This window comes from Nuphar pumila, chromosome 3 (assembly GCF_984573655.1).
Source record: "Nuphar pumila chromosome 3, dmNupPumi1.hap1.1, whole genome shotgun sequence".
In the NCBI taxonomy this organism is placed as follows: Eukaryota; Viridiplantae; Streptophyta; class Magnoliopsida; order Nymphaeales; family Nymphaeaceae; genus Nuphar; species Nuphar pumila.
This window is the reverse complement of record NC_143251.1, coordinates 146,939,938-147,012,026: the sequence shown is the minus strand read 5'-3', so window position 1 is coordinate 147,012,026 and position 72,089 is coordinate 146,939,938. Positions and strand designations below refer to the sequence as shown.

General features: G+C 36.3%; 1 protein-coding gene across 1 annotated transcript; it reads right to left on the bottom strand.

Annotated features, from left to right (window-relative positions):
- Positions 1-28,766: 28,766 nt before the first annotated feature.
- Positions 28,767-60,938, bottom strand: LOC149844334 (bifunctional bis(5'-adenosyl)-triphosphatase/adenylylsulfatase FHIT-like). The gene is made up of 4 exons (XM_090002145.1): positions 60,671-60,938; positions 57,197-57,343; positions 29,278-29,376; positions 28,767-29,192 (listed from the first exon to the last, which is right to left on the bottom strand). The coding sequence occupies exons 1-4, from the start codon at positions 60,785-60,787 to the stop codon at positions 29,076-29,078; spliced, it is 480 nt and encodes a 159-aa protein (XP_089858271.1). The 5' UTR covers positions 60,788-60,938; the 3' UTR covers positions 28,767-29,075.
- Positions 60,939-72,089: the final 11,151 nt, after the last annotated feature.

The window sequence follows — 72,089 nt, the reverse complement described above, 5'->3', positions numbered from 1 at the left end:
TTCCCAGAGGTCTGGGAAATCTGATTTTTTTAAGAGAGCAAAACTGCTTGTAAATACATAAAAATTTCCAGATCACAAGTATATTCAATTATGAATCCACTGTGATTTTTTGAGGACGATTCGGATCTCCCACAAGGGTGGTACCGTAGGTTCTTTTCTGCTAAAGCAGAAATTAAAAAATTAGAGAGACAGAAAACCCAATTTAGGGTTTGATTTTTAAAATGAAGTTTCAGAACCCGAATCAATCTGGGTTTTTATGAGAAATAATAAACAAATTCACGTTCTTAACATGAAATTATCAGAATTTTACAATGCGAATCAGTACATGAAATAAAGACCGGACTGAACACCTGAATAAAAATGCTATAACTAATATGCAAGTACTAATAAAACTAAGTAAAATACCTATAAAATGGTAAAACTAATTAAACAAAATACCTAAAACGTGTAATTTATATGAAAACCATGCTTAAACTAAAGAAGATCAAGGAGATACGAAGTTGGTTGATGTTGGTTATTGACGAGAAGGACCCGATCCATTCATCGGATGGATCACCTCTCTTACAACCTTGAATATGGTAAATCAAGATTCCACAACCATGAGATATTCCTTTTGATCATATAAATCCAATTTCAAAACTGGCTTTGCAAAAAAATCATAAAAAAATTATGAAGGTAAGGGATTTTACCTTGGGAAGGGTCTTTGCTTGGATCGACTAAAGGAAAGGATGGTAGGTGTGGTTGCAACAAGGTTGAAGATGATGGTGATGAAGGTGGGTGCTAGGAAGTTGAAGATGTTGGTGATGCTGCTACACTTGGAAGGACTGGAGATGGCTGAACCGGCTGGGAGGAGTGGCTAGAGGAAGGAGGTCCGGCTGGTGAAGGTGGTGATCCAAGGTTGGAGGTGAAGGTTGGACCCGGTGGAAGGTGGTTGGAGCTTGAGATGGCTGAACCTGTTGGCCCAAGAGGGCTGGGCATATGGTGCCTTCGTTGGAGACGAGTTCCACCAAGAGAGGGGCTGTAGCTGTAGTTGATGGCTGCAGTTTGTGCTTGAAGGTGAGTGGCTGCTACTGTCACCAAAGGGGAAGCTTCACCAAAGCTGCTGGCTGGACCAACGAGTGGCTGCAACGATGGGGAGGTGGTGGACAGCGGTGGTGAAGATGCTGCAAGGTTGTAATGGAGGAGGGGTGCTGTTGGAGATGGCAAGGGGAGGTTGCAAGAGCTGGGCTGAGAGAGGCTGCAGCAGCCAAGGGGAGAGGAGGAGAGAGCAAAAGGGAGAGAGAGAGGAGAGTGCGTTGAATGGGTTCTTGGGCAGCCGTAGCCTTTTTTTGTTTTCTTTTTTTTTTTTGGTTTTCTTAACTTAGGGAAGATTATATCTTTCCCTAAGTTCTTAGTTTTAATTAGGAAAGGAAAGGGAAACAGCCTTTACGTGAATGGCTGGGCAAGAGGGAAAGGAAGGGAGGAAGGAAGGAAAGAAGAGGAAGAAGAAAAAGAAGAAAAAGAAAGAAAAGGGAAAAAGAAAGGAAAGAAAGAAAAGGAGGGAAAAAGAAAAAGGGAAAGAAAATGAGAAAAAAAATGGAAAGTGGGGCTGGAGGCTTGGGTGACCACCTTGTGGGTCCCACCTCTCTAAAATGCAAAATAAATAATAATAATAAAAATGAACAAATAAAAAGAAAATTGAAATGAATAAAAGATTTTTTTTTTAATAAAACAGAAATGTAAATGAGTGGGCCATCTCAGAGCGGGTCCAAATTAAAGTTTTGAAACTCATTTTGACGATTAGAGGGGTAAAATAGTCTTTTCAGAAAATTTCCAGGTGAAATGAGCTATTTTTGGCAGTTTTTGAAATGAGCTCGGATTTTGAAGTTCAATACCTCGTTGCGAAGCAGATTTAGTGTAGAATTTGAAAATTTGATTTTGAAAGAAATCCATATTGTTTTTCTCGGGAAAATATTTCCAAACGAAATGAGCTATTTTTGGCAGTTTTTGAAACGAGCTCAGATTTTGAAGTTCAATACCTCGTTGCGAAGCAAATCCAATGTAGAATTTAAAATTTTAATTTTGGAAGAAATCCATATTGTTTTTCTCGAGAAAATACTTCCAAATTTATTTTTAGCCGAAACGAGCTATTTTTGGCAATTTTTGAAATGAGCTCGGATTTTGAAGTTCAATACCCCGTTGCGAAGCAAATCCAGTGTAGGATTCAAAATTTTGAGTTTGAAATAAATCCAGATTATTTTTCTTGAGAAAATATTTCCAAATTTAGACTCCCGGGGGTAAAAATGTCAATTTTGGAAACCCGAAGTTTGAAATTGATTTCTGAAAGCTTTTGAAACATGATCTTGATTGAAATTTATAAAACTGGAGTTCTGGACTTCGAAAATGGAATGAAATGTGATGAAATATTATGAAATGCTGAGAAATGATATGAAATGATGAGAAATGACATGCAAAATGCAGACCCTGAATGAAGAATTTTGGATGTTAGACCCTGATTGACACTTGTACCAGTTCAAAAAGCATTAAAATTGATAAAATTTGCAAAATAGCTTAAGAAATGGTTTTCGAGACTCTATTGGGTTAGAGTGACACTGAAAATTGGGGTTCGAGCTAAATTAAACTGAAATGAGCTGGATTCAGCTGGGTTTTGGAGTTTCAGAACTCAAGTGAACTAACCAGACATTGACTCACTGACCTTTCCGGCTAAATTTTGAAGAAAAGCTGCCATTTTGAGAGAAATAGTACGGAATGGTCACTGAAGCAAAGTGAATTACGAATCTGAGCTGGGTTTGAGCTGAAACAAAGGTTAGTAATACTGAGGTGAACTAAAATCAAGGCTCAAACACTAGCTCAACTGACTAAACTAGGCTCAATTTCTGCTAAAAGAGTTGAAATGGACTAAAATGGGCTACTGGACAGTTGGAAATGGTTTTGAACTGAAACTGGAGCACTTGAACTCCTGGTGAGCTCAAGTTAGACTTTGAGGAATATGACTGACTGTAAATGACTAACTCGGAGACAATTGGCTTGGATTTGAGTGATAAATGAGCTCATTTCTGAAGAAATGATCTCATTTTGGCAGGAATGGTCAAAAATGAAAATGGTCTGTTCATTGTGAGCTCAGATGAGCTTGAGATGACTGATATTTTAACTGTCCTGAACTGACCAATGAGCTTGGTTGACTCCGACTGACTGGGGTCTGGGATGACCTAGGGGTAAAATGGTAAATTTCCTAATGAAAAATGGGTAAAATGGTGATTTTCTGAAGCTGACTCGGGGTTTGACTCCTACATTGACCTAACAGGGTTGGCACTGCCTGAGGAGGATTGTTTGAGAATGGATGTGGAAAATTTGGGGTGTTTACAGCTTTGTCTGATCTTCTTCTTTTTCTTCTTCTTTTTCTGATTTTTTTTCTGCCGATCTGTTTCTTCTTCAGCTAATCCTTCTTTTTCTTCCATTAATTCCGTTCTTCTTCTTCTTATTCTTCAAATCTTCTTCTGGTTATTGCCATATCTGTAAAACGGAAATAAAAAGAGAAAAAAACTAAAAAAAAAACGAAAATGAAAAAATACATTCACGATTATGTTTCTTTTGTTCATTGGCCGATCTTTTAGTGTACAGTGATTTTTTTTAAGATTTTGTTAATTGATTCAGTAGTTGTTTGATGTATTCTTCCCTAATTTCTTGTTGCTTTCATTCACTGTTGCTTTCATTACATCTTATTTCACGTTTTCAATTCAGCCATTGTTTGAATTTTTGTTGATTAATGTTTTAATTTCCTGTTTTTTTTTCCTGCAACTTTGCTTTGAGTTCTTCAATTCCTGTGTTGTTTTTTTTTTTTTTACTGCTTTGTTTTTTTATGTTCATGTTCATGCTTATACATTTGATCGGTGGAGTTCCTGTTTTTTTTTTAGTTTTCCTGTTTTGATTTTAGTAATAGTAGTTTTCCTGTTTTGATTTTATTAATAGTTTGTTTTCTTTCATTTCAAAGTATGAATTTCTGAATTACTATTTCATTTCAGTTTCTTTTAATTTCTGCTCATTTCTTTTATGTTTTGCTTAAGTCCATATGATTTTTAATTGCATGCTTGTTGATCTTAATTTTCCTGTTTGTAATATTCATTTCATGATATTCAATTCCTGTTTTTCTGTTTTTCTCTTGTTTTTCAATTCTATCATCTTCCTGTTTTTCAATATATTCATCTAGCCTAGTTTTTCTGTTCAATTTCTTGTTTTCTTACATTCTGACCTTTTGATTTTTTTTTTCTTTTTCAAATTGTTCATCATGCTCAATTTCTTATGTTTTCTTGTTTGTTTCATCTTGTAATTGTTAGCTTAGTTGGTTAGTTACTTAAACTGTAGTTAATTAGTTAGATCTAATTAGAAATCATATTTCGGATCTAAACGTGTTAGAATTTTCTATTTTTAGCATCTAGCTAGTTTAGTATAGTCTATGTCTATCTCTGGTACTGCTCGTGTTCATTTGAATTGTGCAGGATAGCACAGACTGAAGCGAAAGCGATTACGTGACACGAAGAATAAAGCTTCTTTTTGCTTTTATTTTTAGAATTAGGAATTTAATTGGGTTTGTAAATATTGCACTTTACGCCCTCTGCGAAGGGTATTCATTTGTTGTAATAGTTAGTTGTTTTTACATTTTTTGAATATTTTACATTTCAAATAATTCGGCAATAAAGATTAGTTTAGATTTGTGTACTTGAATACGATATATTCCCGTTCCCTGAGTTCGACCCGGTCTCATCCACTAGTGAGAACCGGTTTTTATTATTTGATGTATGGTTTTCACATGTTTTTCATATAAAAATCTTTTCAAAATTACAACGATTTAAAAGAAGACATCAATATATAATAGTTTAGATTAGGTTTGGATTTGATGAGAGTATAATGGGTCTCACAACCAACCCAATCCAATCCAATCACTCCGCCACCTAAACACATCCGACAATCAAATACATCTCATACCACCAAATCCATTTGAATATCCTATTGTGATTTGCCTTTACGAGCTTTGTCTATGTGAACGATACGTCCTATCATGATTTAAAAAATGACTGATTCATAAAAGGCATAAAAGAAAAACAATAAACAAACCAACACAATGGTTAGACTTAGTAAACTACAAATCGAGGTAACTTTAACTATACAAATTGAGGTAACTTTATAAATACAAATCAATTTCGTTCAGAAAGACAAATAAAGACACATCGTTACTTGATACAGATTGGCTTGTAGCCAGTTATAATTCTTCTTTGTAAAAAGTAAAAGAAATGACATTTTTTCATTAATGCCAATGCAATTTATTTCTGAGCGGTTTTTTAAAAGGAACAATATGTGAAACAACGTTTCTTTTATAAATGAATGACACATCGCACAAGTTTAGGAGGGTGACACTTCGCTTTGCTTCGTTAGTAAGGAACAGATCAACCAACGTTTCTTTTATAAACGACTTGTTCATGGGTCGAACATATAAGAGGCAAATTATGTAAATCTCTCTAGGTTGAAATAAATATTCAATTTTACTAAACACGTCAATAAGTTCGACTGTTATTTGTAGCAAAGGCAAAACTTTGTCTCCGACATAAACGTCATTGTGTAAATCTCTCGAGGACACTATCTAGTATAACAATTTAAATATAGTATATATAAAACGGTTTCATTAAAGTACAAATCTAGGTAACTTGATAAATACAAATTGACTTACAACCACATCGATTTCAGTTTTATACTATAACAATATTTGTCCTATCGCGATTTGCTTTTACGAGCTTTGTCTATGTGATTGATATGCCCTATCACGATTTACACAATGACTTATTCATAAAAGGCGGAAAAGAAAAACAATAAATAAATTGACACGATGTTTAGACTTAGTAAACTACAAATCGATATAACTTCATAAATACAAATCAAGGTAACTTCATAAATACAAATCAACATCATTCACAAAGACAAACAAATACATATCGTTGTCGCGATAACTTCATAACTACAAATCAACGTGATTTACAACCACATTCATTTAAAAAAAATGAGTATTTAAATGCAATCTAAGTCCAAAAAGTGATGTGCTTTGAATAGAATCTAGGCGTACATGAAATTCAGATTGCTAGGGTAGAAAGCTTCGAGACATTGCTGACGAAGCTGCACAAGATATGAATCCCAACAGGCAGAGAAGATGAAGCCCACACGACTATAGCATATTTGTTATGAAGTATATCAAAGATTAGGCAAATGTTTTTTCTACTGTGAAGGATGGTTTGCGAACGATGATGGGTCCAACAGTATGAATAGGTCAAAGATATGGTCATCACCATCACCCCTTGTCTATCATGCAAAATATTTATGCTTGCTTCAGTATACAAGGAAGAAGAAGAAGGAAGAAGAAGGCGAAGAGGAAAAAAGAAAAAGAGGAAGAAGTTGCATTGCAGCAAAAAAAGATGAAGAGAGGTTAAATAGATTAAGGTTTTAGACCTGAACAACGGTCGGGTAGGGTTTTACATAGAATAGGATTCTACACAGATTTATAAAAGGGTTTTATGCACGTGTCTAAACATCGACACAATGTTTAGACTAGGTAAATTACAAACTTAGGTAACTTTATAAATACAAATCGATTTGCAACTTGATACCGATTTAAGTAACAGTTGCAATTCGATTTTACTGTTTTGTTCACATTATTTTAGTAACAGTTTGTAACCACCCGAAATTTTGCTCATCCATTCTCAAATAACCCTCCTCGTATAGTGCCAACCCTGTCAGGTCAGTGTAGGTGTCAAACCCCGAGTCAGTTTCAGAAAATCACCATTTTACCCATTTTCATTAGGAAAATTACCATTTTACCCCTAGGTCATCCCAGACCCCAGTCAGTCGGAGTCAACCAAGCTCAATGGTCAGTTCAGGACAGTTAAAATATCAGTCATCTTAAGCTCATCTGAGCTCAGAATGAACATACCATTTTCATTTCTAACCATTCCTGCCAAAATGGGATCATTTCTTCAAAAATGAGCTCATTTCTCACTCGAATCCAAGCCAATTGTCTCCAAGTCAGTCAGTCATGTTCCCCAGAGTCTAATTTGAGCTCATCAGGAGTTCAAGTGCTCCAGTTTCAGTTCAAAACCATTTCCAAGTGTCTAGGAGCCCATTTTAGTCCATTTTAGCTCTTTCAGCTAAAATTGAGCTGAGTTCAGTCAATTGAGCTAGTGTTCAAGCTTTGATTTTAGTTCATATCAGTATTACTGACCTTTGTTCTAGCTCAATCCCACTTCAGGTTCGTAATTCACTTCACTCTAGTGATCATTCCGTACCATTTCTCTAAAAATGACAGCTTTTCTTGAAAATTCAGTCGGAAAGGTCAGTTGAGTCAGTGCCTGGTCTGTTCATTTGAGTTCTAAAACTCTAAAACCCAGCTCAATCCAGTTCATTTCAGTTTAATCCAGCTCAAACCCTAATTTCTAGTGTCACTCTAGCTTGGCAGAGCTCAAAAATCATTTCTTCAACCATTTTTGCAAATTTTGTCAATTTTAACACTTTTTGAACTGATACAAGTGTCAATCGGGGTCTGACATCCAAAATTCTTCATTCAGAGTTAGCATTTCGCATAGCATTTCATGTCATTTCTCATCATTTCATATCATTTCTCAGCATTTCATAACATTTCATCACATTTTATTCCATTTTCGAAGTCCAGAACTCCAGTTTTATAAATTTCAATCCAAATCGAGTTTTAAAAGCTTTCAGAAATCAATTTCAAACCCTGGGTTTCCAAAATTAACATTTTTACCCCTAGAAGTCTAAATTTGGAAATATTTTCTCAAGAAAAATAATCTGGATTTATTTCAAACTCAAAATTTTGAATTCTACACTGGATTTGCTTCGCAACGGGGTATTGAACTTTAAAATCCGAGCTCGTTTCAAAAACTGCCAAAAATAGCTCATTTTGTCTGAAAATAGATTTAGAAGCATTTTCTCGAGGAAAACAATTTGGATTTCTTCTAAAATTAAATTTTTAAACTCTACATTGGATTTGCTTCGCGACGAGGTATTGAACTTCAAAATCCGAGCTTGTTTCAAAAACTGCCAAAAATAGCTCGTTCCGTCTGGAAACTTTCTAAAAAAACTATTTTACCCCTCTAATCGTCAAAATGAATTTCAAAAGTGGAATTTGGACCCGCTCTGAGATGGCCCATTCATTTACTTTTCTATTTTATAAAAAAAAAAGATGTTTCTTTTTATTTGTTTGTTTTTGTTTTTATTAATTTTTATTTATTTATTCTATTTTAGAGAGGTGGGACCCACAAGATGGTCACCCAAACCTCCAGCCCCACTTTCCATTTTTTTCTCATTTTTTTCTTTCCCTTTTCCTTTTTCCCTCCTTTTCTTTCTTTCCTTTTCTTTTTCTTTTTCTTCTTTTCTTCCCTTTCTTTCCTTTCTTCCTTCCTTCCTTTCCCTCTTGCCCAGCCATTCACGTAAAGGGTTCTCTCCCCCTTTCCCCTTTTCATTAAACCCTAGGTAAAAGCCAATTAAAACCTAAGTTCTAAAAAAAAAAAAAGGAGCAAAAGGCTACGGCTGGCCCATTTTCCCCTTAACGCACCTCTCTCTCTTTTTCTCTCTCTCTCCCTTTAGCTATCTTCTTCTCTCCTTGGCTGCTACAGCCACAGCAGCCTTCCAACCTCCAGCAGCACCTTAGCTTCAGCCACCACAGCAACCAAGCTTCCTCCTTCACCCTCATCTTTCCCAGCCGGTGCTTCCTTGGCAGCTCCTTCGGATTCAAGCTATCAACAACAACCTCCATTGCTCCACCTTCACCACCTCCACAGCAGCATAGCAGCTCGAACATCTCCACCACAGCTTCAACACCCCCAGCACTTTGGAAGCCTTCTCTGCAATCGGTTCCAGCCACCTCCACAGCAGCCATCATCGAACTCCATCTTGCAACAACCACCTCTTCCAAGAGCTCCTCTAGCCGGACCCCTACCCAACTTCAACCACCTTCACGCCCAATAGCTGGTCCAGCATATACAAGGAAGCATCCCTTTTCAGTTGGTGTCATCTTCCTTCAATTGATCCAAACTAACCCAAGTTTTGCAGGAATATTCAAGAAGAAGACTTAGCCATTTTATTTCTTTTATTTCAATTCAATGTAAAAATCAATGTAATATTTGGAATAACAGTTACATTTCTGCTTAGAATAGGGTTGCATTGCATATAGTTTAATTTCTGCAAAATTTTAATATGTGATGTATGATTCATGCACATTATTTCAAATTCACTATGGTTTACACGAATGGCACGTGCACAAGCTTTTATGGAGTTTATAAACTCGGTGGGATTCGTATTTATGGCCATAGTCAGAATACGAAGAAAACCAAGATTTATGATCTTCGTATTAGCCACATTCAGCCTACACACTTAGGCTAACTTCAAAATGCACTGCATTTTTTAAAGTTTTAAAAGGATTTCCCAATTCCTCAATGAAATTCCCTTTTCAAATTCATATTCATTCATTCATATCATTCAAATTGCATTATTCTCAAATTCATTTTCCAATTTCAATTTCAGAAAATTCAGCTTTCTCAAGAATTTCCAAGTCTTTCTCAGGATCTGATTTTCTCAAAATCCTGAGTTTTCAAAAGAGATTTCAAAGCATTTCCCAAGTTCAAACCAAGATTTTCCAATGTTTTAAAATTCTCAAATTTCAAAATCCCAAGTTTTCAAAAATCGATTTTCTCAGATTTCCTATCTTCCTAAGAACCCAGTTTTCCTGAAAATTCATTCTCCTTTTCAGAAATCCTTTTCCAATGAATTTCCTGATTTTCTCAGCATTTCTCAAATCCATTTTATCATAAAATCAATTCCAAGTTTCCAATCTCAAAACCAATTTTCTCAGATTTTTAAGCTTTCCTGAGAAATCACTTTCCAATGCAAATTTCTGATTTTCAATGAACTTCAATGATTTTCCCAGGAATCCCAATTTCAAGTACTTTTCCAATCATTTTTCCAGCATATTTCAATTTTCCAAAGCAAACATCATGTTTCTCAAACTTGCATTATTTTCAAAATTTCATAGCACAAGCCTGATTCTTTGTGCATTCTAGGAAAAATAGAGCATAATTTAGATATTTGAGTCGAGTTAAAGCACATAATTGGTCCTTGGTTCAATTACCTCTGGTAAAGGCGCAAGGAACGGTTGAACCTCGTACCGACAGGCGGATCCCATTTCACGAAATTTTCTCGCAAATTTTCAAAACGGAGGCGAGTAATTTTTAAAACCATTTTCAAAACTTTGGTCGAGTTTGACTCGCGAAATTCGTTTCTCTCTCGCATGGGAGGAAATTTTTTTTGCGATGATAACACAGTTGCAAACTGATATGAGTAAATCTCGATATTACATATCGATATCATTCATAAAGACAAACAAAGATATATCATTGTCGCAGTAACTTCATAAATACAAATCGATGTCCCAATAATTATTTATTATAATTCTATAATTCTTTTTTGTAATTCTATAATTCTTTTTTGTAATGTGAAATTTTATAAATGTATAATTCTTTTTTTAATAAGTGTAACACACAAGTGCCACTGAGCAAATCGTTGTAATGTTTGGCCTTCATAAAAAAAATTTGAAGAAGCGTTTAACATTGTGTACTGCAGAAATTATGATTTATTTTTACGAGTTGTCTTCATATCATGATTTATATAAATATTGATAAAAGGCTGAAACAATTTGTACGTATAAAGGCTACGTGTTATCGCGAGTTGCTTGATACTGATTGGCTTGCAACTAGTTATAATTCATTGTTGTAACGTAACATTCTATAATTATATAATTCTTTCTATAACAGATCATGATTTATTTTTTAAAGCAGAAGTGTCCTATCACGATTTGTATAGCCACGAACATAAAACATAAAAGATTTGTCCTATCACGATTTGCTTTTACGAGCTTTGTCTATGTGAACGATATGACTTATCGCGATTTACACAATGATTGATTCATAAAAGGCGAAAAGGAAAAACAATAAATAAATCAACATGATGTTTAAGTAAAGTACAAATCGAGGTAACTTCAATGATACAAATCGAGGTAACTTCATAAATGCGAATCAATTTCGTTCAAAAAGATAAACAAAGACATATTGTTGCTTGATATCGATTGGCTTGCAACCAGTTATAATTCTTTTTTATAAAAGGTAAATGAAATGATGCTTTTTAATCAATGCGAATGTAATTTATTTGCTCACGATTTTTGAAAATGTGTGGTATGTGAAACGACACTTCCTTTATAAATGAATGACATGTCGCACAAGTTCAGGAGGGTGTCGCTTCACTTTGCTTCGTGAGTAAGGAACAACCTAACCTACGTTTCCTTTATAAATGACGTGTTCATGGGTCAAACATATAACCTGCTTCATTGCAAAGGGGGTATTGACGGCGAGGAAGGAGACAACAACAACTACACGGCCAACGACTGCGAATCAGACATATATTTTCTAAACCTCGTGACGAGTTTCTTCAAAATTTATATCTTGTATGTCGTATATTTGATTTATTTTGTGTACTGTAAAAAGGAATTGCAATAAAATGCGACAGATTATTTATTGATTATTCTGTTAATGTGAGTGAAACATCTATAAAAAAAGGTGCCCGTAAACTCAGTAAAGAGTTCTAAGATAACATCAATCGACTGCAAGATAAATTTGCAGAAGGAAACACCATCAATAATTTTGTACGTATGAAACCACTATCATTTATATATTTACGTATGTCATAGGTAGGTATGTTAACACATGCATATTTATTGCAAACAGACTATATACGATTTCGTCATGTATATTTAACGCAACATAACAACCAATAATAGACACATCATCATTTCTTATTTTATGGTATATCGATTCTCTTATATGTTTATTTTCTTTTTTGATTTACTCTTGTTGCTTCGTATTTTAACCTTACTATTATCACTATTTCGTTCAACTGAGTTTCGGTCGCCGACTATCATACGTCATTGGATTTCAAGATGGACTACAATGATAGGGTAACGATGATAACTGTGGAGACTTTTGGTCAAGTGAAAAGGTAAGTGAAGAAACATGTTGATCAAGATTTATGAGGCATAACAGTCCTAACATGATTTATACTATAGATTTATAAGATATTATATCGATTTAAGACATTGTTTTGATTCTTAATATCGATTTCTATGTTGATTTTAAGCTATCAATATGAATTTCTATATCGATTTGTAAGATATTTTATTATCGTTTTGCAGATATTGATTCCTATATTATGGCAATCTTCTAAGCATTGAGTCTTATACGTGATGGATTTACGAAAAAAACAACTATTGTGCTACAACTCATTGAACTTTCACACTGGTATACAACATGACATTATGCATTTGGTAAGTTTCTATCTATAAGTGTTTCGCATCTTGTACGGTGGCCCAGAATTTACTTGCTTTTGCATTAACCACAAGAAGCATTCGTCAAAGACATCTTGGGTGTCAACATTGGTGAGTGAAGGTTTCACAACGCACACGATGCTCCTTTACAAAATAATGGCATCTATTGTGACGTATATGTAATTAAGTATATTGAAGCAATATACAATTGACAAAAACTTGTTTTCGACGCTGTATGCTCTACACTTAAACATGTTTATTATTCTATATTATTGGTGACTCAATTTATATATTGGTGTCACATTACTTTTTTGTTGCAGGATGATATACCTGGATTCCACACAGAACTATCCAAAAAATTGGTGAAGTTTCTAATTACGAAAGTGAAAGAAACTCAGCCGACAAAAATACCTAAAAGGCAATGAACGACATAACCTCCCAGGAGTAATATGATGTACATAGATTTCTAACAGATTTTGTAGATTGTGTGTACATTTTTTGTAAGACTGTGTATACAAATTACGTAAATCTCTATGGGTTGAAATAAAAATCCAATTTTACTAAACACGTCAATAAGTTAGATTGTTATTTGTAGCAAAGGCAAATCATTGTCTCTGACATAGATGTCATTGTGTAAATCGCTATATGACACTATCTAGTATAATAGTTCAAATACAGTATTTGTACAATAATTTGGCTTATCGCGATTTACATAATGACTGATAAAAGGCAAAAAAGCGAAAGAAAAAACAAATTGATAAGATGTTTATTGGTGAACTACAAATCTAGGTAACTTAATAAATACAAATTGACTTACAACCAAAATTCTGTAAGTTTCATAATATCACAATATTTGTTCTATCGCCATTTGCTTTTACGAGATTTGTTTATATGAACGATATGTCCTATCACAATTTACACAATGATTGATTCATAAAAGGCGAATAAATAAATAAATAAATCGACACGATGTTTAGACTTAGTAAATTATAAATCGAGGTAACTTTAATGAAACAAATCGTGGTAACTTCATAAATACAAATCGACATCGTTCATAAAGACAGACAACGATATATCATTGTCGCGGTAACTTTGTCCATCATCATCAAAGAAAACATACATCAACATCACCCCCACGTCCAAATAGTGTTGTGCTTCGAATGCAATCCAAATGCACATGAAATCTAGGTTGCTAGTGTAGAAAGCTTCGAGGCAGAGCTGATGAAGCTTCAAAATGTATGGGATCTCATCATCATCGATATGTTTATACAGGCAGAGAAGATGAAACCACATGACCGTAGCATATTTGTCATTGTTATATTCTGCATAAACTTTGATATACTTCACGACAAATACGCCACAGTCGTGGTCTCCTCGTTTGTTTTAGATTGAGCACATATAAGGCTTCGAATGACCAACAAACAACCAAGCCCTTCGTTCATACCTGTGGGCATCGATTTAGGGATGACGATTGTGCCATATATTTCATGAATATATCAATGTATATACAGAAGATAGCCACCGTAATCATCATCGAAAATTATCCAGATCTTTCCTCATGGCATGAAACAACTAGGTTATCAATATCAACATCAACCCTCACCTATCAAACACAAGTAGAAGGAACAAAGAAAAATAAAGAAGAAAGAAAAATACAAGGAAGAAGAAGATGAAGACGAAGGTGGAGGAGAAAAAATAAGAAGAAGAAGAAGTTGTGTTGTCACAGAAAAGAGGAAGAGATGTTAAATAGATTAGGGTTTTAGTCCTAAACAACGGGTCAGGTAGGGTTTTATATAGAATAGGGTTTTACACAGATTTATATTAGGGTTTTACATAGATTAGGGTTTTACACACGTGTATACAAATTGACACGATGTTTAGACTTAGTAAATTACAAATCGAGGTAACTTCATAAATGCAAATCGATTTAAGTAATAGTTGCAAATCGATTTCATTGTTTCGTTCACAATATTTTAGTATCAGTTGCAAACCGATATGAGTAAATCGTGATATTACATATCGATATCATTCACAAAAATAAACAAAGACATCAATGTCGCGGTAACTTCATAAATACAAATCAACGTGATTTACAACCACATTCATTTATAAACAATTTGGTGAACCCAAATTCTATTTATTTAAGTAGGATCAATTTGGAATTTAGATAGATCTAAAACTTATTATATTCTAGGAAAATTCATTTGTATATCAAACTAATCTAAATCTATATTTTTTTAACTGGGATTCATTTGGGTTAAGTTGATCCAAACAAATTTCATAGTATACTAAGAAGATTCATTTAGATCATAAGTGGATCCAAATCTTGTTTTCTTAAGTAGGATCTATTTGTGTCAACAATTGAATTAAGATCCAAACAAATTCATTTTACCATCATGAGATCCATTTAGGTCTCAAATAGATCCAAAGGCCTTATTTTGTTATTTGAATCCATTTGGATCTCTAAATTGGTTCAAATGTTAATTTACATAATGGGATTTAATTGAGTCTTCAAGTAGATTCAATATCTTATTTTCCTAGTAGGATCCAATTTGGTCTCTAAATGGATCTAAAATACTTTTTACATTAGAGGAGATCTATTTGGGTCTTAAATTGATCCAAATTTCTTATAGGTCCAATCGAGACCCTGATTTGAGTCTAAACTCTTTCCATATTCATTTGGGTTGACCCAAATACTCTGCAAAGATCTCATAATTTTTTTAATTAAACATTAAATAACTTAAATAAATGTTGAAATATTATCCATAATGAATTTATACTACTAAATTATGCTGATGGGCTACATGATATAGAGCTTTTACTATAAATGTCAATAAGTTAGATTGTTATTTATAGCAAACGCAAATCATTGTCTCTGACATAGACGTTATTGTGTGAATCACTATAAGATGTTGTATGGTATAACAATTTATATAAGATATTGGAAGGAAAAAAGTGTTCTGTATTTATAACGATTTGTACATGTGAAGGCTAGATGAGACAACAATTTTTACTTTAAATATAATTTATTTACATAATTTTTGTGAAACGATTCAAAAACAGTATATATACAACAATATGTATATGTGAAGGCTAGATGAGACGACTATTTGTACTTAAACTTTTACCACGATTTATAATAATATACACTACGATTTTTATCTAGTTTTGGCCGACATAGACGTCATTGCGTAAATCGCGATAGGACACTACATGGTACCATGATTTATATACCAAATAAATCGCCATAAAGGCGATTTACTAATAGCATAAAAATTAAGCCACAATGATTTAACAACGATCATGCACATGTAGTAAATTTAAGTCATCGGCGTGGTTTATAACCACAAACATGTTAACATTAGCGATTTACCAAATGGGGGAAGTCGGTAAATGCTATATTAGTAAGAATTCATTATTCAAATGGGGGAAGTCGGTAAATGCTATATTAGTAAGAAATCATTATTATAAATCGTCATCACACATTTAGCATTCATAAATAAAAATCACATTGAAAGGAAAAAAATGTTTTGTATCTACAATGATTTGTATATGTGAATGCTACATGAGACAATGATTTTTACTAATAGTATAAGCACTGAACAACGACGAATTACCAATGATATAAGAAATGTAGCTCTGTAAACTAGATGAGACAACAATTTATACATATGAAGGATACATATTACAATGATCGAACATGTTAATACAATCAAATACAATTATGTAGCTGAAAAATTCACACGTGATTCCTGTGTTCCATTGCTCACATTTGAATTGAAATTGAACTCAGTCTGTCATGAAACAAAACAATATATGACAACACATTAAGTTTTATAAGAAATGCAAACATCCTCCCAACATTGATTACATACCAAAAGACTTGTAAAACTGATGCCATCGTTCCACTCAAACTGGTCAGGAGGATTGAAGGTTCCAACGTTGTAGTGCACGTCTGTAGGGTATTGCTGCATGTTGGAAATTACACAAGTTAGATATTGATAAGTTGCACATAATGCAATTTACATGTAAAACAATATAATGTATTACATACTTGTTCATTCGAATGGCTCATTTGCTTTTGCTTAGGGGTTGGTTGTTTCTTAAACTTTTTTTTGCCAACCATTTCTAGTGCACCCTTTGTCCTTTGACGACTGCAATCAGAGGTAGGTTTCCTTTTGATACCCTTCGCTAGGTGATTTTTTTCATTATAATCTACAACGTTGAGTCCTGTATCCAGTAGTTCAATCTTTGTTTGTCTTGTCCATCTTCATATTAAATATGTCTTAGGTATTTCTTATATCTTCTCTTGATTAAGTGCCTTTAATGCATGATGACATAAAATACCTTTGAATTCATACATTTTGCATGTACATTCAACTATTACGTTCTCAACATTGTACGTAACAAGTGCTTCTTGCCTTTTTGGATGCTCTTTGCCCTCCCATACAATATGATATTTGTGCATATTCTCGGTTTGAATACGTCCTTATATGTTGCAATTCATGACCTGTATAACCTCCTTAATCCATTCAAATACAGTTAGTGTATACATATTTGCAGGTCACATCAATATTTTCATGCCCAAAGTTACAGGGCCTGTATTGAGGCATTTCACAACTTGTTGAAGCTCATTTTGTCTAAGACCGTTTACAAATAATTTATATTATTCCATGAAGTGAAACATTGTTAAACATGAATATAAGGTTTTCTTCACTGTGTCATGCATAGATTCACCTCTTTGTGTGCTTGTCATACCTGCACAAAAGTATTGTCTTCCATATGCCAATGCCCACTTTTCTTTGTTTGCATATAAATTTACTAACCACACACAGTCTTCAAGGTTGTACATCTGAATCATTTCCTCCCAATCAAACATAAATGTGACCTCATCTATGCTCTCAAGTACACACCTTGTAAACCTCTTATCAAACCTTGTCTTCTGATTAAATATGTGTTCTATGTTCTTTGCTTCATTTTGAAAGACATGCCACAAACATAGCCGATGATATGCATCTGGCCATACATGAGACACTGCAACCGCAATTGTGTGATCACCATTTGTAAGTACAACTTCAGGGTGCTTGTCATTCATTGTCTGTGTAAATACTCTAAACAATCACTTAGAGCTTTTTTTGGTCTAGTTATACAAAAAAGCGTTGACTAATATGCAACTCTGTGAGTGATGGTTCACTCTGACAAACTGCGCAAATGACCACTATTCAGTATTAATATTCACTGTCGTATAAAAAATAAACACATCATTGAAGCATTCATAATATACTCTTGACTTTGAATCTGTCCAAAACATATTCACATCATATCCATCTTCATTCAGTTGCATTGCACTAAAGAAACCATGGTCATTGCTTGATTTCTTCTGTAAGAAATCAACCAAACAACATATTCTTCTATTGTTTATGTTATTTGTCCTCTTCCTTCTCAAGTGGTTTTTTAGATCCATAGGTGTGAATGATACATTCTCGTAACCACCATCTATATGTGCTCACAAATTATATGTCTTCCTTGGTGCAATGCTGGCGTTATAAGCTATTTTAGCAATTGCAGCATGCACTTCAGTTACTTTACGATGTAACCTTAACATAAGAGTCATAAATGAAGTTGCTAATTCATAGTTATGATCACTGATTAAAGTATGAACTACATATTTCTTATTCGAAAGTCTTTTTAACACCAGTTTCGCTGGACAACTACATCTTGAATCTGGCTTGCTCCTTGTTGGATTTCCACTTGACTTATTCCAACCTTCCTTAGAACAAAATATGTCTTTCTCACCACGACACCCTATGCATTTTTTGACCAAGAATACCTTCTAATACTGAAGCCAAGTTTTAAGCCATAATCATTATAAAATTTATATTTAACTTTCTCATTATTAAACTACATTACTTCTACGAGTACAGAGTCAAGTGTACTATCATGTACATTCCCAATGCCTACACCTTTATCAAGTGTACTGTCATGATCGTCTACCGCATTATCAAATTGCATTTCTTCTGCTGGAACATTCAAGTCAAGAGTGAATCCAATGCCTGCACTCTTCTTATCATGTGCATCATTAGTGCACATGTTCACTTCTTCAGGTGCGTCATTAGTACAGATGTTTACTTCTCCATAACTTTCCAATGATTGAGATACATCATCTTCACTGCAACCAGATGATAAGCTCACCACTGTCATAAGCAAGATATCAATTTGTGTTAGCCAACGCATATGTTTACTACGATTTACTCAAGATGCATATAACAACGGATACCGATTGGTTAAGCAAGTCAAAGAAATGATTGAATGAATCAGAGTATAAAAACAACAACGATTTGTTATTTGCTTATACTATGCATCGAGTTGTTATCTACCATGCCAATAAAAGAAATAATTTATCGTATACGTGTGTTGACGATAGTGATTCATGTGACAACGATATAATTATATCTGCGATGTTGTGAAGCGATTTCAATAGCAATCGCTAAATGAGTAGTGGTTTGAATACGCAAATCGCCACCACAAGCACACAATAATGTATTTTCGCACGCACATGTTTTAAAATCATACTACAAATATCTTACAAATCGATACTAGAAAATACATAATATCTTACAAATTGATATACATATCGCATAATATATTACAAATCAATACGATAATTCAACATAATAGCTTACAAATCGACACTACAAAACACATAATATCTTACAAATTGATATACATATCACATAATATATTACAAATCGATACGAAAATTCAGCATAATAGCTTACAAATCAATATTAACAAACAAAACAATATCTCACAAATCGGTAGTATGTTACTAGAACCGTGATTTGCATTACATTGCATAGACTGAGTGAATGGACGATACCGAATGGGATAGAGGCCCTTCCTCGCATCTGTAAATAAGGATTCTTGTCATCAGGTCCCAGCATCTTATAAATATCTTTAATTTTTCAACCGTCGAAAAGACAACATCCACATGCAATAACAAAATAATGCCTTAATGACACTCACAACGATATACGTTCTTTAACAATAGCATGATGACATGGAAATATACTCACGACGCCTTAATGGCACTTGTTGGAATGTTTATGCATTATTGCTTTTTTCCATACTGCCTAACGAAAATGAAGAAGAAAAGATTATAAAAAGATATGGACGATAAATGCCCCTATGACACCCACCAATGATCAAACCAGTGGATCGATTTATAGTTATCTCCACGAGGTAGGAACAAACCCGGGAATGTTTTGTAACACAAGGCACGAACGAGAAGGCGACAATGTGTTGTAACACACGCTAAAAACCAAGGCAGGAACCTGGACTCGAGACAACGATAAAGGGTGCTCCGATGACAACAAACGTTGGTAAAGGGTGCGTCATTAAAGAGAGCTCCTGTTACAGCAGATGGTGCATCATCAAAGGGCGATCCGCTGGCAGCACAGGAGTTTACTGCTTAATTAGGGAGAAAACATAACGTTTGGACTTTTTTAAGAGTTAGATCAGAACTCCCTTTTCTGGATGAAGGACATTTTTGTCCTTTTCTCGAGCCATCATTTCATGACGAGAATGGCGGGAAAGGGTACTTAAGTCTTTGCAACCGCACCAGAATCCAATGCTAAATGATGCCTACACACACGGGGATATGAGCCCCACATGCTTATATACGTGGCGCTCATTCAGACCCCCGAACATGCACTGTAGCAAACCCTGCATCTTCGGTGGAGAACACACAACACCCTCCCCGAAATACCCATTGTAGACTCCAGGACCATCTCCTAGGCCACCTTTTTTCCTTAGATCCTATTGGCATCATATATTAAAACACTTGATAGTATGCAGGTGTCAGTTGGACAACCGTTGTTCGACTAAGATATGTGGCCATAAGGATTGTTAGATCCTTTAATTAAGAAAAGGATTTAACCTTCATTAATGAGAGGATCCAGGATCATTGAGAGGGAGTCATCTCAACAGGCTAAAATCCTCTCAACGATCCTGGATCCTATGAGTGCATAAGAGGTCGGTCATGGAAACTGAAAGGAATATTATTAATATAGAAATTAAATCTAATATATTATAATTAAGGTAAGAAATCACATGTTCTTTTGGATTGAGAAAGGATCAAGGGGAGGAGTGTTTCACCAAGAAAAGGAAACCAATTTGGCCCAAGGGTTGATAAAATGGTATATGTCGTTCTATGTAAAATATAAAAAAATAGAGAAAAAAAATGATAGAAATTATCATTCATTGATTAGGTTGTGACCACTACTGATCTTGGAGATCTCAAGCGTCATAGAGTGCTCCACCTTTTATCCGTTCTCACTCCGATCATCGATCAGAAGTATCCCATCATTGGTATTAGGGTTGTTGTTGTTGTCGTGCAGACCATCGCGCATGGGGGACACTCCTCCAATGATCTTTGTACTCACGTGTCTATGCTTGTCGTCTGTGCAAATACAGAACAATCTAGAAAAAGGAAGATAGTATATGGAATAACAAAGCAGGTTATATGTTCCCCCTCGAAGACGCCCGTTAGCTACATCGTGTATTCAGGGGTCCCAATGAGCACCATGTATGTAAGCATGTGCAGCTCGTATCCCCATGTTTGTCAACATCAGTTAGCATGCGGTTGCAAAGACTTAAGTACCCTTTCCTCCATTAGTGCCATAAAATGATGATTCTAGAAAAGGAGCAGTTGCAACGACTTAAGTACCCCAAAGATGGTTATTTAAGACCCAGTCCCTGCAATGCAGGATTATCCAAGAATAGAATCCTCCCTGAAGAAGGCCATGAACATCAACCCTCTCTCACTTTCTCCCTTCTCTTTCTTCCTATGTGCACATCCAGCAGACGATGCTACACTGCTCCATCAAGCACCGACTGACTTGCACACTGCCTATGTGCACATCCAGTAGACAATCCTATACTGTAGCATGGTTTAACTTGATGAGTTGTGGAGCCTGATTCAAAGTTTTTGCCCTTACAAGAGGAGGGTCTGGGGGCTCCCCCCGGCGTGGGTCCCACTGCGTGGTTAGCAGACGGGGGTTCAGGGGGGGCTGCCCCCCAAAACAAAATTTTTTGGGGCCTTGTATAAATTCTTTCTTTTCTTTCCCTCTTGTAACTGTCGAAAAATAGAAATAAAGTGTTTTGTTTGATCGTGGTGCTCATATGTTTCCTTCAGTTATTTCTTGCTCGAGGTTTTTGTAACACCCTTTCTCGCTATTTTCTTTCTTTTTTTTTCCGCTACGCGATTTTCGTAAATTGCTACTCGATTTAGCGATTTTTCATTTTTTTTGCTATGCGATTTTCATAAATCGCTACTCGATTTAGCGATTTTCTGGTTTTTTTGCTGCGCGATTTAGCGATTTATGAAAATCGCATAGCGATTTGCCATTGATTTGGCGAGGAGGTGGGTCCTGTCGGAGAGCATGGCGTCGGAGGTCGAGATGAGGACCTCGCAGTGCCAGAACCTGACGAATGCCCGCCAAGACTTGAGGGCGTGAACGCCCGTGTTGAGCAGTGTTAGGGTAGCCTGGAAGGCATAGCTTTGATAAGAAGTATTGCCGACGTAGGGGGTAGACGGTGTGTTGGAGGAAGATTTCGTTGTAGGTGTCCCTCGAAGGCGACAGAGGGGCCGCCGCAGTCTATTGCCTGCTGGACGAGGGTAGCATTCCGACCACTGCTAGTAGAAAAAGGAGGACGATCACCATCGGATCGCCGACTCTTTGCTGCCCTTAATATAGTGTTTCACGGAGAAGGAAGAAGAAGATGATGACAAAAAGTTTAAACGAAAAAGAAAGAGGAAGCGTATTAGGTTTGTTTCGTTGTTTGGACTTTAAAGAGTTATCATCATCATCATTGACTTTCTGGATGAAAGATATTTTTGTCCTTTTTTCAAACCGTCGTTTCCCATTTTTTGAATGGAGGACATTTTTGTCGTTTTCTTGAACCATCGATTCATGGTGAGAATAGCAAAAAAGGGTACTTAAGTCTTTGCAACCACACCAAACTCCGATGCTAACTGATGCTGACAAACATGGAAATACAAGCCACATGTGCTTATATACATGGCACTCATTGAGACCCCCCCAACACGCGATGTAGCTAACCGTCGTCTTCAGGGGAGAACACACACCACCCTCCCATGGAATAAGATATGACCACCGTGAAAATTCTCCTTCTTTGAAGGAGAAGAGGGCTAGCAGAGGAAGGGGCATCTGATCGAAAACCATATTCGGTCTACTAAGGCTTGGATATGTCAATCAAAGTTCATATCTAGCTTTCTAAAGCTCAGATCTACTGATTGGAATACAAATACAACCTACTACAGCTCAGATCTGTCGATTGGAAGCCAGATTCGGCCACCTGAGGTTTTGATCTATTGATCAAAGGTCAGATTTGGTAAGTCAATACGCGGATCTGTCGATCAAAGGCAAGATCCAAAACCAAGAGTCATGTGGTGAGAGTGTGACAGGTTTAACATAGTGATATCGCTTTGCCATATGAGTTGATCACTAATCCAGGAAAGTAATCATACCTCTCTCGAAGTTAGATTGAGGGTACATTTGGCTGTAGGACTCAATTGTTGCTTTAAAATTGTTGGAACATATACTCAATGAACTTGAAGGCACGCATGCATGCTCTCTTTAAAGCAATAGTTGCCCCTTTAGAATCAATTCCTCTATACAATAGGGTTAGCTGCAACTTTCCTTCTAAGCTACAATCGAGCCACACCTTGCGTTAAACATTACCCAAACTTGCATTATAGAAGCCACCAACCACAATATAATCACCTTTAAATAGCATAGAATGAAATATGAGGGATGAGACATGAGAATGAAAGAATATGAGGGATGAGACATGAGAATGAAAGAATACATATCTCACAAAAGATTCCTAGTATATGTAAGCTTAGGTACAATAGTGAACAAATAAAGATCTAACGGTCACAAATAAGTGTCTAATAGTCATAAACAAATCTATAACAATCGTATTCCAATGGCTAGCGGCTAACTGTCAGATAACGGCCAACTCAATTAAGTGTTCAAAGGTTAGATAACATCTAACTCATTTAAGTTCCCATCAGTCAGCAATCAATTTCTTTAACATCTAATTTATAAGAGTATAGAAACTCAAAGTCAAAACAGGCACAACCATGAGCTATGCTTAGCTAGGTGGCTTGGTCAAAGTTAAGTTAAATATGATCAAGAGTTTAAGCTTGGTAAAAGCATAATTCCGGGACACAATTCCTACAAAAGAATGTGAATGATGCAGAGAGTTTTGGAGTTCAAAATTCAGTTTGGTACCTCTCCTTTATGTACTTTGGTTCACTATTGCTTATTGGTTGGATTGAATTGAATATTGGGCTTGTTATCTTCTTGAATATTGTTTTTATTCAATCATATATATGTTTTTTTCAACAGACAACAACAACAACTATGCCTTTATTCCAAAACAATTGGGGTCGGTGATATAAACAAAAAAAAAATCATTCTGGGTCTTCCACAAGAATCCTTCTCCTTCAATCATTTCTATCCAATGCCATGTCCTCGGTGAGGTTCAAAGCATTCATATCCTTTCCTATCATCTCCATCCAAGTCTTCTTAGGCCTACCCTGACCTCTTTTAACTAATATATTTTTCCATTTCTCCATCCTTCTAATTGGAGCATCATTAGGCCTTCGCCGAATATGTCCAAACCACTGTAAACGATTCTCTCTCATCTTATTTTCAATGGATGCAATGCCTACCTTCTTACGTATCTCCTCATTCCGAATCTTATTTTTTATTGTATTTCCACACATCCACATAAGCATACGCATCTCAACTACACTCATTTTTTGAATATGATGTCTCTTGGCAACCCAACATTCCGTACCATATAGTAAAGCGGGCCTAATTGTCATCCTATAAAACTTTCCTTTCAACCGCAATGGCATTCAACGATCGCACAACACTCTAGTTGCACTTTTCCATTTCATCCACCCAACCTTTATCCTATGATTTACGTCTCTATCAATGTCTCCATACTTTTGAATAATAGATCCCAAATATTTAAAACCATCATCCACCGGTATTTCTTGCTCACCAAGCATCACTACACTCCCATCACTACTTCATTGCTTACTAAACCGACATTCCATATATTCCGTCTTACTCTTACTCAACTTAAAACCTCTTGCTTCCAATGTATGTCTCCATAATTCTAACTTAGCATTAACCCCAGCTCTAGACTCATCAATCAAAACAATATAATCAACAAACAACATACACCACGACACATTTTCTTGAATTGATCTTGTAAGCTCATCCATCACTATAGCAAATAGGAAAGGGCTTAATGCAGATCCTTGATGCAACCCAACCGTTATAGGAAAATTGGTTGTTACCCCTCCACAAGTGCGAACATTGGTTACTACTCTTTCGTACATATCTTTAATTATACTAATGTACTTGAGAGAAACACCTTTCTTCATCGTTGTCCACCATAGAACATCCCTATGTACTCTATCGTATGCCTTCTCCAAATCAATAAAAACCATATGCAAATCTTTGTTCCTCTCTCTATATCTCTCAATAAGTTGTCTAAGAAGATGTATACCTTCCATAGTTGATCTTTCAGGCATAAAACCAAATTGATTCTTCGATATCATGACAACCTTCCTCAACCTACACGCAATCACCCTCTCCCAAAGCTTCATAGTATGACTCATGAGTTTTATACCACGATAGTTTGTGCAATCTTATATATCACCCTTATTCTTATATAGAGACACCAAAGTACTCTTCCTTCACTCATTAAGCATCTTATTTATTCGCCAATTCTTGTTAAAAAGATTTGTCAACCATTCTAAACCTTTCTCACCCAAGCATTTTCAAGCCTCGATAGGTATACCATTTGAGCCAACTGCCCTTCTCGATTTCATTTTCTTCAAAGCCTCTGCAATTTCTTTCTTTTGAATCTTGCGCATGAAGTGACGATTCATCTCATGAAAAGGAATTGAGAAGTCTCCAAGATCCTGATCATGACTTTCATTAAATAGCTTATCAAAATAATCTTTCCATCTCTCTTTAATCTCCTCATCTTTGACTAAAACTCGTTGCGTTTAATCTTTGATACATCTAACCATACCCAGATCCCTCGATTTCCTATATCTCATCTTTGCAAGCCTATAAATATCCTTCTCGCCCTCTTTGGTATCCAACTTGTCATAAACCTCCTTATGTACCTTATCCCTCACGTTTTGAACTACTTTTTTAGCTTCCTTCTTTGCTATCATATACTTCTCCAAATTCTCATTATCACGACTCTTACTTAGATTTCTATAACACTCTCTTTTAACCTTAATAGCTAATTTGACATCCCCGTTCCACCATGATGTATCCTTACCTTGCGGTGCACCGCCTTTAGACTCACCCAATACCTCCTTAGCCACCTTTCTCATGGCACCCGCTATCTTATTCCACATTGATTCTGAATCCTCCTCGAGACACCAATTAACTTCCTTAACTATCTGCTCTATAAACATTTCTTGTTTAGCTCCTTTCAGTGCCCACCACTTAATTCTAGAATCTATCCTATGTCTATCCCTTTTGCGGCATTTTCTAATTCTAAGATCTAAAATTAAGACTATGTTGTGTATCTACACTTTCTCCCGATATAACCTTACAATCGATGCAACAACCCCTATCTCTCTTTCTAAGTAGAAAAAAATTCTACCTGACTCGTATTAACCCCACTTTTAAATGTTACTAGGTGAGACTTCTTCTTCCTTAACCAAGTGTTTGCTAAGATCATATCATAGGACAAACCAAAATCTAAAATCCTTTCTCCACTTTTGTTTCTTTCTCCTATACCATAGCCTCCATGGATACTTTCAAATCCATCCCTACTAATGCCTACAAGTGGGGACTAACGGGTCCCTGCCCGGGTGTAGTCCGGCGTTTGATACGCGGGGAACCAACTGGCCACGCGGGGACCCCTTAGTTCCCGCTGCTTGATAATTAAGAGAGGGGACGGAACCTATGAGTCACACCCCTGGGGTGCGACTTACAGGTAGATAAACGCCACCTGATGTGTTCAATTGGCGTTTTATTCCAGTGAGCCAAACGTCCTCTAAGGTGGAGGTGTTTGACTCACTCGACTAATGCCAACTGGACACACCATAAGACCCTAAAATACAATATATATAATATGTGCAAAAGCCATAAATAAATCATAAGACCCTAAAATACAAGAAAATAAAGCCTAAATAAAACAAAAAACCTTAAACTATAAGAAAAATAAGCCATAAAATAAAAAAGCATAAATAAACCATAAAATTAAATATAAAAGGCTCTAATTCAAACCTTAATAAAAAAAACCAACCCTAATCAAATACAAGAAACACTCTAATGAAATTAACTATAAGAAGTCCTATTTAAAATTTTTGATTCAAAGTCATAATCAAAGAAATTCAAATAAAAAGGACCCTAATCAAATCAAAGAAAATCCCTAATTAAAGATATTTGATTCAAAGCCCTAATCAAAGAAAAAACCCCTAATCAAATCAAAGGAAAGCCTTAATCAAATTACACATCAAAAACCCTATGTAAAGATATTTGATTCAAAGCCCTAATAAAAGAAAATCAATGGAAAAAAACTAATAAAAAAATCAAAGAAAAAAAACCCTAGTTAAATCAAAGAAAAACCCTAATCAAACTAAATATAAAATCCCAAATTTGATTCAAAGCCCTAACAAAAAAAAATTCTTATTTAAAGCTCTAATCAAAGAGGGAGAAAGGAGGGGAAGAAAGAGAAGGAAAGAAGAGAGAGAGAGCAGGCTTCACCACCAGCCTCAAAGCTGGTTGTACCGCTGGCCTCGACCTGAGAGAGAGAGAAGGTCAGGGGTAGATCCCCCTTCGCCTGATTTTTTTAAGTGATGTTCCAAGTGTCCTATTCACAGTGTAATAGAGGGGTGCGCATCCCGCAGGATGCACCATCAAACACGTCCTAAGAGAGAGTTTGGATCATGGACAGTGTGTCCTGTCCTATACTGTCTGAGAACGTTCCAGGACGTGCTGTCCATGCACCATAAACAAAACTTTTTTTATTGTTTGTTCCTGTCCATCTGCTACTGTTCTGTGGGGGCACAGAACAATGGCGAAACTCTGTTTCTGCATCCGTGGGACACACCAAATCAGCATCCGCCCGTCCTGAATTTGCGTTGGTGCACGGACGCACATGGGGCCTGTGCTCAGTGCATCCCACGGAGGGGGATATGAACGGCCCCTAAAGTCTATAATTTTCAGGTTCCGCCAATATAGCTAATCACTAGTTTGTCCAAACAGCTACAACTCTACCTAAGAGTGTCCTTGAGCCAGACCAACTAAACCAACTTATTGCACATCAGATACTGGCTTAAATCTCCAACTCGTGACAGGCTTAAAGATTATGACAAGCATTACATATATAGAACAGACAATCAGATACTGCCCAGCTGATGATTGATCATAGTAAGGTTCCTTGGTTGATCGCTGTGTTTTGTCCATCCACTGTAGAACAAAACAGTTATTTGGGTATATACATTGGCAGATGGTTGCATGACATTGTTGAACATTCATGTGAATAATGGAGAGATTGGTGTTGGTCTGGCAGTCTTCCCTTTCACGCAGAGTCAAGCTTAGTTAATGCCTCATTATCATATTTTTCAAGGCTAAAAACAAGAACTCTGTTTGGGAGCGTTGAATGCAAGTTGCATGGAGCTCCATAACACTCTCTGCTGTTTGGGAGAAGTGCATTGTGAGTTCCCCTAGACCGTCTGATGTTTGGGAGATGTGGCGTTGCTAGAAGAGTGTTGGGGTGGAGTTGGCAACCCCAACACCACATTTTGATACCATTCACGAAATTACACGTTTCTTGCTTACAAGAACTTACCCAAAACTATTCAATAAGGCTCTTTTTGAGAGCCTTGTTATGGGATGGAAACATGGTTTCGGTGTTGCCAAAATATCATTTTGCTAATGTGTGACTTTGAGAGATGGAGTTGCCAAAAACATCCTCTCATGAAAGGTGTTGAAATGTGGAGTTAGGCCTGCCAACACCAGTACCAACGCATTGTTTCAGCAACGCCACTACTCCCAAACAGCAAGAGTATGAGAGCATGGTGGAAACTATAACACAACCTCCGATTCAACTCTCCCAAACACAGCCTAAAAATACAAGTTAATTCAAAGTTTTTATGTCGTATGTTCGACTCTCATCCTTTGCTTGGGAAATCATATACCAGTCTACAGCATCACAGTTAACCAAACATTACCACAACCAACAACAAAATGGGAGGAAATTTGTCTGAACAGGAACAGCATGCAATCAAAAGTTACTCTGATCAAATGGGCAGGCATATGTGCTTAGACACTTTTCGGCAGGTTTTCCATTATTACAATCACAGAGACTTGTTTTCAAAAAGAAAAAAGATCACAAAGATACTTCAAGAAGATTATACTTCTGTTAACCAATATTTTCTGAAACATAATAGAACCACCTGTAGACAATCCACTTGTGCTCAAGATGCTGAATGACAAATCAGAAACAAATACTGATCCTTGGCAATGGGGTATGTTGAAGCAAGTGGATAAATATGGATGCCCATAATCTACAAGAAAAGGGTACGGAGCTCATCTGCTTCCTGACTCCTTTCCTCAAGGCTTCTGTCTCTTCTATTTTTATCCAAGTCCAGCTTCTTTTTTAGTTCCTTCTCCTTCTCATCTATCTGCAGCAGGGAGGGGTTAAGGCATCCAGCAAATGACAAAAGTGTGTAGTTCTATTCTCAAAATGTTTTAAAGAGTAGCACTTACAGCATCATATATCTCATCATTGTTCTCAAAATCACCTTTCTTCCTCGGCAAAATATGAACGTGTAGATGAGGAACAGACTGGCCTGCCTCTTGTCCATCCTGGCATGCCAAGAACCATATATTAGTCATATAATATGATTAAAATGTCTTTCTCATCTGGACCTAATCAGGGGCTTGAACACTTGACAAAGAGGGAAATCAACTATCATGCCTCATGCCTGACACACTGTAAGACAAGGTTAACCCTGGAAAAGTTGACAGGTAAGTCACCCTTATTGTCATTCTACAGAGCTGTACATGAGATTTTCAACTCATACGGCTTTTCATTCAATTCTTTCAAAAGAATTGGATCCCTTTCCTTGTTTGAGAATCTCCTCATTTTTTCCACTTCAAGTATATATAGTTTGAATCCATTTGGTCTTGTAGGTAGGGGTGTCAATGGGTCGTGTTTGACCTGGACCTGACCCATACCGAACCCTACAGGGTCACGGTTTGGTGATAAACAAGGAGGCCCAATTAGAATCCAGGTCACTCTCAAAGGGTCCAATTAATATATGGAGCTGGGTATGGTTTGCGAAATTTTATACCAGACCTGGGCCCTGTTAGAATCTGTGTGCTTTGTGCTTGTGCCTTTTTGTGGGTTCATATTTTCCTCTTGTTTGAGGTGTGCGAAGACTTCTTGATCTCATTACATGGTATTAGAGCTATCACAATTTTTTGATCTTAGTGAAGCTAGTTCATGCGGATTTGATATCCTCGTTCGTATGATAGTGGACTTGTGGTGCCCAAAAGAACTTCGCTTCAGTTTTCTCTTTCTTTCTCTTCTTGTATCTATGGAGGGTGAACAATAAGTGATTGTCATAATCTCCACGAGACTCAATGACACAAACTATGTGATGTGTGAAATGAAATGGGGATCTTCGAAACACGAGCTTAGATTAACAAGGGCAAGTGTCAAGAATGACACTAAAGCATAACCCTTAAAAAGGGTATAACTGAAAAGAAAATAAAAATAAAAATGTATTCTTTATTGATATGAAAAACGAATTGCTTAAGAAGCATTGGAATGAAATACAAGAGGAGCTGCACCCCTTTATATACACAGCTGAAAGAGGACTCAATAGAGCTGTTGGACACAGTCCAACAGCTCTATTTAGAGCTGTTGGAATGTGTCAGTCCAACAGCTCTATTAAGAGCTGTTGGGGGCGTCCAACAGCTCTATTAAGAGCTGTTGGGGCGTGTCAGTCCAACAACTCTATTGCTAGTCAAGTCTGGACAGGACTTGACTAGCAACAGTCATTCTAGTTCAAACTGTTCTAGATGACATAAAGACAAAAAATAAAAATAAAGGAAAAAAATTACAGAAAAGAAAGAAATTAAAAATGTATTTATATATATATATATATAATAATATAATATTATTATATATACATATATGTGCAGTTTTACATTTTAACACTCCCCCTCAAACTTACGGTACAATGAGCGAAAGTTTGTCTAAGAGAAAGTGAAATCGGGGAGCAGCGAGAGGCTTTGTAAAGAAGTCTGCGAACTGATATTCTGAAGTGACATATGGGAGATCAATTATCCCGTGTAGATATTCCTCTCTGACGAAGTGACAATCCATTTCGATGTGTTTGGTGCATTCGTTGAATGTTCTGTTACTGGCAATGTAGATCACACTTTTGTTGTCACAACACATTTGTGAAGCCTTTGTTGATTCAACTCCCATGTCAGCAAGCAGTCGTCGGAGCCAAACTACTTCCATGGTCGTGGTTGCCATGGCTCTGTATTCAGCTTCGGTGGATGAGAGAGATACCTTATGCTGCTTTTTACACCTCCACGAGATCAATGATTCTCCTAAAAAGACACAAAACCAGTGGTTGAGTATCTGTTATTGGGATCACCTCCCCAATCAGCATCAGTATATGCAATTAAATCAAGAGAAGAGGAGGAAGATAAGAAAAGTCCTCGTGAAAGAGAGGACTTGATGTATCTGATAATACGCATGACTGCTCCCATATGAACAGAAGTAGGAGCATGTTGAAATTGACTTGCTGTATGAACAACATGTGCTATATCTGGTCGGGTAATGGATAGATAGGAAAGTGCCCCGACAAGCTGTCTGTAAGGAGTAGGGTCTGCAAGAAGTTCTCCATCATCAATCTTCATTTTAACATTAACAACTTCTGGAGTGTCAACTTTCTTATCACCAGTAATACCAGACCTGAAAACAATATCAAAAGCAAATTTAGTCTGAGATAATAAATATCCTCTAGGAGAATAAGCAACTTCAATGCCTAAAAAATATCTCAACAAGCCCAAATCAGTCATTTCAAAATGAGATTTAAGAAGTGTTTTGATTGTTTCAACTCCCTGTTTATCGCTTCCGGTGATGATCATATCATCTACATAGAGAAGAAACACAATGATCCCTGCATCAGAATTCTTAATAAACAAAGCAGTGTCAGTTAAACAGAATTGAAAACCAATATCAATCATAACACGACTAAACCTATCATACCAAGCTTTTGGTGCTTGTTTAAGTCCATAAAGAGCTTTTTCTAAGCGAAGGACTTTACCCTTAGGAATACTTAGACCAGGAGGGGGTTCCATATATACTTCTTCAACTAGCTTTCCATTTAAAAAAACAATTTTGACATCCATTTGAAAAATAGACCATTTTTTGATAGAAGCTAAGGCAATTAAGGTTCGGACAGTAGTCATACGAGCCACCGGAGCAAAGGTTTCTTCATAATCAATCCCATATTCTTGGGCATAACCTTTGGCTACTAAACGGGCTTTATATCTTTCAAGAGTACCATCACTCTTGGTTTTAATTTTATAAACCCATCGACATCCTATAGTTTTCTTCCCTGGAGGAAGATCTTGAATATTCCATGTAGAAGCCTTTTCAAGTGCATCTAATTCAGCTTTCATGGCTTCTATCCATTTGATATCATTTTTTGCTTGAAAATATGTGAATGGTTCTTCATATGAGTGAATTAATGCAATAACTGCCCTATATGTGGGTGAGAAAGACTCGTATGATACAAACTTTCCTGGAGGCCTCGAGATTCGGGATGATTGTCTAGTTGGAATGTTAGAATATTTCTCAAGTGCACATGGAGGATTAGACTCTTGTCGTCTGGAATATTGAATACTAGTATCTCTATGAACTTCTTCATTTTCAACATTAAGATCAATAATTCTTTGATCATCATCAAAGTTACAGTCAAGGTCATATTCATAAGATGTTGATGTTAGATCTAGCAAAAAGGAGTACTCAGTGACGTCTTTTAATTTTCTAAAATCATAGAAGCTCTCCTTTTCAAGAAAGGAAACATTTCTAGACACATATAGTTTATTATTTTTGAAGTCAAAACATCTATAACCTTTCTGGTTTTCAGCATGTCCTAAAAAGGCACAGGGAATCGCACGAGGGGAAAGTTTATCATTTTTGTCAGTAAATATGAAACATTTGCACCCAAATATTCTTAGTCTAGAGTAGTCTGGAGAAATGTTCATAAGCTTTTCAATGGGAGTGATATTTTGTAACAAAGAAGATGGCATCCTATTAATGAGATAGGTGGCAGTTAAGTTAAGGCAGCTTCTGCCCAAAAGTCTTTCGGGACTTGATTTGCTATTAATAAAGTCCTAGTGGTTTCTATAATATGACGATGTTTTCGTTCTGCCAGTCCATTTTGTTGAGGTGTATAAGGACAAGATCTTTGATGTGTGATGCCATGCAATTTAAGATAATTTTGAAAATCTGTGGATAAAAACTCTTCCCCTGAATCTGTGCGAAAAATAGTAATATCATTTTGAAACTTGTTTTTAACCATATTATGAAAAGTTTGAAAGTATGAAAATACTTCAGACTTATGTTTGAGAAAGTACATCCACGTATGTCGGGAGAAATCATCGACAAAAATAACATAGTAAATAAATCCTCCTTTAGAAATTACTGGTGCAGGACCCCAAACATCCAAGTGTATTAATTCAAGTGGTCTTGAAGAGAAAAAGGTTCTGTTCTGAAATGGTAATCTTTTCATTTTGCCGAGAATACAATCTTCACAATCAAATGATTTAGAGTTACAAAATTTCCCTAGATTTAGAAAATGTTGGATTTTGGCTATATGTGGGTGACCAAGTCTCTTATGCCACAGTTCCAACTCTATTTTTTGAATATTATAACAAAAAGCTTTCTTCGGCATTTCCAAAAAATCCATGTAATAGAGTCCTTCTCTATGGCCTTCCCCAATCAGCTTGCTTGACTGGCGATCATGTACCCAACAACCATGAGAAGAAAAAAAATATTACACCCATAATCAGAAATTTGAGATACAGATAAAAGATTTAAATTTAATTTGGGAACATGTCTAATTTCTAGAATAAATTTTTTTTTTGTTTTATAAATTTTTTAAAAATTTCCTATTCCTTCTATTTCAAGAGAAGTCTCATCGGCAGTAAAGACCTTTGACACACTTGTTTTATTTTTAACACATTTGGATAGACTTTGATTATTTGGGGTCATATGAAAAGATGCACCAGAGTCAAGAAGCCAAGAAATTTTACCTAGATCAGAAAAAGATGAGGCTGTTGCGCCGGTTGAAGCTTCAGATGAGGAAGAGGCACCTTTGATGAGAGGCTGAAGAATCTCCATTAGTTGGGTCAGGGAAACTGGTGCATCCTGATCTTTAGGCTCCGATCCAGCAATTCCAACTCTTTTTTCTCTCAGCTCCTTAAGTTTGGGACATTGTGGTCTGTAGTGTCCCGGTTCATGACAGTGATGACAAATAACTTTCTTCTTATCATAGTCACCATTTTGTCGGTTAAAGTGAGGAGGCCTATATGATCGAACATGATTCCCTGGTCTAGACACGGCTAAAATGGAATCATCTTCAATTTTTAAAGAACCTTTCCGGAGACGATTTTCTTCCATTGTTAACTCTTCAATAGTTTCAACAATAGAAAGAATTTTTCCCCGGTGAAGGAGGGCCGATTTAGTGGTTTCAAATTTCGGCCTTAATCCAGTGATAAACTGGTAAAAATGTTCAGCATCGAGTTGTTTCTGACGAAGCTCGATGTCTTCGGCACAATGCCACTTTGGTTCTAAAAGGGAAAGTTCTTCCCAAAGTTCGGACAACCCATTGTAATATTCACGAATAGTTTTGTCTCCTTGTGTCATCATTCAAACTTTTTCTTGGAGGTTGCACACGTGTGCAATATCTTTAAGGGAATACATATTCTTAAGGTATTCCCATGTCTTATCGGCATGATCAAATTTGGCAAGACTTGAGCATTTTTTAATGTCAACGCTATTGATAAGCCATGACATTATCTTCGCATGAGATATTCTCCATTCTTTCCATTTCTTCTCGTATGAGGCAATAGCCTTGATTTTCTCTTCTTCCGATAGAGGGACCTCTTTATCTCCCTCCTTTTTAGTAAGAGATAGCTTAGGTTCCGAATCGGAACCATCCACAATCCCCCATAAGCCTTTTCCCCATATATGGTGCTTCATGATTGAAGCCCATGTTACATAGTTCGTATCGCTTAGTTTCATAGGCATGATGGTGACTTTATCATTGTCATCCATCGATTACAAGGAGAGAAAGAATAGGGATAGAAGAGAAACAAGAAGGAAAATGAAAAAGAAAAAAAAAACAATACAACAAGATGTGAAATCTTCTCCAATGAAGTGATAAAACACTTCTCTTCAAGTGGCGAACACTTTTGCAAACGGGCACAGAAACCGAGGCAGCTTTTCCTCAAGATTTAGTATTTCCGCGGCTCTGATACCATGAAATGAAATGGGGATCTTCGAAACACGAGCTTAGATTAACAAGGGCAAGTGTCAAGAATGACACTAAAGCATAACCCTTAAAAAGGGTATAACTGGAAAGAAAATAAAAATAAAAATGTATTCTTTATTGATATGAAAAACCAATTGCTTAAGAAGCATTGGAATGAAATACAAGAGGGGCTGCACCCCTTTATATACACAGCTGAAAGAGGACTCAATAGAGTTGTTGGACACAGTCCAACAGCTCTATTAAGAGCTGTTGGACTGTGTCAGTCCAACAGCTCTATTGCTAGTCAAGTCTGGACAGGAGTTGACTAGCAACAGTCATTCTAGTTCAAACTGAACTAGATTTCATAAAGACAAAAAATAAAAATAAAGGAAAAAAATTACAGAAAAGAAAGAAATGAAAAATGTATTTATATATATATAATAATATAATATTATTATATATACATATATGTACATTTTAACAATGTGGGCATCCATAGTGAAGTACAAAATTTAGAAAAAGGGTCTATGGGGTTTGGTAGACGGATCCGAGAAAAAAAAAAAAGCATGTGCTCATAAAAAATGAAAATGGCAAAGAAGTTGTGTTTCAAGGAGAAAAAATGAACAAAGTAGTTGCTGACTACAAAAAAAAGATTGGAGTGGAAAATGGGTCATTCCAAAATCATGGGATGACTCATTAATATTGTTGATATACAAAAATGTTCTAGTTTGGCAAAATTTGAGTTTGTTAGTGATGCTTAGAAATACCTCAAAGATATGTTCTCCCTAAAGGATAAAGCCCATGTTTGTAACCTCCAAATGAAAGTGAGGACTATGATCCAAGGAAAAAAGAGCATAAAAATATTACAATGTTGTTTCTCTCTCTCCTTTGGGATAAATCAATTCTCATATAGCCTAAGTGGCATAGTCCACTTGACGTAGAGCTCCATAAAAAGTAAATCAAAGTGGCTCATTTTTATCATTTTGTAAATGGGCTTAGACTTGAATTTAAGGGCACAAAATCGTCTCTCCTTCGTAAATGAGGTGTTTCTTTTGTAATAGAAACTTTAAAAGAACTATGAAAGATGATAGAATGAAGAAATCCTTCTCTGCCAAGGAAAAATCAGCGCTTTCTATGTCAAGACCCACAAATCATACAAAAACTTACAAACATCCTCACTTTGGAAAGAGCTAAAATGACTATGAAAGAAACTCAAATAAATATGAATACAAGTAGTAAGATAATATGACACTTTTTCAATGAACTAGGTCACATCAAGCCATTTTTCCCGAGGAGAAAAGAATATCAAATAGATGAAAAAAAGTGGCCTTTATGGGCTCTTTGTAATGAAATGGTGGTCTTCCACAAAAGCACGAGAAATCTTCAAAGGAGTGTCTATTGAAGTCACTTCAAGCATAACCCATAAAAGAGTAAAAATGGAAGAACACAATAAATAAATCTTTATTTCTTCACAAGAAATGCTTTAAAAACATTGATACATAGTGGAAGGGGATCACCCCTATTTATACATAATGGAAGAGATGAAGGAGAGCTCTAAAGCTCTCCTTGAGAGTCGTTGGACTAGGTCCAACCACTATATTTCTAGTCAAGTCCTAGTTGGGATTTGACTAGAATATAACATCTAGTTCAAAGTGAATTAGACATTAAATAAAACAAAATAAATAAAATAAAAAATAAAAATAAAAATATAATATAATAATATTATTATATATGTTACATTTTACATTTTAACACTCTCCCTTAAACTTACGGTACAATGAGCGAAAGTTTGTTTAAGAGAAAGTGAAATCTGTGAGCAACAAGAAGTTTGGTGAAGAAGTCTGCTAATTGGTATTTGGATATAACATAAGACAGATCAATGATGTCACGTAGATATTCCTCTCTGACGTAGTGATAGTCCATCTTAATATGTTTTGTGCGTTCATGAAATGTTCGGTTGTTGGCAATATAGATCGCACTCTTGTTGTCGTAGCACATTCTTGAAGCTTAGGTTGCTTCAGCTCCCATATCAGCTAGCAGGCATCTGAGCCAAACTACTTCCATTGTTGTAGTAGTCATGACTCTATATTCAGCTTTGATGGAGGAGAGAGATACCTTCTGCTGCTTTTTGCAACTCCACGAAATTAATGATTCACCTAAAAAAACACAAAAATCAATGGTTGATTGTCTATTATTGGGATCACCTCCCCAGTCTGCATCAATATATGCAATTAAATCTAAAGATGAAGCAGATAAGAAGAGTCATCGTGAAAGGGAGGACTTTATGTATCTAATAATACGCAAGACTGCTCCCATGTGAACAGCGATGGGAGCATGTTGATATTGACTAGCTGTGTGTACAACGTGTACTATATCTGGCCTAGTAACAAAAAGATAGGAAAGTGCTCCGATAAATTGTCTGTAAGGAGTGAGATCGTCAAGAGGTTCTCTATCATCAATCCTCATTTTAATGTTGACAACTTATAGAGTGTCTACTTTCTTGTCATCTGTAATTCTAGACTTGAAAACAATATCAAAGGCAAATTTAGACTGAGATATTAAATACCCACAACGGGAATAAGCAACTTCAATTCTTAAAAAAATATCTTAATAAGCCTAAGTCAGTCATTTTAAAATGGGTTTTAAGAAGAGTTTTAATGTTTTCAACTCCCTGTTTGTCGCCTTCGGTGATCATCATATCATATAGAGAAAGAGAACAATAATACTTGCATCTGAATTCTTAATAAACAAAGCAGTCTCAGTTAAACAAGATTGAAAACCAATATCAGTTATAACACGACTAAATCTGTCATACAAGGCTTTTGGTGTTTGTTTAAGACCATAAAGTATTTTTTCTAAACGAAGAGCTTTACCCTTAGGGATACTAATACCCGGTGAGACTTCCATGTAAACTTCTTCAATTAGATTTTCATTGAGAAAAACATTTTTGACATTTATCTGAAATATGAGTCATTTTCTAATAGAGGCCAGAGCTATTAAAGTTCTGACAGTGGTCATACAAGCAACAGTGGCAAAAGTTTCTTCATAATCGATGTCATACTCTTGGGCATATCCTTTGACCATTAAGCGTGTTTTATACCTTTCAAGAGTTCCATCACTCTAGGTTTTGACTTTGTAGACCCATTGACAACCTATAGGTTTCTTACCTGGAGGAATATCTTGAATGGTCCAAGTGTTAGCTTTTTCTAATACGTCAAATTCTGTTTTCATGCCTTCTACCCATTTTATATGGTTTTTGGCTTGAGAATATGATGATGGTTCTACGTATGATTGTATTAATGCAATAATTGCCCTATATGTAGGTGAAAAAGACTCGTATGACACGATTTTTTTAGGAAGCATAGAAATTCTGAATGACCTTGTGGTTGGTACTTCGGAATATTTTTTTAATGCACATGAAAGATTTAACCCTTTACATCTTGAATATTGTAAACTAATGTCCCTATGGGTTTGCTCTTCATTATCATCATTATGTTCAACAACAATAGGACCTGATCATTGTCAAAGTCATGTTCAAGATCTCATTCATTGGATTTTGAATTCATATCTATTAAAAAAGAATATTCAGTGACTTGGGTTTCTCGAATTCAAAAAAACTTTCTTTCTCTAGGAAAGATACATTTCTTGATACATATAATTTTCCATTTTGGAAATCAAAACACTTATAGGTTTTTTGATTATCGGCATATCCTAAGAAGGCACAAAGAATCACATGGAAAGAGAGTTTGTCATTCTAGTTGGTGAAAATGAAACACTTGCATCCAAAGACTTAATCTAGAATAATCAGGAGATAAGTTGACAAGTTTTTCAATTGGAGTTATGTTTTTTAAAGAAGAAGATGACATTCGATTAATAAGATAGGTAGCAGTTAGGACAGCTTCCGCCCAAAAGTCTTTTGGAACTTGATTTGCTATTAGTAAGGTCCAAGTAGTTTCTATGATGTGTCGATGTTTATGTCCGGCCAGGACATTTTGTTGTGGTGTGTGTAGACAAGATTTTTGGTGTGTAATGCCATGTAAATTGAGATAGTCTTCGAATTCTTTGGACATAAATTCTCTCCCTGAATCATTGCGAAAAATGGAAATATCATTTTGAAATTTATTTTTAATCATTTTATGATTTTTTTAAAAATGTGAAAAAACCTCAAATTTGTACTTAAAAAAGTAAATCTAAGTATGTCTAGAATAGTTATCGACAAAAATAATATAATATCATATCCACCTTTTAAAATAACTGGTGTGGGACCCCAAACATCCGAATGTATTAATTCAAGTGGTCTAGAGGAAACAAAAATTCTATCATGAAATGGTAATCTTTTCATTTTGCCAAGAATACAGTCTTTACAAGTGAAACTTTCAGAATTACAAAATTTTCCTAAACTTATAAATTTTTGGATTTTAGACATACGAGGATGACCAAGTCTTTTATGCCATAAGTCCAACTCTAGTTTTTGAACATTATAATAGAAAGCATTCTTAGGCAATTCCAAAAAATCCATGTAATAGAGTCCTCCTTCTCTATTGCCTTCCCCAATCAGTTTTTTGACTGACGATCCTGTACCGAACAACCATAAGAAGAGAAGGAGATATTACACCCATAATCAGAAACAAATAAGAGGTTTAAATTCAGTTCAAAAATATACCTAAGTTCAAAAATATACCTAACTTCTGGGATAAAAAATTTCTTTGTTTTAAGAAGTTTTTCAAAATTTTCTATTCTTTCTATTTCAAGAAATGTCACATCGGCTTTGAAAACTTTTGACACACTAGAGTTACTTTTAAGACATTCGGATAAGCTATTGATATTTGGGATCATATGAAAAGAAGCACTAGAGTCAAGAAGCCAAAAAAAGTTACCGGGATCGTAGAATAATGAAACAACCGCTCCAGTTGATGCTTTAGTTGAGGAGGATACTCCCTTAAAAAGAGGTTGAAGAATTTCCATCAATTGAGCCATAGAAACTGGTGCATCTTGATCTTTTGGTTCTGATCCAACCGATGCAACCTTCTTTTTGTCTCTCCTCTTTAGCTTAGGACATTAGGGCATATAGTGCCCTAGCTTATGACAATGATGACAAATGACTTCTTTTATCAAAATCACCACCTTGTCTACCAAAGTGAGGAAGCCTATAAGTGCACACATAGTTGTCCGGTCTAGACAGCTAAAACAGAATCCTCTTCAGTTTTTGGAGTATTCTTCCAAAATCTGTTTTCCTCCGTAGTTAGTTTCTCTAATAGATTCAATAATAGAGGAAACTTTTCCATGATGTAGAAGAGCTGATTTGGTAGACTCAAATTCCGATCTTAAACCATTTATAAATTGATAAAAATGTTTCATATCAAGTTGCTTTTGGTGAAGCTCGATATCTTTGGAACAATGCAATTTTGGCTCAAGAAGAGTCAATTCCTCCCAAAGTTTGGATAACTCATTGTAATATTCTTTAATAGTTTTGTTCTTTTGAGTCATCGTCCGGACTTTGTCTTGTAAATTGACACGTGCAATATCTTTAGGTGAATATATATTTTTAAGGTATTCCCAAGCTTTATCAGCATGCTCAAATTTAACAAGACTAGAGCATTTTTTGATGTCAACGCTATTGATTAGCCATGATATAATTTTGGTGTGCCCTATTATTCATTCTTTCCATTTTTTCTCATAGGTTGTCAACGCCTTGTTCTTCTCTCCTTCCATGAGAGGAACTTCTTTGTCGTGAGAATTAGTTTTGGTTCAGAATCGGAACCATCAACTAAATCCCACAACTCTTTTCCCTAAATGTGGTGAAGCCCACATTACATAGTTGGTGTCATTTAATTTCATGGGTATGATGGTGATCTTATTATTGCCATCCATCTTTTACAAGGGTGTGAAAAAGAAAGAATAGATGAGAGAAGAAAAGAAGAAAAAGAGAGAGAAGAGAAGAGAGAAGAAGAATGAACACAAAGACAAAATTTTGTAGCCAAGCTTCCTCCAAAGTCCTTTCCTTCTCTAAGAACGATCTCTTGAGTCACGAGCAAGAGGATAAAACACTCTTTGCAAAGGGAGCACGGAAAACTAGGTGGAAATGTTTAAGATCGAAAGCTCTTCAAGGCTTTGATATCATGTAATGAAATTGTGGTCTTCCACAAAAGCATGAGAAATCTTCAACGGAGTGTCTATTGGAGACACTTCAAGCATAACCCATAAAAGGTTAAAAATGAGAGAACACACTAAAATAAATAAATCTTTATTTTTTCACAAGAAATGCTTAAGAAGCATTGATACATAGTGGAGGGGGATCACCCCTATTTATACATAATGGAAGAGATGAAGTCCTAGTCCAACGACTATATTTCTAGTCAAGTCCTAGTTGGGACTTGACTAGAATATAACGTCTAGTTCAAAGTCAACTCGACATTAAATAAAACAAAAGAAATAAAATAAAAATAAAAAAGGGAAAATAAAAAAATATAATAATAATATAGTATAATAATATTATTATATATATTATTGTAATGAAATGGTGGTCTTCCACAAAAGCACACGAATCTCTCAAAAGAGTGTCTATTAGAGACACTTCAAACAACACCTATAAAAGGGTATAAATGGAAGAATACAATAAAATAATGAATCTTTATTTATCACAAAAATGCTTAAGAAGCATTGATAACAATGTTGAAGGGGATCACCCTTATTTATACAAAAAGGGAGAGAAAGAGGAGAGCTCACTTTGAGCTCTAATTATAGTCGTTGGACTAGAGTCCAACGTCTATAATCTAGTCAAGTTCTTAGTTGGAACTTGACTATTTTATAACTCTAGTTCAATCCGAACTAAATATTGAAACCGAAAAATAAAGAAAAGAAAAATAATAAAAATATAATATATAATAATAAAAACATAATATAATATATTATATTATTATAATATATTTATGTTACATTTTATATTTTAACAATTATATATATTACATTTTGATTTTACATTTTAACAGTCTTCAAACGAAAGAGTGGTGTAGATGAAGGTTCAAAAAATGTCTCACTTGCTCAACTCATGAAAATTCTTCAACCACTATTCAAAGGTTAATCTTCCTCTCTCTTTGGTGCGACCGTCTCAACATGCGTGAACTCCGTTAAGAATTCTTGATTCTGGTGTCACTTTTTATATCACTCCTAATGAGTTCATACTATCTGAATGTCTAATTAACCCAAATGATTCTTATGTTTTAACCATCAATGGAACATCTTTAAAAATAAAAAGTTTTTGTACTATGAATTGTTTTCTAAAATTAATCAATTTTTTTATGTCTCAAACATTAGAGTAGTACTAAAACTTTAACTTAAATCTCTTATCTATTTCTCAAATTACTGCCCATGGATGGAAGGTCACCTTTTTCATCTAATTATTGTTTGGTACACGATCTCCAATCTGAGAAGCCGATTGGGCGAGACCATAAAAGAGGGAACCTCTACTACATGGGCAATTTGAAACTATCCAATCAAGATTTTTGTAATTTAGTTGAAAAGAAAGATATTAAAAATTGGCATAAGGGATTAGGCCATCCAAATATGTCAAAAATATATTTATTTTCTTTTCTTGAGAATTGTAATGAAAAGGATTTGATTTGTGAAGATTGTATTATTGGAAAAATAGAATTTCTACCATTTGGAACTAGTCAATATTTATTCTAAAGAACCATTTAAGTTAATACATTAGGATGTATGAGGACTGACACCAGTTATGTCTAAAGGAAGAATTTTTTATTATGTCATATTTATGAATGATTATAGTAGGCACACATGAATTTATTTTCTTAGACTCAAATCCCAAGTATTTGATGGATTTAAAAAAAATCATAGTTATGTCAACAATCAATTTAAAGCTTCCATTAAAATGTTTAGATATGATTCCGGAGGAGAATTTCTATCAAATGATTTTAAAAATTACATTCTTCAACAAGGAATTATTCATAAAAATCTTGCCCCCTACACCCCATAACAAAATGGGTTAGCTGAAAGAAAGCACGGACACATTATTGAAACTACTAGGTCTCTTCTAATATCAAAAAATGTTCCTAAAAAGTTTGTGGGCAAAGCCGCCCTTCCAACGGTTTATTTGATTAATACAATGCCTTCTACTATTCTTGAAAATACTTCTATTGAAAAATTATTCAAAATCCCTCCCTATTATACAATATTGAGAATCTTTAATTGTAAATGTTTTATCCTTTCTAACAAAAATGATGAGCTTTATGCGAAGGCCATTCCATGTGTTTTTTAAGGCTATGCCAAAAACCAAAACAGATTTAGGTGTCATGATATTAAAAATGACAAGCTTTATGTTTTAAGGAATATAACTTTTCTTGAAAAAGACAATGGTTTTGGAAAAAATGAGTTTAAGAAATCATGTGAGTGCGCCTTTTTATTTGATCTAATGCATGAGAATCATAATGATATTGGCGATGATTATGTAAAAGTAATGATATTCATGATATGCATGAGAGTGACAATAATGACATTCATAATGCTCATGAAGGTGATATGCCTATTATTGAACCTCACAATGAACTACAAACTTATTCTTGTCACACTCAAGATCAACCATTGTGTGCATTAGAGAGGTATTCCCAAATTCAAAACATAGATCAATCGAGTGTTAGAAGATCCACGAGAATTTCCCAAGCCCCTAGTAGGTTTGTATCCTATGAATTATTCAAACCAAACTATAGAGTGTGTCTTACAACCATTTACTCATATGTCGAACCATCGTCATATAATGAGGCAAAAAATCATCATGAATTAATTGAGGTCATGAACAATGAATTAGAAGCTTTAGAAAAGGCTAAAACTTTGGAGATTCAATCGTTATGAAAGAAAATCATAGGGTGTAGATGGATTTTCAAAATCAAAACCAAAAGTGATGAAACACTAGAACGATACAATGCTAGGCTAGTAGCTAAAAGGTTTAGTCAAGAATATGAGAAAACCTTGAACTCAGTAGCTAGGATGACCACAGTGAGAACTCTCATCACCGTAGCATCTATTAAAAAATAACCTATCTTTTAAATGGATGTTAAAAACATTTTTCTAAATTGAACCTTTAATGAAGAAGTCTAAATAGAACCTCCTCCAGGGTTAGGATTGGCAGATGCTAGATGAAAAAGTTCTTCGTTTGTGAAAGGTTTTATATGGACTAAAACAAGTTTCTAAGGCTTGGTATGATCGTTTTAGCAATGCAATGGTTCCACTAGGATTTAGATCTTGCTATACTGATATTGCATTGTTTGTTAAGTCTTCTAATGCAGGTATATTTATTTTTCTCCTCTATATGGACGATATGATTATCACAAGAGGTGATAAACAAGGAGTTAGTCATATCAAAGATGTTCTCAAAAACAACTTTGATATGACAAGTTTTAGCTTTCTTCGATATTTTTTTGGAATTGAAGTTGTTTACTCACCTCGTAGGTATTTTTTGTCTCAGGCTAAGTAATGCAACCAAGATAATTAAAAGGTCAGGTCTTACTAATGAAAGAGAGTTGACATGATAGAGTTCATTAATATAAAAATGAAAAAAGAGATGGAGAACCTCTTAAAGACCCAACTCCATAATCCATATTGCAAAATAATTGGTGCTCTAATGTACCTTTCTATTACTCGTCCTGATATTTTTTATGCTATTTATACTACTAGTCAATTTCAGCATTCTCCCACTACAGTATATATGAGTGTTGTAATGAGAATAGTTAGATATGTTAAAAATACCATTAATTATGGTTTATTTTCATCATCTTCATCCCTATTAGATGTCATTGCACATTCTAACTCCGATTAGGGAGGAGATATAAATGAACGTCGCTCAACCACCAGATTTTGTATTTTCTTACGTGATTCTTTGATATTTTGGAGATGTAAAACGCAACAGAAGGTGTCCTTGTCCTCTACAGAAGTCGTGACCACTACAACTTTTGAATTGGTGTGCTTGCAATAGTTACTAGAAGACTTGGGGGTTTACATAACTGAACCCTCAAGACTATGCTCTGCTAATAAGAGTGTCGATTATATTGCAAGCAATCATACATTTCATGAGCGAAAAAAGCATATTGAAATGGATTGCCATTATGTCTATGAAGAATTCCTAAAGGCTATTATTTTACCATATGTACCATCTAAATATCAACTATTGAATTTCTTCACTAAGACACTGCCGTCTTGTAACGACCCCAACTGACCCTCATAAAACTAGTGGATTTTTTTTTAAACAATTGCGAAAATACACCCAAGTATCCAGGGCATCACAGATTTAATATACCAAACTACAAACTATACTGTGAATTGAATCAACTAAAGAATAAATCAAACTTTATTTATTTATATCAAAAGTCAAATAGTTTAGACCATCAAAATCGACTATATCATATTTAAGTCATCATGTCAGAAACCAGAACACTAGTCACACAGCTCGCAGTCTTCAGCCAACTAGTCAGGACATCACTAAGCATCCGTGCCTATAAAACAATTTTAAGAAAATGGGTAAGAACCAGAGTCCTTTATACGAATTCCTCTAAAAATCCAAATAGTAAAAGAAATAGCATAAACAAATTCATACATAAATTTCAAAGGAATCACAAGCAATAACTTTCTATAATTATTTTACTATTCAAGCATTCAACCAAATATCGTGAAGAAATAAATATCATGCGCAACCAAATAAGCATAAATGCATGAACTAATGTTGAACAGTAAAATTTAAATGATTCAATGCACATGCATGAATAATTTATTAAGTTATTTATCAAAGTTGTTTTTGCATGCATGTCTCAATTAAATGCACACAAATTTAATTTTCACTTTTCCTTAAACCCGCGGATACTCAAAACGGGTACAAATTCACGAAGTTCAAGTTAGGTTCCCAGTTGTAGTTTAACACACATTTTGTATTTTATTAGTGAGGTTCACACTTGTTCTTTGACCGATATTAGAAATCAACATCATCCATCAGAGCATTAGAAATCAACACCATCCATCAGATCTATCGAACTAAGGTACGTGTTGTTTCGGTTCAAATCTGTTGATTCATATGTTAACTTTATTTTTTTAAGTTATTTTAATCTAGAAGGGGGGTGATGTCCCCCAAGATAATGCCTTAGTTAGATAGAGTACTACTTCACGTAGAACTCTACTCTACCTTCCGGATATTATTATTTTTAATTAATTTTTTTACCATTTATTTATTTACTATTATTATTTAATTAACATCTTAAATAATATTCCAAAGGGTGTTTCCACCCCTCTAGAAACCCCTTTATGGGGTAGAGTTCTACCCTTCTACCTCATCTTATTTAAATTTAAAGGTTGATTTTAAAGTTTTAAAATAGTTGCGAATGGATTTCGAATCCAGATCAAGATCCAAGATCAAAATCCATATCCAAATCAACATTGACCCTACCTGGACTAGATCCTAGTAAATATGGATCTTGGGCTGGTTTCAGATCCACATTAACTTGGATAAAGCGGAACGGATCCAGTATGATCCAATCTAGAAAAAGTAAAAAAATAGATGGTCATTTTTTTTAAATGCGATTTTCGGGCCAACCATAATCCGATTTCAGAAAATCAAGTCGCCAACACGATTAGTATTTCGAGATGAATCTAACGGTGGTCATACCTGAATTTTGCTTGAATTTAACTCGATTTTCGCTCGAATTTAAAGGTTAAAAACAAAAAAAATCTCAAATTATAATTAGCTCAACTACGTCTTGTCAGTGAGCTTTAGGCCACGCCCAGACCCAACTGACGTCACCTATAAAATAATATATTTTCTCACAATTTTATCAATTTAATTAAATATATAATTTTAAATTTATATTTATTGATTTTAAAAATCATAAAAAAATACAAAATATTACACCTTTCTCAGATTCCACTTTCTCCTTGGCAAACTCTTGGTTATGATTCTGTGAGTTTGAGGGAGGTTGTTAGAATATGTTTGTTTATATATATATATATATATATATATATATATATATATATATATATATATGTTTATGTGATTGTAATATGTTTTACCCTGTAAGCGTATTTTGGTCTTTTGACTTGTGTGATAGGAACAACTCATTAGGGGTTGAACTTTTTTTTTGTATTTTTTTTGTTTTTATTTTTCCTTTTTCTATTTTGAAGGGCATTTAAGTCCTTGCCGATATAACAGCTGGGGGCTCCCCAAAAGTTAGAAATAGAGTTGTTGAGAGCCCTCAATAACTCTATTTGAGATCTTCTTACTCCCTCCTTTGTCTATAAATATGGGTCTTATCCTCTTGTAAAGCTATGCATTTTGTGTGTATTTCATATTGAATAAAGATTATATTTTTATGTTGTGAGTGTTGCTTTAAGTCCTTAAGTGGCTATTATGCTTGTGCACATTTGTGGGTTCATATTTGCCTCTTGTTTGAGGTGTGGGGAGACTTCTTGATCTCATTACAGGCCCGACCCGATTTCTGACTAAGATTCGCAAATTTTCAATGTAAAAAAGATAATAAATATAATTTTACCGGGTATGGTCCAGGTCTGGTTCATGTAATCCATATAGAATATCCAAATATGGTTTCTCTTATGGTAGGTCCGATTGGACCCAAGACTGGACCTGGTACCAGCAACTCAAATCAGATATAGATTTGATCCCACTAGGGTCTGAACCAAACCAACCTGTTGACACCCCTACTTGCAGGTGTGTTGTGTAAACCAAGAAAAAGTGTGATGAACCAGTTGTAGATGTTAACACCATATAAAAAAAAACTAAACACATATACACAGTTAAAATATATATATATATATATATATATAATTTGTCTAGTTTGCCCGATAAGGGCATTTTCATCTTTTTACATAGTTGTTTCTAGAATTAACTACTTTTCTAGTTTAGGGTTTTATATTTATTCAAAATGTATTTTTTGTTTTTTATTTTCTTTTGCTTTATTGTATTGGGCCCCCAATGGTCATAAATACGACCTTTGGGAGCTCCCAATGGCCTCTCTCTCCACCTATGTCACATGGGTGCAGGTGCGGGTGCGGGGATTCGGCACTTCCAAAAAACTCGGGTGCGGGGGTGCGGCAGGGGCAAAAATGTAAATATATATATATATATATAGAGAGAGAGAGAGAGGAGGGTCCGGGTGTTCCCCTGGCACGGGTCCCGACTTTGCTGTGTATTTTTTATTAAAATAAAATACAAGCAGACATGACACGGGAGGTTAATTTTTTTCGGACCCGACTTTGGTTTGAACACACAGTAGCGTACGGACCATCCGGCGGGTAAGAGACGAGTGGCGCTGAGCGGGAAGGATCACGTGACTCAGCGGTCACATCAACAACCACAGTCCCTTTAATTTTAATTTCCGAATGCGCCAAAATTCCCCCCCTCGCAACCCCGCCTCTTTGTTTCTCAATACTCAATAGTTACTATTCTTGTTTAAAGTTAGGAACGTCATTTCACTGACTTCCTCTGACATCCATTACCATTTAAAAGTTAAGTCATGATTGTTCTGAAGCAAAAATCGAATGGCCAGATTTATTTAGAAAAAGACTTTTATACCAAATTCAATAAAGGTGGCATTAAAGTCTTGACTTTTATGTTCAATCGTTGTTTACCGCATCACTCACTCGATGCCAACCCCTCGGTCACAGCGCCTACTTGACCCCATATAGTGAAGAGAGCGCGACCTAAATTTCCCTCCAAGCCCTAATACTCTCTCTCTCTCTCTCTGGGGTTAGGGGGATGGCAGATTTTGCTCCTAATGTGGAGGACGGAGAGCTCCGACTGTCGTCTGATGTGTTCCCGAACGAAATGTACTGTTTGAACTGTCACCCTCCCTCCAAATTCGAACCGGAGTTCTACGAGCTCACGTCCTTCGTGGAGAAGCTCGCCCACCAACTTGCGTTTGTCATTCTGGACGATTCCCACCACCATTCTCCCCACCCTCTTCCCCACCTCAACCTCTTATCTCAAGTAAAATCCCAACGTCCCCCCTCTCTCTCACACACACACTACCGTTTTTGTTGTTTGAAGGTATTGATCTCTCTCTTCCTCTGGGTTCAGGTGAAGCCCCAAACGAGCAATGAAGGGTACGCGTTTCGGCTACTCCACTTTTCAGGTAACCGGTTTTGCCAACAAACTGGTTCAGCAGAGCGTCTCGAGGCCGGTTCTTAGTTCTACTCAGCTTTTGATCAAACCGGGCCATAACTAGGTAAAAGAAAATGAACCAAAATGACCATGGGTGCGTTGACCGCACCCAGGGTCGGGTTGACCGCATCGGGTGCCGCACCCGCACCCGCATCCGCGTCGCGTCGACGCGGGTGCGGCACCTGTCTAGCCAAATCTCTGTGACCTAGCTCTCCACATTTGATGTGAATAAATAGGGGATGTCCCCCCTTGTTGCAATTAAACTTTTCAAGCCCTCTTCAATAAAGTTTTGTATTCTTTACTTGTTGGCATTACCTTGAAGTTTTTTTTTGTCTCATTATGAACTTCTTGCTTGTATGCTTTTTGTGCCTTTTCACTCGCCAATTATTGGACTTAGTTGATGCTTTTGCATCTTTGGGTTGTAATTCGCATACTTCATTACATGGTATTAGGTTATGCTCTTAGTCTCATTAAAGATGACCGTTGAAAGATCGTGATTCGGGAATCAAGTCCTTGCCACAATTTAAGTAGAGGATTGTTATTAGGGAATCTCTTCCATATTGTTTGACCTTCTTCTCTCTAAGTTACTATAGAGACTGAGCATAATATTGATCTCTCCTTCAAGTTGAATGGTACCAAATGTATGATGTGGGCTATGTCACAAGGATTCGGCTAGCAGGGTTCCGCACCCGCATCGACGCAACTCGACATGAGTGCGGTCAACCCGACCCTGGGTGTGTTGACCGCACCCAGGGTCATTTGTGTCTAACTTTTTTATTAAAAAAAATTGTATCCAATTTTTTTATTAAAAGAAAAAAAATTGTTCAGCAGGACCCGCGTCGGGGGGGGAGCCCCCGGACCCCCCTTTCTACAAGGGCGAAAACTTTGAATCAGGCTCCACAACTCATCAGCTCGACCCCTCCCTGCACAAAGAGGCCGCAGGGAGGGGGCTCAACCCCTCCCCTACACAAATTATATATATATATATATATATATATATATATATATATATATATATATATATATATATATATATATATATATATATTTGTCGCACCCCCGCACCATGTGACGAAGAATATGGGCATCCGCCATGAAGAATAACCTCAAAGACAAAAATCTTTAGAGATACATGATGGGCTCTATTCCGAAACCACAAATCAAACTCACCAAGACGGAAGAAAGACAAGAAAATGATCTAGAAGGAAATGCTCACACCAAAGCTATTGAAGATCACCAATCCAAGATAGAGGATTGAAAAAGTAAACATGTCAAGATCCTTGCATGGTTTATGAACAATGTTAAGCTTAAGTTATGTGCCAACATTGCCAAATTTCGCAAGGCAAACTAGACATGGTTTTTCATGAAAGGTATGCATATACAAAAAGATCAACACAATTTTTTCTCCAAGAAAAAATATGTACCATTAAGCAAGGGGACATGTGTGTTCGTGATTACTTTAGCACTCTTAGTCCTTTATGGAATGAATTATATCTTCTTGAACCCAAATGGGTTGCTAATGAAGATGATGAACTAAGAAGAGAGCAAATGAAAAAAGAATACTTTTTACAATTTTTACATGAGCTTAGACCCGAATAAGAACAAATTAGATCTACCCTTCATAGATCTAAGCCTCTTCCTCTAGAGGATGTCGTTGCCAAAATATGCCAAGAGGAAACTCGCCTTGGTAAGATAAGATGAGGTGACGAAGTGTTAGCCGTATCCAAGCCCGACAATCATGTGAAAACTTATAAGCCTTCACACTTTAGGACGCAAAATAGCTATAATAGAGGCTACAAGAAAGTCATTTGTCATTATCACCATGAATCGGGTCATATACGACCTAATTGTCCCAAGTTATATGAAAACCCAAAGAACAAGGTTGTTTTCATTGAATAAACTACACCAAGGAAGAACCAATTAAAGAAAATGATTTTTTTTCGCTTGCTCAATTATAGGAGGCACCTCAAATGCTACTCAAATCTCCATCGACATTGGGAGCCGCAATAGTCTCATCTTCCCCTCTAGGTATGTCTTCTTGGATTCTTGATTCGAAGGCTTTTTTTCATATAACACCTATTGAGAATGGTTTATCTGACTTATGCATTAACTCCTAAATTTCAACTACCGATGGAACATCTTTACAAATTAAAAGTGTTGGAACTTTAAATTCTTCTAAAAACTTTTTTGTGCCAAAAGTAAGAGTTGTTCTACAACTAAATTTGAATCTTCTTTCTGTTTCATAAATTTTTTTATTATGGATGTGGAATCTCCTTCTCATATAAGGGTTGCTCCGTGCAGGATCTCCAGTCCGAGAAGCTGATTGGGTAAGGCCATGAGAAGGAGAACTCTACTACATGAATTATTTAAATCTTCCTCTCAACTCTTTTTGCAATTATGTCAAAGATAAAAATATTGAAACTTGACATAAAAGACTTAGCATCCAAGCTTCTCTAAGATGTATCTTCTTTCTTTTGGAAAAAAAAATTGTAATGAGAAAAGTTTAGTTACAAAAAATGTACCTTTGGAAAAATGAAATCTACTCTTTTTCCAAATAGAACATTTGTCTCTAAGAGACCTTTTGAATTAGTGCATTCGGATGTTTGAGGACTTACTCCTGTCATATCGAAAGAAGGATATTTATATTATGTTACCTTTATTGATGATTTCATTAGGTATGTATGGATACACTTTCTTAATTTTAAATCCGATGTCTTCTCCTTCTTTAAAAAAATTCATATGATTGCCAAAATTCAATTTTCAAGAAGCATCGCTATTCTTAGATCCGATTCGGGTGGTGAATACTTATCAAATGAGTTTGAAACTTATTTAGAATCAAATGGAATGTCACCAAAAATCATATTCTAGAACTCCACAACAAAATGGATAAGCCGAAAGAAAATATAAACACATTTTAGAAACCACTAGGACACTAATTTTTAAAGACATTCCAAAAAGGTTTGGGGCCGAGGTTGCTCTAACATCAACCTATTTGATAAATACAATGAACTCATTGTCCTTACAAAACATATCCCCTTATGAAATTTTTTTTGAAAGAACACCCGACTTCAATAGGTTGCAGATCTTTGGTTGTAAGTGTTTTGTGCTTTTTCATAAAAGAGATAAATTGTCTCCAAAAGCCATTGAATGTGTATTCATGGGTTATAGAGAAAACCAAAAAGGATATTAGATGTTTTGATCCTAAAAACAACAATCAACATGTTTCTAAAGATTTAACCTTTTTTGGAAAATGCAAATGGTTTTGAGAAGACCAAAGAAAACAATGAAGTTGATTATACCTTTTTATTTGATCTCTTGCCACAAGAAGAGTTGAATTCTTGTGATGATTCTTTGGATGACATAGAAGATAATCCCTTAAATATCAATGAAAATGTTGATGAGAATGTCGAAGAAGAACCACATAGAAATAATGATATTGTTGATAAACCTATGTAAACTTATGCCCGATGTGATCAAAGGAATCCTCTAAATGCTTTAGAAAAATATTTTCAAAGTTCTTCTTTAGAAGAAACCTTCCTTAGGACTCATATCTCCAACCCACCAAATAGATTTGTATCTTATGACACATTAACAACAAAATATAAGTCATGTCTAATTGCATTACATTCCTATCATGAATCATCTCATTACAATGAAACAAAATATCTTCTATAATGGGTTGAAGCCATGAATTTAGAACTTAGTGCTCTTGAAAAAGCTAAAACATGGGAAATAACTTTATTACCCACAGAAAATAAATCTATAGGATGTAGATGAGTTTTTAAAGTTAAAACGAAGAGTGATAAATCTCTAGAACGTTACAAAGTTAAGCTAGTGGCCAAATGATACTCTCAAGAGTATGGTATTGACGATAAAGAAATATTCGCCCCGGTAGCTAGGATGACTAGTGTTAGGACTCTCATAGTTGTTGCATCTATAAAAAGATGACTCATCTATTAATTAGATGGGAAAATTGTTTTTTTAAATGGTTAATTAAATGAAGAAGTTTACACAGATCCTCCGTCAGGGGTTTGTATTGAAAAAGGTAAAATTCTTGAACTTAAAAAACCCTTATATGGTCTAAAACAAACTCCAAAAGCTCGGCATGATAAACTTAGTAATGTGATGACTCATATGGGTTTTCATTCTTGTTACACTGACACTGTTTTTTTTGTTAAAAGTACAAGTTCTATGGTTGTTATTCTTCTACTTTATGTAGATCATATGATTATCACCGGAAATGACAAACAAGGAATCAATGATATTAAAATATCTTAAAAGAAAACTTTGACATGTCTTATTTAGGTTTCTTAAGATACTTCTTAAGTATTGAAGTTTCGTACTCTCCCAAAGGCTATGTCACATGGGTGCGGGTGCGGCACTTTCAAAAACCTTGGGTGCGGGGGTGCGGTAGGGGCAAAAATGTAATATTTATATATATAGAAGGGGGGTCTGGGGGTTCCCCCCGGCACGGGTTGTGCAACCCATCGGGGTTCTTGAGATCCGTATTCCCCCGACCCTAAGTTGATTCATGTTTCGGATCCACCCCGCTCCAACCGAATTCAGTAAATAACTGAATCTCCCGAGTCTCCGAGTCGATTCATCCTAGTGCTCCGGGTTCTGGGACCTCCGACCGGGTTGAGTCGGGGGGCGGGGGGCGTAGTCACATCTCGGTCCCATCGCCACTTTAAGCATTAATAATTATGTGTGGGGCCCACTACGCACATGGTCATGTCTGATAAAAAAGAGATGAGAACGAAGATGTGTCCCTTCACCATTCGTACCCTTAAAGCGTTGCATCACCCGGTTTACAAATTGTGGTTAATAAAAGCACAAAAACTCAACCGACCAGCGTTATTGACTAAAATAACCCTTACCAAAACCATAAATGACACCGGTTTTGGTCATATAACGAAAGCAGGCCGAGGGGCAGTTGTGCCTGAAAGGATTGTGGGTGAAGGTGAACCGCCCAGGTTTGCTAAACCGCCGAGGCGAAACCAACCCTTGTTAGAAGCTTCACGTTTGGGGTTCGAACCCATTGGTTCCGGGGGTGAGGGGATGGACCCCACTCACCAAACCTTATCCTCTGTTGGCAAGAAACTTTAATCTCCCAAAGTTATTTCTCAAATAAAAAACAAAAAGAGAAAAACGGTCTTTTCTTTCCATTTTCACTCAAAACAACGAACCAAACTGGAGCCCAGAAACGTAATTTCCTCAATATAAAAGGTTCATTCCCCAGAATAAAAAAAGAAGGCCACTTTCAGTTTTGATCTATAAATATCTGCTCTCTAAAGCATGCAACGGGTGCGTCTTTGTTGTGGGGTTAGATCAAAGGGTGGTTTACTTAGTGTTGGTGGTTTGGTATTCTTTTGTGTTGTGGTATTCTCTCTGGTTTGGGTTTTTGGGTTGGGTTTGAGAGTGGTGATGGAGGTGATATCAAGGCTGACGATGTCTTCGCTGAACCCGAAAGCGCCGTTGTTCGTGTCGTGGGCGTACAGGGCGGTGGAGGACTTCTCCAATGAGTGGTGGGACCTCATCCAATCCTCCGCCTGCTTCCACGACTACTGGCTCGAAGAGAGGTTCTACCAACAGGAGGAAGAGGATGTCGTCCTCGATCTAGAGGAAGATTTCAGTGTTGATGATGAAGGAGACGCTTTCCTGGCCGAGATCGGAACAGAGTTTGACGCTCTTCAAAGTAAGGACTTTTTTCTTTCTTTTTTTTTCTTGGATCCCTACCCCCACCCCCTTCAATTTTCAAAAAAAATGGATTGAAATGACCCTGAGTATGGTCAACGCACCCAGGGTCGGGTTGACCGCACCTGCACCCGCGTCGACGCGGGTGCGGCACCCTGCTAGCCGAATCCCTGTGACTTAGCCCAAAGAGTACATCCTTTCTCAAATGAAACTTGTTAATATTTGTACTAAGTCTGGTATTTCAGATGATAAAAAGATAAAAACCCCAAAAATAATTAATGTTAAATTGAGGCTGGAAGATGAGACTCTATTCTAAGATCCTAATCCGTACACCAACTTATTGGGTCACTCAAATACTTATCCATCACTAGACCAGACATAGCTCATGTAATTCATTCCGTTAGTCAGTTTCAACATGCTCCTACCACTGTGCACATGAGTGTTGTCTTAAGAATTGTCAGATACATCAAGAATACTATAACCAAGGGGTTTTTTCTATCATCATCTTCTTCATTTGATTTATATGTTTATACTGACGCTGATTGGGGTAAAAATCTCAATAATAGAGTCTCAACTACAGGTTTTTTTGTGTTTTTTAGGTAACTCTATGATTTCATGGAGATGCAAGAAGCAACACAAAGTATCTCTATCCTCAACTGAAGTCGAATATCGTACAATGGCTATTACAACCATAGAGCTTGTGTGGCTTCGAAGTTTTCTCAATGATATGGGCATAGTCATCTCTACACCTTCGAAGATGTGTTGCGACAATAAGAGTGCAATTTATATCGCAAGCAACCACACCTTCCACGAGCGTACTAAACATATTGAGATGAACTGTCATAACATACATGATGAATATCAGAGAGAAACTATTACATTGCCGTATGTCACCTCAGAGTACCAGTTGGCGGATTTCTTCACAAAAGCTCTTTTTGCTCCTCGCTTTATTTTTCTCCTTAACAAACTTTCGATTATTTCTCCATAAGTTTGAGGGGTGGTGTTAAAAAATATATATATATACATATAATTTGTCTAGTTTACCCGATAGGGGCATTTTCATCTTTTCACATAGTTGTTTCTAGAAACAACTATTTTTCTAGTTTAAGGTTTTATATTTATTCAAAATATATGTTTTGTTTTTTAATTTTATTTTCCTTTATTACATTGGGGCCCCCTCATGGAGTTGTTGGGGCCCCAACGGTCATAAATATAACCGTTGGGAGCTCCCAACGACTCTACGAGGGAACTCCCAATGGCCTCTCCCACCACATTTGATGTGTATAAATAGAGGATGTTTCTCCTTGTTCCAATTGAGCTTTTCAAGCTCTCTTCAATAAAGTTTTGTATTCTTGTTGGCATTGCCTTCTTTAAGGCTTTTTGTATTGTCCCATCGTGGACTTCTTGCTTGTATGCTCTTTGTGCCTTTGCACTTGCCCATTATTGGACTTAGTTGATGCTTTTGCATCTTTGGGTTGTAATTCCGCATACTTCATTGCATACACATCTTCTTGAAATTATTTGCAATGGATATTCTTACATTGACAGCAACCCCTGCCACCTCTTAACTGATACAATGCATCAACTCTTGGAAGTGAAAAAAGAAAAAGAGAAAACTATATTACACTTGAGGGTCATAAAAAAAAAGAAAATAAATAAGCAGCAAAAAATCTCAGCAAGAGAGAGAGAGAGAGAGAGAGATCGACATTTAGCTTTGTTTAGGAAACGGGTGAGTTTTTAACCCTTGGGTATTCTTTTGTGGTATCAGCAAAAAAAGAGTGTTTTCTAGCTTACTTCTTTGGAAAAGGAAAAAGGTGTGTTTCATCACTCACATCTTCTGCTCGTATCAGTAAAAAAAAGAATAGTTAATTGGACATCATCAGTTGGCCATCACTTGTATTTTGTTCTCCATAAGTAAACTATGTAGCTAAAGGGCATAATAATGTTCCAAAAAAAAGGAGTTAAATCATCAAATACTTCCTAATGTGAAGACCTACATTTTGCATAAAAAAATTCTGTTGTCAAACTGATATTAGATATTCTGTAGATTTTCCAAATACAACACAAATAAAGTGAATTAAGCTCCATAGAACCAAACATGGCCATACCCAATGGTAATCATTGTTCACAAGAATATCATGTCATCAGCATTGAAAGTGATGAAAAGAAAACAACATAACATTGCCACGAGGACCTTGCTAGAACAGAAATTAAACACAACTCAAGCAAAGGATCAAAGCCTCATTTACTTTCTTACCTGAATTGTGAAGGTTAGAGAAGTCGCTTTATAGTGAACCTCAAGCTGAGCACCAATTTTGTGAGCAGTAAGCCAGATATCAGTAGCCTCTTCTGGAGTAAGATCTGTGAAACGCTTTACCACACGCTTTGGACAAACCAGCACATGTAAATGACATTAAGGACACAAAGGCATATCTCAATGTGCATGACAGGAATTCCAGCATTGGATTATTTCAGAAATTCTTTCTTTTCGGTTTATATGATTATGGTAAAAATGATCATAAATCAAGAACAGACTAGGCATCACATAAGCAAATGGCCTCTTGACAAATCATGTACTGACATGCTCTGAACATGATGAACAAAAGAATATCCTGGAATGGAGTAGAATTAAAGAAGGAAAAATGAAGGAATGAAGGATACAGCAGTAGAAAAATTATAACCAAAATTCCTAGAAATAAAAAATAAACTTAATGCTTGTGTTTTAAAATCAATCACAACTTTAAAGGAAATACATATATTTTATTTAAGTTTTGCTTAAACAAGAACCAGTTATCAGTCCTTTCCATTAAAGATTGACCATTTTATTGTACACAAAATACGCATTACAAAATTGTTCGTCCTATACTCTGCAAAACTTGTCTTATATTGAAAAAAACAGCATATGTATGCATCTACATATGTGTATGTAGGTAGATAGATAGTCACCACTCGGCAACCCAATGTCTTGGGAGATATAAAAATAATATGCTTTCTCAGTAAGATGTAAGGACATTACAGGCAAGGTAAAAATATTTATCAATTAATATTATTAAGAGTGGATAATGTATGTGTACACACAGATGTACATGCATATACATAGAAGATTGACAGAGGACTTTGTGCATGTCTCACTGAGCCAATATGATCCACAATTCTACAATAAGGATATGACCTGCCAAAATATCAAAAGGAAAAGAAAGTGATTCAGAGACATAGTAAGATGGAAAAAGGTGAAAGCAACTGGCAATGTTTCAAATATACAAAACAAATCAATGTATTGGGATCAGGGAAGACATCAACATAAGAGTTGAAGTATTCCAAAGTTCCTTGTAGAAAAAAGATAAACAATCAAAAACAAATTTTATATGTAGTTAAAAAAATCATTAAATAAAACAATGCCATAGTTTTTAATAGAAAAATGATTGACACACACTGTTTTTATGAATTACACTAATGTACCATGGGAAAAACGTTACCCTGAAACAAATTTTTTTTCTATCAAATTTTAAAACTGAAAGATCAGCTTACCAAGATCATCATTGCACAACCAGTAATATACCAAAACCATCTCTTTCATGTGTTAAAACCAGACGTTCATTTCTTTATTTATATACAAGGCAAACTTGATTTTATATGAAGGAATCTCAATAATAAGAAGTAAGAACTACGTCCATTATCACAAGGTTCTCTCTATCTTGCCCAGGACATACAACCCATTCCCAAATATATCCTAGAATGACATGGCCTTTAAATTTCAAATTAACCCACATAAATGTACCAGGATCTTTCGACATCTGGGCCCACAATCACATAGACTATGGTTTAATGAGTACAGCATCAATTTTGCCAAAGTAAGCAAGTTTCTGCAAAAATTCTGTGATGGAATTGCTGCAATATATGCCATTTGGTGGACAGGTCAGCTTCTATAATGATATTCCCAGTCTAAAGAGTCATAACAAAACCTAACTCAAAAGCACTTCCAATCAGAAGTGGATGACAGTTCAAATGATATTGACTACCAGTCATCACCAACTATAGTAGCAAGCAAGCAACACAGAATTTCCAAGGAGCAGGTATACCCAGATTAAAAAAGCATATTGCAGAAATTGAGACCCTCCTTTGCACTTGGATTTCCCTCAACTCTTTCTTCTCTTCTTCAATCCAAAGAAGAAGAAATGAGAAACGAAAGGGAGGGGAAGGGTTGGGGAGAGGGGGTTATGTGGAAGAAAAGAAATTGCTAACTGGAACCCCATCATGTAAGATTTCATTGCAATAAGCAATCGATAGAGTAGGGTAATGCAATTGCAGGACACATCTGAAAGAAGAAAATATACCAAAGAAATTGGTGATAATGAGAAAGAAGTCACAATGGTAATCTAACAGGGATCAGGCAAGACGAGATGGTAGAACTCCAACTTTAAACTGGCCAAAGCACATTTTCTTGGCTTTCAACAGGACAATAGTCACATAAGACGGGGGTTATCTACATTCTCAAGGAAATTGAAGAATGGGGGGCCAACTATTTGATTGATATAACTACATTAGACTATAAATATGCAAAATAGAAAACTCAATAGTCTCCAAAAATAATGATTGAAAGAACTGCGACAAACAGGAGGTGGATGCAAATAATGTAGTTTGGGATCTCACCAACTTCTTAACAGAGGGAAGAACACTCAAGTGAATACTTAATGTAGGACTCTGATGTTGATGAGCAAATCAAGTATCAAGTTGTTTCCTGGCAAACCGTTCTTGCATGAAAGCATCAATTAAGATAGAGAATGTGTTTGCATATATCAATGCTCAAAGCGCATATCAATTTGTAGTCTAGTAGCAATAGTGGTGCCGGAAGTTGGGGCTTGAACATGTCAGCAAGAACAAATCTTTTATCCAGGGGGCATAAATGAAGATCTACTTATAGTAGCGTAGAGTTTTTGATGCCATAGGCTCATAGCAAGTATAAAGTCTGTAAGCTGAGAATTTATCTGCACGACCCACGAATGACATTGCTCAAGCAAATGCGCTGTTGGTTAACATGACAACATTAACTAAAAAATCATTTGAGCCATAGGGCACTCAACAACTTACGAACAGCCTCAAGATGAAAGACCTTTCAAGTGGTTAGAAAGATCCCCTCGTTGAGTAGTAACATCGTCAAGGATCTTTTTTAGCATTTTATCAATGATAAGTGTCCCCAAAATCACTTGCATCACAAGTTCGTCCCCACATTGAGGCTTTCTATTAGCAGGAACATGGTGTTTGATCTTTGGTTCCGAAAAATTGAATCTGTTTGATCAATGCATTCCTGAACCTACCATTTTTGCTTCAGCATCTAATCCATCTTGGTGTTCTAAATTTTGTATGCAGAGTGTTTGTCCTGCTACAGGCTACGATTACCCAAAAAAAAAAGGAAAGAAAAGGTGTTCTTCCTAAACCAAAAGGGATGGGTGACGATGAAAGAATAGGCCCCGTGTTTATTAGGAAAAGCAAGAAAAGGCAAACGACCAGCTGCGCCCAAAGTACCAATGACTTGCATGGTCATCAACAGCAGAAGGAGCAAACTTGTAAGCGTGTAGCAGCAGAGTGGCAACATGCTTCACTTGATACTGCAATCTAAGAAAGGAAATCGGTGTGGCGTTGTGGAGACGGGGATAGCAAAGAACAAGGGTGAAGAGGAGGATTATAAAAAAAATAAATAAAGGAGAGACAGAAGGTGGAAGAGGTAGAGGGTACCAGGCAGGACGGGGCGGAGGTTGACCATGACGAAGCAGAGGTCAGTGGTGTAGAAGACCTCCTCCTTGTATACTTTGTGCGGTCCAAACATGTAAAACCCGACCTCCCCCGCCATCTCCTCTTTCCTGTTACGTCGCCCGAACCGCAAACAGGAATGCGGTCCCGAAACGGACTACAGAACCGCAGACCACACAGAGAGAGAAGAGAGACAGAAGACGAAGGAAGCAGGGGTTTCTTCGGTCCTTCAGGAGACTTTAGTTGGGACGACTACCTTCCCACTGCTTTTTCCTAATTCCCACTACTTTTGGTTTCCGTCTCCAACTTGCGACAAGAAAGGGCAGAATTTTATGGCAAATTGGGCAGCCTTCTCCATTTGCATTTGACAATATTGTGGTTCTTTTTTGACTGAAAGGCACGCTTTTTTTTTATTTAGCATCTACATCACAAAGATACGGGAGACACGATTATGCATACAGCGGGTTTAACTTGTAAGTTTGAATTTTTTTTAGAAAATAGGACACAAGGACAAGGAATTACAAATCATTAAAAACTATTTTTTGATATTTTAATATTGCAAATATATTTTTATTAAATAATATTAAAAACATTAATAATATTCCTACATGTTAGTGTTCGTGTCCGGGTGTCGACTTGTAGTTGTGTCCCCGATCGTGTGACATAGTTTAGCATGGAGCGGTTTAGATGTCCCGTTACAGTACAAGAGGTGTTATGTTAGCAATGGACCTGATCACCTGAGTCAGGTGCACCATGTAAAACTCTACCGCTCTATAAGTACTCCTCAATTTGGCTTGTGCTACGTGGCAAAGTACACGCACCACTACCACAGAGGTGGTATCCCATGTGGTAAGCGGGGTCATGTGCTAAGCTGAAGGCCCAGGTTCGAATCCCTGTGCCACATGAGGCTTAAGAGATATCTGGTAGGGGTCTGCCTAAACCCAGTTTGCCTTTTAAAAAAAAAAAGATACACGCACTACGGTATCCATAATCCAATTATCGACCTTGTTCAACTAGAAAGTCATAAGCGATCCACTAGCTAGGTTCGTGCAGCCCTTATGAGCCGACCATACTTTGGTAGTTAAAATCTTTACATTGTTTAGCTGTGAGCTGCATACAATAGGGATGTAAGGGTTCAAACTCAGTTTGGGTGTCAGCATTATTGAGAGTCTGCAACCGACAATCAGATACTGACTGCCTAATCGATTTTTTTGATAATTCAAGGATAGATTTAAAAAAAAAAGTGATACGAAATAAGGAGCTAACTAGCTACTTGGATATGATTTTATATGTAAAGCTTTGGTTCTAATTCAGATGTAGGACTGGATTTGGTTTGAATTTAGATTTGAATTCGAATTTGAATTTAAGACTGAGTGCCAAGTCCAAATCTGATTATCAAGTAGATGTTATTTTCTCTATCAAAATAGACTAGAAGGACATGGATTTGGCTGGATATCCAACCGAACTCTAATCTTTCACATCCCTAACAGTTCATGACAAACGAGATCTGATTGGGCCTGGGTGGCATTCGTATTATCCATATCCTTTTCAGGTTGAGTAACGGTTCAGCCCAAGGCAGTACTAGGGCAGATTGACTCGCCCAATTCCATTTCCTCACACCTAACATGCACAACAGTCGGTCAAAAACGTTTTCAAATTCTTCGTCTTTTGTTCTTGTTTTTCAAGATTTGGTTAACCCAGCCATTTTATCAGGAATTCTTAATTCCTCGTTGGTGTTGGGCCAGTTGGCGGTTCGCTTTCTCGGTATGGGATTAAAACACACGCACGCACACTAAGGATAGAGATCCAATTCCAATTCACGATGTCTCTTTTGCAGGATTATATTGACAACCATTAAAAAAAATCATTATATGGTCACCAAAATATTTTGGATAGGGTCATGCATCGCGAGTCCCAAATTCCAAACACCCACAATATTAGATGATATCTCTATCTTTCAATATGTCATGAAAACGGCAAATCATTTTTCATCTCTAGGCCGTGATCACTGGATCCACTATTGGAAAGTTAGGGTTAGGCCAACCCCCACCAGTTCAATAGAAACTAGATGATACAAGTAATTTACAAATCCAAACTATTGAGATATGAGCCCAGAGTATTGTCCTTGTGAACGTGACTATGATACAAGTCTAGGCCATGACAAGGCTCTATGCACTAGCCGGTTAGCCTATTATGAAGGATCGGCTAATGAAACTTAGCTTCGCTGGGTCTAAGGGTTCGGGTAGATTGGAATTATTGTAATATCAAGGGTATTTTGAGTAATTCTATTGGGCTGAGGTGGCAATGGTAGTTAGGAGGGGCATGGGTTTATAAATATCCTATAGCTCTACTTACAAAGCCGTTTGGAAGCAAGAAAGATGTAGGAAAAAGTGATGCAAAATGGAAAAATCAGTGTGATGCAAAATTGAAAACCCGTATGGATTTTCCGACCCTTTCAAACTAGAGAGACTTTTTCGCTTTTAGAGTTTTTCTAAAAAGTATACTTTTTGGTAGAAAACATTCTCCCACCTCCCTTCGTGGAGGAATGTTTCCTACCAAGAAAAAATTTATTTTTACACTCCCAACCACCCATCTCACCACCACCACCACCACCACCATCCATTTGACCACCATCATCACCACCACCTTCCTCGTCTCTAATTTTTTCACATTTTCTTACTCTGTTTTTTCCATGCTATACAAACAAGCAAAAACTTTCTCTTGAAAAACTTCTCATTTAAAAAACTCTCATAGGCAAAACTTTTTTCTTCTATGCGAGTTTTTCTCTCTTCCAAACATGCCTGTAATAAATTATATGGTGTACTCTTTGCTCTAAGCTTTGAATTCTCAATGAGAATATTGACTTTAAGCCACATTGACTAGAGATTGGGATCTGATTTTGTTAGAAAATCATAAGCCCCTAACCATTCCCCCTAACCTCTCAACCATCTCAACTTCTCTCTCTCTCTTAGCCGACCTGTAACGCCCAAAAAATTCAGGACTCGTAACCTTTTATGAAAAGTTTAGAAGCTTTTTAATCAATCATTAATCATAGTTTTTAGATAATAATTCAGCAGAAAATAGTGTTTGAAATAGCAAGTCAATGGACCTTGGGCGCATTACAACGCAAACTTTCCTTCACAAATAGATTTGAAACTTTGTACATTTTAATAAAGTAAAGATATTATAAAAATACAGTTTAAGACTTGTATAAAAGAGAGATTTCTAGGAAAACCTTTATGCAAATTTATTGAAATATCTTCGAGAGCGAAACGTAAAAAAAAGAGTCTCATCTTGATCTCAACACACCATCGTGCCATCGCAAGCTGTATCATTTGCCCATGAAATGGGTAAGTTTCACGAAAAACTGGTAGGTACGCAAAATAGTCAATATAGAACTAAAACAAATCATGAGTTATATTTAGCATGTGCAATAGACTATGCAAATGAGTAAGCATTTCTAATATGAATAATTGAGTATGCAAACAAATAAAGGTTTACAAGGTGAGCAATTATCCATAAAATCAAGTGAGCTATCAACAATCACAAGGTATATATGATTTTACGGCAAGTAACTACCTGATTCATAAAGTGCAAGCAATTACACAACAAGCAGTTTACAAATTACACGCGGTAAGCAATCATACGACAACAATTATACTAATCACAAGATATAAGCAACTTATAAGACAATCAACTACATTAGTCATAGTTGTAAACAGTTCATGGATTACGAGCTATAAGCAGTCACATTAGTCTTAAGATGCAACCAGTTTATAGATTACGAGCTATAAGCAATCACATGACAAGCCAAGATAGTTCGATGAAGCATGTTACATGTGTCATATTGTCACTAGCATAATGCTATTATCATAAGCATTTAACTAGTACGAGCAACCAGTTATTACTAGCAAAGAACTAGTGTAACACTACAACAAGCATGCATAGATCAACGAGTAGTATATTGAACTAAGCAAGTCATGTCATAGCACGTATATCTCAATAATGTGAATAGTTTAACTTATGTTTCGATATTAACTGGTCAGACAGGTACGCGCAATGCATGAATCGTAGAAACAACTGAGACTAGTTCGGGGGTCTATTATGTCATGTATTTCAATACCCTGAATAGCTAGTTGAGTCCACTCCTAAAGGGACGGTCGGTGATCATGAGAAAATTCTCCAAAAGCCACTTGTTTCACTTGTTCCAAAGGATGCATCAAACTTCTACAAAAGTACTTGAAAGCTATCTTTTGTAGCCCTTTTTTCCCTGACTTCGATGAATGAGGAAACTGAGTCTTTTGCCTGTAACTGCCATTAATGGCCTGTCTATCAGAGTTTTGTACCATCCGTCATCTCTTTTGATGAACTGCGTCGAACGAGCACAATGGAGGTTTCTTAACTATCGCCCCCTTCTACATGCTCTGGTCTTTCGACCCACTCGAGCATTTTGCCTATGAAGGTGAAACCATCACCATTATGTGTGTTATACACATCGTTGCACATTCAAGATAAACGTGGAGCTCTTATCCTACTCATCGTAATACGCAACATACCTGTTTAAAAGCACAATCACGAAGAGAGGGGAATGGATTTCTCACATGAAATCTCCAACACATCTGCTTTGTAAAAGTGCATAGTGTAATCATTCGAGTTCATATTTGTCATGCTCTGGTCCTTTAGACCCTCACGAGTCACTTGCCTGTTAGGCGATCATCAACATTACATGATTACAATAAGGTGCCAAAACATGTTTCAAGGTTACCACAGACCTCTCATCCGATCATCGTAACACCAATGTGATGTACATGTCCAAAGGTACGGTCATACCTATCAAAAGGCACAACCATGAAAAAAAAATGAATTCTCAAAAGAAACCCCAACATTTATCTTTTATAAAATAAGTGATACAATAATTACTCAGTTTGATAAGATCAAGTCTTTTAATTTATATCAACGACAATGGAATATTGCACGATACAAGATTGCCTCGAATCTCTCTTTTGGAGCAATGATACAATATTGCATGCAGGAGATCGCTATGGATCTTGCTTCTGTTCTCTAAAGACATGGCAATTTGGGAGACTTGCTTGATATATTGCAACTCCCAAAACCTTCGAGCTTGCTTTGCAAGATTGCGCTCTCGATAAGTTGTAACCATTTTCAAAGTTTCTAAATTCATATCAAAATATCAAATTATACTTGTAAAACATTTTTTTCAAAAGTACTGACTTGAAAAACTTAGTTGCACTTTCGCAACTTGTGAGACTTTTTATCTTTGCTTTTGCAAAATGGTGCATTTGAAAATTGGATTCGCATAAGGAATCCTTTTAAAAAGAATTGTTGTGCGCAATCGCAGCTCACATCCTTCAAAAATTTGTGAAAACAGGATATATAAAAGACCACATTTACTTGTATACCACAACTGCGAGCATGTGCCCATTATAGCGTGACATCAAAGTACTAAGTAATACTCGATGTGTAAAATCACACATTGAGCGAAAAATGCATAATCAAAATGCATGAGTTACGAAATCATACCTCGGCCAAAAGATGGGCAAGCAAGTAAATATGTAAGCAATGCACGAGGTATAGAACCGTACCTTGGCCAAATATCTCAGCAAGCAAGTAATTATGCAAATAATACATGAGGTATGAAACCGTACCTCGACCAATAAGCGTGCAGGCAAATAAATACGTAACGCAAATAAGTACAAGAAAAATAAAGTAAATCTAAGCATATTTGGCATGGCCATTTTAATTATTTTGACTTAATTTGGTTAATCTATTGCCCTTTTGCACAACTTTCCCCTACCTTGGAGGTTTCGAAAGGTTGCACATGCCTTCAAGTGTAAGCGATCAACCTCTCGGTTCAAGAGGTGTGAGCGAAATCTGTTGTGCGAGCCGCGAAAGGCAAAAAGTAAGCATCATGCTTAACATTTAAAAAGAAAAAAGGGGGTTGAGACCTCAAATAGGGTAGGGCTACGTCTCTGCCCGCCAATAAAAAGAGGAATAAAAGAAGGGGCAGGAGCGCAACCCCGGCCTGCCGATCAACAAAAGAAGCTGAGGGGCAGGGGCTACGCCCCTGCCCGCCAATAAACAGAGAGACAAAAGGCAGGGGCGCAACCCCTGCCCATAGATCTGACAGAAAGGGGAGATGGGCTCGGCTTCTATGTCGAGCCCTGCCCCATCTAGAAAACTACAGAGGATAGGGGCTCAATTGTCAGGTTGAGCCTGGTCCCTGTTAAAAAGAATCGAGAGGTGGGAGGTAGGTGGCCGGAGAGCCAATGCCAAAAGAGAGGGAGAACAGGGAGGTGGCTGAGCCCCTCCCCTGTCAAACAAGGAGAGAGAGAGAGAGAGAGAGAGAGAGAGAGGGCTTCACCTTGCCTATTGAAAGGTTCAAGTGGCAAGGGTGAAACCCCTGCGAGCCAGACAAAGGCAGAGTGAGGCCCTGCCCTTTGCTAAACCAAGTTGCAGGGGTCCCAACCCTTGCCAAACGGGAAAATCTTAGAAGAAGATGGAGAGAAAAAAGGGGGAGGGCGCAACAGGGGTCGTCGGCCTCCTACCGGCCTTCCGACGAATGCAGAAAAAGAGGGAGAGGCCACTGCAGGGAGGCCTTCTGCTGGCCTCCTCAACAGACCCTGAGAAAGGGGGAGAGTATGACAAGGGGTCATCGGCCTCCTGGCGAAAACAAGAAGAGAGAGAGAGAGAGAGAGAGAGAGAGAGAGAGAGAGAGCACGACAGGCAGCCATTGGCCTCCTGTCGGCTTTCCAATAGACAGAGGGAGAGAAGAAGGCACATCAAGGGTCGTCGGCCTTTCGGTGAATGCAGAGAAGAAAAAAGAAGGCGTAGAAGAAATAGAAAGAAGAAGATGAAGAAGACAGAGGGCTTACTTGTGGGGGAGGGGGGGGGGAGGGGCGACGGTCGTCGTGTCTGGCTCGTTCGCACGCTAGGAATGAGGGAGGAGGATGAGAGAGAGGAGACTTGAGAGGGAGGGAAGGAGGAGGTGATGTGAGTCCTCCCTTCCCTCTGCGTTGCTCTTAAAGGGTTTAGGTGGGGTGTGATTCGGGAAACCCTCGAAGGGTTTCCCTTTTCATTCGAAGCGAAAAGAGGAAAGCGACAGGGGGGAGGAAGAGGGTTTTAAAAACCCTCGCCCCCCTGCGTCGGGTCTGAATTTGACCCGGGTCCGAATAAGATTTTTTTTTGTGGTTTTACATCCTACCCCTCTTAAAAGAAATTCGTCCTCAAAATTTTATTGAGTGGTGCTCCATGGAGATCGTAGTATGAGTTTATCGGTATTGACGAAGATGGACAACATGTGTGTGTGACCCCAAACACGTATGCTTTTAAAGTGATCAGAACAATTCATAATGAGTTCATGAGAATGGTTAGATTGAACAAAATATATGCATGATTTTGTTAATAAACTTGTGTTTTAAAAAAGTTTGTACTTCATAAAATTTTTAAGCCAAAGACTGTAAGAATGTTTATTCGTTATCTCTTACTTGATTTGTCACGGAAAAAAATACTTAACGAGACATTTCTCTAGCTCATTTTCGTTTCTTGAACATGGGTCTCTATATTTTATCATTATCAAGTCATCGCTTTGTTGCCTTCACAATTTCTAACAGACTTTTTATCCTAAATAATCTCAACTTCTTCTCATTTTTCAAGGCCTTACACGGCCAACTGTTTCCTGCAGTGACCTCGCTTAAGGTGTTATTCTCAGAATGACCCCATCTTTTCATAGAAGACCCAAGAATAACCTCAAATCAAGATCTAAAATCAATAAAGATCTGATTCTCTAATTGTGCTTCAACGGAAAAGCCAAATCTATAAATTCATAATCGGTTATCTCAATCAATCTCTAAAGATCATCACAACCCACTATAACTCTTTACGTAATCAAAATTCATAAGATCCATGCCAGATCACCTGGTCTGAGAAATGTACAACCTCACAAGGAATTTTTACCCTAGATGGTTTACCTGGTCTTGGACAATACACTTCCTTAGAGGAATTTACCATCTTTGTGGCTACCCGCTCTTGGACAATGTACTTTTTCACAGAGATTTATCGCTCTAGCTGAATTACCTGATCTTGATCATACATACCATCACAGAGAATCCTTTGGGGACAGGTCCTCAACAGGTACCATATTCGGTGATGCTGCAGCAGAACAAATGACCACTCTCAAGGTCGATAGCCACTAATATTGGCACAAGCATACATATCATCAATAAGCATCACATCACTTCATATGACACTCAAATCATAAAAATCACACATTTCACTAATAAGGTTCCATGAACCATAGTTCACTATTAAACTTAAACATTTATCGCATGCATTCAATATTTCATATCACGTGGCATTTAAACCACATCATACAAAAGCATAATATCCTACACATTATATCATTGCCACAAGGAATATGAATGTCAAAAATTAAACCTCGAAGCATGCGTAACCAAAGTATGAGTTCTATGCATACGTGATTGTGCATATTTCATAATGCCAAGCGACTAAACTGCACCATATACAACTCCTACATAGCTCGAGTTATGCACACAAGATCCAAGTCATATATGCATCTAAGATATTCAGATCATTGCATCATCTTCATATGCATTCTCAATCAAATCACATTCGACCATTCTAGCGTGAAACACATGCACATATCTTCCAAGATATTTAGTTAAATACCCATGATACACACATCGATCATGCTATACATGTATGATATATTCACTCAGACAATCATAATGTGTTCATTAGAAATAAAACTATGTAGGCGTGATGTATTATTCATCTAATAAGTCAAAACTGATCATTCGTAGGTGTGAGGTGTCAGTCATTTAAATGCTATCATACACATCGCAATAACAAGAATATCGAGGGCACAAAATTGATACGCAATTTCATTGAATGATATTTAAAATAAAACATACTCTTTTAATTAATATAAATACAAAACCATTTAAATAATAATAGTTATAGTGCGATGCAGATGTCGGATGATCAAGGATCATTGCTTTCCCTGTCGCTCTGATACCAAGTTGTAACACCCAAAAAATCCAAGATTTGTAACTTTTTATGAAAAGTTTGGAAGCTTTGTAATCAATCATTAATCAAAGTTTTTTAAAAAATAATTCAACGGAAAATAGTATTTGAAATAGCAAGTCAATGGACCTTGGGCGCATTACAACGCAAACTTTTCTTGACAAATAGATTTGAAACTTTGTATATTTTAAGAAAGCAAAGATATTATAAAAATGCAATTTAAGACTTATACAAAAGAGAGATTTCTAGGAAAACCATTATGCAAATTTACCAAAATATCTTCAAGAACGAAACGTCGGGGAAATAGTCTCATCTTGATCTCAACACGCCATCGTGCCATCGCAAGCTGTATCACCTGTACACCACCTGCCCATAAAATGGGTTAGTTTCACAAAAAACTGGTAGGTATGCAAGAGAGTCAATATAGAACTGAAACAAGTCATGAGTTATATTTAGCATGTGTAATAGACTATGCAAATGAGTAAGCATTTCTAACATGAACAATTGAGTATGCAAACAAATAAAGGGTTACAAGGTAAGCAATTATCCATAAAATCAAGTGAGCTATCAACAATCACAAGGTATACACGATTTTACGGCAAATAACTACCTGATTCATAAGGTGCAAGCAATTACACAATAAGCAGTTTATAAGTTGCATGCGGTAAGCAATCATACGACAACAGTTATACTAATCACAATATATAAGCAACTTATAAGACAATCAGATACATTAGTCATAGTTATAAATAGTTCGTGGATTACGAGATGTAAGCAGTCACATTAGTCCTAAGATGCAACCAGTTCGTAGATTATAAGCTATAAGCAATCACATGACATGCCAAAATAGTTCAACCAAGCATGTCACATGTGTCATTTTCACTAGCATAATGCTATTATCATAAGCATTTAACTAGTACAAGCAACCAATTATTACTAGCAAAGAACTAGTGTAACACTACAACAAGTGTGCATAATTCAGCGAGTAGTATACTGAATTAAGCAAGTCATGTCATAGCATGCATATCTCAATAATGTGAATAGTTTAACTTATGTTTCGATATTAGCTGGTTAGGTATGTACACACAAGGCACAAATCGTAGAAACAACTAAGACTAGTTCAGGGGTCTATTATGCCATATATTTCAATACCCCGAATAACTAGTTGAGTTTGCTCCTAAAGGGATGATCAATGATCGAGAGAAAATTCCCCAAAGGCCACTCGTTTCACTTGTTCAAAATGATACATCTAACTTCTGCAGAAGTGTCTGAAAGCTATCTTTTGTAGCCATTTTTTTCCTAACTTCGATGACTGGGAAGCCGAGTCGTTTGCCCATAACTGCCATTAATGGTCTGTCTATCGAAGTTTTGTACATTCCATTCTCTTTCTTGACGAATCATGTCGAACGAGCACGATGAGAGTTTCTCAACCACGACCCTGTTCTGCATGCTCTAGTCTTTCGACCCACTTGAGCATCTTGTCTGTGAAGGTGAAACCATCACCATTATGTGAGTTATACGCTCCATTGCACGTTCGAGGTAAACGCGAACCTCTCATCATACTCATCGTAATACGCAACATACCTATTTAAAAGTATAACCACAAAGAGAGGGGAATAAAATTCTCACATGAAATCCCTAACACATCTACTTTGTAAAAGTACACAGTGTAATCACTCAAGTTCATATTTGTCATGCTCTGGTCCTTTAGACCCTCACGAGCCTCTTGCCTATTAGGCTATCATCGACATTATATGATTACAATAAGGTGCCAAAACACGTTTTGAGGTTACCATAGACCTCTCATCCGATCATTGTAACACCAAGGTGACGTACCTGTCCAAAGGTACAACCATACCTTTCAAAAGATACGACCACAAAAAAAAAGAGATGATTTCTCAAAAGAAACCCCAACATTTATCTTTTTTAAAAGAAGTGATACAATAATTACTCAGTTTGATAAGATCAAGTCTTTTAATTTATATTAACAACGATGGCATATTGCACGATACGAGATTACCTCAAATATCTTTTTTGGAGTAATGATACAATATTGCATGCAGAAGATCGCTACAGATCTTGCTTTTGTTCTCTAAAGACACGACAATTTGAGAGACTTGCTTGATATATTGCAACTCCCAAAACCTTCGAGCTTGCTTTGTAAGATTGCACCCTCGATAAGTTGTAACCCTTTCCAGAGATTCTGAATTATATCAAAATATCAAATTATAGTTGTAAAACATTTTTTTCGAAAGTGCTCACTTGAAAAACTTAGTTGCACTTTTGCAAACTACGAGACTTCCAATCTTTGCTTTTGCAAAATAGTGCATTTGAAAACT

Excerpts from the sequence above, each read along its gene's own strand:
- LOC149844334 (XM_090002145.1), bottom strand. The coding sequence starts at position 60,787 with ATGGCGGGGGAGGTCGGGTTTTACATGTTTGGACCGCACAAAGTATAC. Across the intron at positions 29,377-57,196 it reads CTCTAACCTTCACAATTCAG|GATGGACAAGAGGCAGGCCA; the intron begins GTAAGAAAGTAA and ends TTGGCATGCCAG. Across the intron at positions 29,193-29,277 it reads ATGATGAGATATATGATGCT|ATAGATGAGAAGGAGAAGGA; the intron begins GTAAGTGCTACT and ends TCCCTGCTGCAG.